We start from the raw sequence: 72,089 nt of genomic DNA on the forward strand, positions 1-72,089 counted from the left end.
TCAATTACCCTCAATCCAGCTACAGATACTGTACATTGTAAAGTTATAATGAATCAGAGCAAGCCTACATCCATTTCAAGTAGTTATTACTCATTAATCAAAACCCCAAAACTCCATTAAAAAGGCTGCATTGTTTATGTGAGATAATGTCTGGAAAGTTTCAACAATTCTGCTGAATCTGAAAACTCAACCTGACACAAACTACATCACCAGACTTCACTGCAATCCACTTTAGTGCAGACCCATACATCTTCATTTTTCTAAGTAGGGCCAATTAAGAAAACCAAACACAATTTGATTTACAGCAGTGAAAAAGGGAGATTAAGAGACTAGTGTTAAATACGCTGCACCTCTCAAAGAGAAAAGCAGAGCTGGATTAAAAAAAAGGGCTGAAAAACCCTCGTGTTATGCTGATTATTCCATTTAGTGAGGATGTTTTATAGATGTAATGATTGAGGAGTCAAAAACCTGCAGCAGGAGCAGGTAGTCCTGCACTACTAGAAGTAAATCGTTCTTTTGTATAGTTCATAAGGCTCAGTGGTCTCAGTGAGAGCACTGGTGCCCTCTAGTATTTGGAACGGGGACACACAGGAATATGTGTCAAAATGTAATTTCACGTCCCTCTTTAAAGATTGTTTTGAATGAAAACTTTAAGAATAAACTTATTGTGACCACCGGGTCCGTCTGTTTGCCTTTTTAGACCCGTTCTTGTGTTTCACGGTGACTCTGAGATGATGCTGTCACTCAGTTCCACTGAAAATAAGAGATGAAAAAAACACATCACTTGTGTTTTGTAAAAGACAAGTCCTTCTTCAACAGCAGGTTCCTGTTGGATCTTTGCTCCGCTGCTGACAATGTCAAAACAAATTGTTTCACCCACAGTTCATGAAAGAGATTTTCCATCAGGCTCCAGGATGGAGACGAGGGCCGTTGCCATCAGAAGCAGCAGAGCCGAGGGCTTTTCTAGGAGACTCGGTGTGGTGGAGAGGCTCTTGTGTGAAAAATGACTCGGCCTGAGAAACAAGGGCCAATGTCCTCAGGCCCTGGGATTGCCTCCAATGTGGTAAGGTGTTCCTGAGAAAGAATCAAGCCCCGAAGCTCATTCCTGCTCATATATCGTCTTTATCAGTGGCCCTCCATGCACTTGTGGAGGGCCGGGGCCATTTTGTCTGGCCTTTGACGGCACCTAAATCACTGATATCATCTGGTGGAGGCAGCAGAGTGAGATGAGACTGGTTGCTATTTTTTCATCAAAGGAAAACCTGCAAAAACAGAACATATAATTACAGACCGACTGCAACATTGTTTTTACAATGTAAACTTTTGAAATATAACATTAAATCCATATCTAGTCCACATGAAATGGAAAACAAAAAAGTGTTTACTGTTTTTTTTTTGTGTATATTTATACAAAAATCAATATTTTTATATACTGCCCCCGAGCCCGTAGCTGGTATAAAACATATTTAGCATTTTAATACCTCATAAATAAAGACTTTTTCATCCATTATAGTCTTATTTGTTTTTACCATTGTCTAGCACAGGAATAACGATGCACTAACAGTCTCCGTCCACATGGGGGCGGTGTTGCGTCGGTGAAGCTGCTGACTCCGCACTCGAAGAAATTCCACCGAACCCGGAAGCGTTCCCGGATCGGCCGTAACTGCTTTTCATTCAAGGCTGCTTGCGGTTTAAACAAAGTCACCATTTCCGGATATCCGCGGGGATCGGGCGCCTGATATCTTTTCCCGTTGATAGATTAAAGGAGAGCAAGCATGGCTGGTCCACTACCGGCTTGTGTTGTCGACTGCGGGACGGGGTAAGTAGCCCCCCCCAAAAAAAAAAAAAAAAACAACACCGGCTAGTTAGCATTAGCACGGTCTCATTGACAGCAGGGCGTTAGCTGCTAAACGTCACTCGGCTGCATCTCATCTCTCGATTCTCGTATTTTCTGTAAATCCCGGTGAGACATGAACCTGCCCAAAGCTGCTTCGCGTTACGTGTGTTTTTTGTTGTTGTTGTTGTTGTTGTTGTTTTTATATTCTTGCTGCTATTTTGCAATTAGCTCCCCACGAGCTGTAGTGAAGCTCAACGTGACTTCCTGGACGGCAGAAAACAGTTTCAATGAACCAGATGAAAGCAGCTTCGTCTCAGTTTCTGTCCTCGTGTTTGTCCCCTCCCAGGTACACAAAGCTCGGCTATGCAGGAAACACAGAACCTCAGTTCATCATACCTTCATGTAAGTAAACAGAAAATCAGCTTCATCAGATCCAAGTCTCTGATGAGTGTTTGTAAACTAATGGAGGATTTGCATTCAGCTTTTCAATATTTATCTCCTTGTGGATCACCTGCAGGTATTGCGATCAAAGAATCAGCGAAGGTCGGAGACCAGGCCCAGCGCAGGATGATGAAGGGCGTCGATGACCTGGACTTCTTCATCGGGGACGAAGCCATCGACAAACCGTCGTACGCGACGAAGGTAGACGGACGGACGGACGGACGTGGTGTTTTCTGTTGGAGTAGATCCGATGCCAACGCTGTTATTCTCTCCTTGTTCCCAGTGGCCCATCCGTCACGGGATAGTGGAGGACTGGGACCTGATGGAGAGGTTCATGGAGCAGATCATCTTCAAGTACCTGCGGGCAGAACCTGAAGACCATTATTTCCTCTTGGTGAGAGCGGAGCTGCTGGCGTCGGTGTCGGTCTAACCGAAAAGAAAACTCTCCCCAGGATGGCTGTTTTCTACCTTTTCTACCGAGCAGAGCATGTAAACCTGATGGTTGTTAATCTGTGGCCGAATTTAAAAACCTCGGTTTCATCGTCTGTCCGTCCGTCCGTCCGTCCGTCTCTCTGCAGACAGAACCTCCCCTGAACACACCAGAAAACAGAGAGTACACAGCAGAGATCATGTTCGAGTCCTTCAACGTCCCCGGTCTCTACATCGCCGTTCAGGTACGTTCACAACGTGAATGGTTACTCACTTGTTCGAGCCCGATTACCATACCGTTTCTATTTTGAAGTGACAAACTGTGTTGCTTGTGTCAGGCCGTCTTGGCGCTGGCTGCCTCCTGGACGTCCAGACAGGTGGGAGAGCGGACGCTAACGGGGACCGTGATCGACAGCGGGGACGGCGTCACACACGTCATCCCGGTGGTACGCCTCACTTTGTCACAAACGTGTTTTTCCTCTGCTTCTTCATTCTCGGCCCTAAACGCTTTTGTGCCGCAGGCCGAAGGTTACGTCATCGGTAGCTGCATCAAGCACATTCCCATCGCCGGTCGAGACATCACATACTTCACCCAGCAGCTGCTGAGGGAACGAGAGGTGGGGATTCCTCCGGAGCAGAGTCTGGAGACGGCTAAGGCCGTCAAGGTCGGTGTGTTTGAAGTTTACCGTGATTCTTTACAGTAAAGTGACAGGATCGGAGGAACAGCTCGGGTTTAAGAGTTGGGCTGCAGATGTTAGACGGCATCAGCTGGACCACATTGTTGTGTTTTCAGGAGCGGTTCAGCTACGTCTGCCCCGACCTCGTCAAGGAGTTTAACAAGTATGACACGGACGGCTCCAAGTGGATCAAACAGTACACGGGCATCAACGCCATCTCCAAGAAGGAGTTCACCATCGATGTGGGATACGAGCGCTTCCTCGGGCCTGAGATCTTTTTCCACCCCGAGGTACATTTTTACAAGTCATATTTTCAATGTTAAACTCTGGTTGCAGCTCTCAGATTTTTACGAGCGGTAATTCTTTTTCTATTTCATTTTTTTTTTTTTTTTTTTTTTTGTGGTCTCGTCCAGTTTGCCAACCCAGACTTCACTCAGCCCATCTCAGAGGTGGTGGACGAAGTCATCCAAAACTGCCCCATCGATGTCAGGCGTCCGCTTTACAAGGTACACACACACACACACACACACACACACACACACACACACACACACACACACCTCTCTGCGGCCGCTGATGGTGACAGGACACGCAGCACATAACGGTAATCTGTGTGCCGTCTTGTGGGACAGAACATCGTGCTCTCCGGAGGCTCCACCATGTTCAGGGACTTTGGCAGACGCCTGCAGAGGGACCTGAAGAGGAGCGTGGACGCACGGCTGAAAATAAGTGAAGAGCTGAGCGGCGGCAAGTTGAAGGTGAACGTGGAGCAATTTATCAGCCGATGAAATGTGACCGTAGGCCATTTCACACATTGTCCCGCTTAATTCAGACAATTCTTTGCTCAGTTGATTGTAAATGTCATCGTTTGCAGCCGAAACCCATTGACGTGCAAGTCGTCACTCATCACATGCAAAGGTACGCGGTCTGGTTCGGAGGTTCAATGCTGGCATCTACTGTGAGTATTTTCATCTTGTCTAACAGCACATAATCATCCCTCCTGCTGGCTTCCTTCTTTATACAAGTGTCTGATATCAGCACATAAGTAGGGGGATCGTTTCTGTGTCCGCAGCCCGAGTTTTACCAAGTGTGCCACACCAAGAAAGACTACGAGGAGATCGGGCCGAGCATCTGCCGCCACAACCCCGTATTCGGAGTCATGTCTTAGGCATCGTAGGAAAACGGAGGAAGCACCGCAAGACCTCACACGCTGTGGAAGTCCCATGAGCCTTTGCACGGATGCTCCAACAGACCTGTTGATTCGGATAGAGCGAGAGTGGACCAAACAAACTGCCAGACGAGTGGCAATGTCCTCACGAATTAGAGGAAAGAGGTGACTCAGTCCAAAGGATCCTCAGATAAAATGTTTACTGCAAGTAGGTTAATAATAGGTGATCAATCTTTAATTTCTGCGTGCCTCGTATGTGTACTTATTCTATCCTCACAGGGTTGTAATATGTAATTAATCAACATGAGTCCTGTATAAATGCACTTCTCTGTGTATATGGGTTGGGTTCTTGCTTTGCTGTGTACTCTTAAAAAAAAAAGGAAAACTTCGGGGTCGTTTCGAGAAGCAAGAGGTGCTTTGCTCGCTCATTTGCCACCACACCTTTTTGATCATTACGTCGTCAAATGGGTGCCAGACATTGTCATAAATATATCACCAGACATACTGACCATTCCTGATTTTCTTTTCTCTTCTTTTTATGTCTCTTTTTAAAAAAAAAAAAAAAAAATCCGCTGAAAATAGGAAAGAAAATGTAAATCTGTTCAGATTATTAATTTTTTTTTTTTTCCCCTGGTTTCACTGAGTCCTGTTCTCTCCTGCAGCTTTGTGATTTATTCTCACTGCTTTCCTTCGACCTTTTTATTTGTATTAATCATATCTTGAACAACCTGTCTCTGGAAGAAAAGAAAAAAGTCGTATTAATATATGAACATGCAGTTTGAATGACTGTTGTTGGACCATCACTGTTGCCTAGATCTCAGTTCTACTGGATAGCCTTGTACTGTACCAAATCTGGATTTCAATGCTGGCATTCCAATAAATGCCAAGGAGATATTTCTACAGGAGTGATTTCTGTTTTTCAAGTGTTATACTGTCATCTGTTTTAAACGGTGCATTTGTTTTCAATAGCTATTTCTGTGTCGGTGAAAATCCCCCCTCCTGTAACCGTATCCTTCCAGACTGACCAACGCATGATGCACATGGTTATTTTCACTCAACCCTTCCATTGGTCAGTATGTCAAGAGACACCCTGTGCAGAGTCTTGTTTTTAACATCATGGTCACTTATTTCCTGCAGAAGAAGAGTAGTGGACACATGCAGCTTCCTTTTGAATGTGTTTGAACAGAACATCTTAAGATTAAAATACTAAGACGGAAAAGTGTGGATATAAAGACCAGCAGATGAAGACATGTCTCCTGCCGACAGGCTCAAGGTGCTCTTGTTCTTGGCTTTTTTCTTTGAAGCAATAGGATTTCTGTTCACACTGCTCTCCTGTGGGACGGAGTACTGGCTGCTGGCTGCTGAGTCCTGCAGCCAAACGGAGGACAGACGTGGAGGAAGTGACAACATGAAGGTGTTTATACTGTCCACACCAACAATGTTTTATGTTTATTTTATCTAAATATGGACAATGCACATTAATCATCAGCACTTGGGTCCATTATGTTAATGTATTGTATATTTAAATATATTATTTCTGCAGCGCATTTAAAAACGTTAAATTAAAGGGCTCCACAAAGGTAAAGATGAGGAAAAAAAAAAAGAATAAAAAATATTAAGTGCATTTTTTTTTTTTTGCATTTTAACATCTGTATATGTAAGAGTTCTCTGTTCTATAATCAGTATAAAGCTCTGGTTTGTGTCACTATGACCTGTCAGCCCAGTATCACACCAATGCATGTAATACACCTACCAGGCCACTAGGGGGTACTGTGATAGTGTCATGTCTGGACTCGCCGTGAGAAGTGGGAGCCTGAGGAACACCTGACTATCATGTATGGAGACCAGGGTTTAAGTTTGTGAGTGTGATATGTGATTTTTCTCTTCCTACAAATTCAAAAAATTAAATAGAGGAGTTGTCGGACTCCAGAGTGAACTGCAGTGAGATATTCTGGTTTATTGGTTAAGAACAGGACTGGATTGTCAAACCTCTGATCACATGTTTCCTTCTGCTCATCAGACTGTGGACAGTGTGAGGATCTTCCACGAGGGTCTGTTCTGGCGATGCTCCTTCATGGCCGTCTCTCATGAATACTCGATATGGGACCTTTGGATCTGTAAGAATCGTCACTGTTTGCTTGTTGCAACATAAATGGCCAAAAAACAACAACGCTCTTTATATACTATAACAACTTTTTTTCCTTCAGCAAATCAGCCACTGTCAAAAGTCTGCCAGGCCGCTTTCCTCTTCCCGTTTCCTGTCTACGAGCCAGTGAAACTTTGGGTGGAGTCACACAGTTTACCCACAGAGCCCTATGAACATCACTCTGCCATTGGTAGGTAGTGTTTGATCATGTATATATTTACATTGCAGCAGTAAAGATTGCACTAATCTTGTTCATTAATCAGTGTTTAGGACCTTCTGGAGCATCTTCCTCGTCGCAGGCGTGGCGGCTGTCCTCATTGGTGGATTTGTTGTCATCTGTGCTGGCCCACTTACCAACCACAGACTCTACAAACTGGGTGGAGGTCTTCAGATGTGTGCCGGTAAGAATGGATCTACTATTAACTATATCATTTTATGGCTTCACCTTAAAAGCAGCCTGAGATTCTACATTTTAAAAAGAGATTATTTTACACTCATTTCCTACATGATAAACACATTAAGTAGCACAGTTTTAATGTAAGAAGTTAAATTTCTCCTGAATATGGCTCTGGGGCAATAAGGAATCTTATAATTCACTAAAGTTTGAATGAAGTTTGGTTTTTATTTTTGGTTTTCTGTTGGGCAGAATCCACTAATGAGGGTTGATCGCTCACAGCTGAAGTGAATCGGTTACAATTTGCTCAGACACAGGTGTTCCCTGTTTGAGGGAGACCTCAGTCTCCGCCCTTGTAGGAAATGTTCAGCTAGTGTACAATAATTTAAGATTTTTTTAAATTTATTTATTTTTTTATAATAAAGCCTTGCTTGAGAGTCAGTGAGAGAACAGTAAACAACACATGATGTGTTTAAGCAGCTCTGTGAGGTGTGGAAAAAGATTAAATTGATCACAAAAGATCCAGTACCCATTTTTATTTATCATTGTTGATAGAATATAAAAATCAGAAACAAAAAAACCAACCTAAATATGCATCATTTTGGTTGATGATGGTTTTGTGTGCCTGTCAGGCCTGTGTCTGCTGGCCGTGGTGGTTATGTATCTGATGTGGGTCCAGGTCCTGGACACTCTGGAGCAGTTTACCCTCCATAAGAGACTCTCCAGCTGCCCCTCGTTCCATCTCAGCATCCAGCACGGCCCCTCGTTCCTCTTGGCTCCAGTAGCCGTCTTCTTCTGCCTGCTGGCCGGCCTGCTCTTCATCCTGGTCGGTCGAAGCGTTCAGGGGAGAGAGGTGGAGGGAAGAGACAAAATCCCTGAACCCTCTGCAGTTTAGCAGAACAACAAAACAAAAAACAGCATTGTCGACACTGTATGATTGACAGGTGGTCACTCAAACTGTACAGTCATAACCAAAGATCAAAGTCACAACTAAAAGAAAAACCCTTTCCTATTACTTCCATCAGTGATAATTGGAATCCATCATTTAAAGTTGGTAATTATAAAAGATTTTTCTAATCTATTTAACAGATCCCATTGTGATTAATAGCCCACCACTTTCACCCTGCCTTTATTATAATTGATAAATCAATTTTGACAAAAGTGGAGAGACGAAGGCTGCGTGGCCGCTGCAGTGTGTGTGTGTGTGTGTTTTGATGGGTTGAGTAGATTGAGTGTGACCATGGCTGCCTGTCATCAGGACATCAGGTTGAAGCTCTGAAATATTGGGTCAGAGGGATGGAGATAATAATAAATTAGACTGTCATAATCCATTTTCTGACAGGAGTGATATCTCACGGCTGCTTTGGCATGTGTGTGTAAAACAGCCGGGAGCCACCAGAGGGCAGTGTTGGCTCAGGGTAATGTTTGGAGGGATGTTTTCTCACCTCATTAAAATCACTTTATCCCCAAGTAGCATTCCCCCAACAATGTCCGATAGTATAATGCAAAGTTGCAGTTCACATCAGATTAGGCCTGCAAAGGGATGCAATGAAATTTGTAGGTGATAATTAAGTCAACTTCTGTAATTTCCCTGAGAAACGAAAGACTTTTATTTATTTTTTTCCACATCCCAAGTTCAGTAACATTAATTCAGAAGGAGGGGGTGGTCGTAGGAGCCCACAGTCACACCTTTATAATTGGAAAAGGCAAACAGAAGTGAGGACTTGAGATGATACAGTGACGAAAGGGGGGAGTACACCGCTCATCAGCGGGTCTTTCAATATTCTTTCATGTCTGACGCTCCTTTTTCTCATCCATCCTTCTCCTTTTAATCTCCGCTGTGAACTAGGTGAGCATAATTACACCTGAGCATGTCACATTCACTTCCACGGCCCTCGCCGTGTTTAAACATCTATGTCACCTTCCCTCTCCTCTCCACCAGCTGGCAACGCGGCTATTGTGGGTTGATCTTTATTTTCGAAGGAACACGAGGAGATTCAGTCATAACTCTCGGTTTCAATCTCTGAGATTGTGGCACATTCATTACTTGATCCAAGAGTGGATGTGGTGCTGTTGTAGCTGTCAGCCACACATGTATACACACTCTCCACCAACACCACCACAGTGGTCCTTTATAACTCATCATCACGCTGGGCCTTTGTCCCCAGGAGATAGAACTGTCTGCAGTAATTAGTACAGGGCCAGGGAAGAAATCTGAGGAAGAAACTTTAGGCCATTCAAAAAGCATCAACTTCTCTCACGAAATACAAAGTCAATAAATGTTTTGGTGGTGCTTCTGACAATACATCCATCATTAATCAGATATTAGACATCAAATAGAGGTATGTTTGGGGGCATGTCAGGTTTCTGGTCTATGTGTGCGGATATCGTGTCCTTTGGTTCCCAGTCAGATCCACCCTTTGCGGATATAGTCCCTTCAGTCTCATGAAAAGAAAAAAATTTGTGATAAACAGGATTTTATTTCCCCCCCCCCCCCCCCCCCCACCCCCCACAGACTTTAGAAACCAATAATTTAATGGCTGTGCAGGCTCAGGTTAACATATAATGTGACTGAATCAAACGTTCTCTGCAGTGTAAAGCAGGAATGCTGCATAAGGTTGTTTTTTATGTTAACAGCATAAACAAACATGATAAGCATCCCTTTAAAGCTGGATCCAAGCTTGTTTGTGATCCCACGGCTTTCCACAAACCTCCCCCTCTTTGCTGCTCACATTGGTACACTCTGCTCTACCTCCACATTACCCAGAGGCCGACCCAGGGGGCGCAATTATTCAGGCCTTTGCTCAGCCAAGTAGAAGAAATTAGCCTCTTCTCCCAAACCAAGACCTTCTAACCTGCACCAGGACCTCGGGCTGCCGCTCTGACTTGCGTGACCCCCTGTGACTTCCCTCTCCAGAACTCGTGTTTTCCATACATATGAGCCCGAGCTGGCCGGAGCCACGCTTGGCTGCCATATGGGCTCTCCTTGCCCTGGCTGGTGGAGCGGGGCCGGGGGAGCTGCAGGTTATAAAAACCCAACACCCCCACACCTCCACCTCCTGGGAGGATGCTGGTGTCCTCGGCCCAGCGATGCGCCTTTTACAACAACTCAACAAAGTCTAAAACGGGCTGAGACGTGGCAGTCGGTGCGGCCTTAAAGCTCTGATTACAAAAACAAAATTGGGAATTTCAGCTGGGTCTAGAAGTTGTGTAAACTCAACATTTCAAAGCTGTCAAATTACTGCAGGTCAATATCTAAATGAGCAATTATGGAAATGGAATTTATATAATGAATTCTATTATGATGCGATATGTCTGAATCTTCTCAGCCTCCTTTTATTCTTCACTTGATCCTTTCTGTAATTTGCCCTTTTTTCCTGTATAAAAATCCTTTTCAGTCACAGGTGATTCTCCCATGCTGTCAGACCCTCCTCTTACCTTTTTATTTTCCCTCGTCTCCTCCTGTCTGTCTTTGCCTTCTTCCGCCTTCCATTTAATTTATTCAGGCCAGTCAGTGATGGATAATGAGGTCTGTGGCCCGGCACTGTGCTCCCTGACTCTCTGGGTACAGTTAGGAAATTCTCAACGCTTTTGCAGTTGCATCACCAAATCTTTCAGCAGCCTTGGCTGCTGTTCGAGGGGGTCCACTGGAGAAAAGGCTGTGCCAGTAATAGAGAAATACACAACAACCAGGGTGAAATTATTGGGGTTCACTGTATATTAAAAAGTTTATACCAACCACACTGAAAACATAACGTTAGCGGCGTTAAAAAAAAAAAAGAAAAAAAGGGGAAAAGCATTGGAAATGACCTTTATCACACCTGTTTTTGACAGATGTATCGTGGACTTCATGTCATCGTGGAAAATACGCTCATTCAAACTTGTCATCAGACAAAACTTCCCATAAAGGTTTTCTAAAATCAGAAGTCCCCTGATAATGGACATTTCAGCATTCATCATTTCACAGCTATTTTATGGCCACCTTTAACATGAAAGTTTGGCTCCTTAAAAACGGCCTGCATACCACAGTATAATGCCCCAACAGGTACGATGGTCACCAGATCAAATTCCGTCTGTACTGTAACCCTAATCGAGTTCTGTGGGTCTTTTTTTTCTGAGCTCAGTAGTCCAGGCAAACGAGAGACAGGCGGATTGAATTTGAGCGCTTAATTCTTATTTCCTATGACAAGTTGAATATCCCTCTTACAGCCTGTCTACGCTGTATTCACTCCTCCTCTTCCTCTGTTCCTGTCCTCTCTCGGCTCCTCACACTCCGCCCTGCAGTCTCTCTATCTCCTGCTTTATGACAGGCCTCTTACCGTGTGACCACAGATACCCGAGAGCCTTATCGTGGCGCGGGCCAAATGAGGCACAGGAGGGAACGATGGCTTTTCTTTATCTGTGGCCTCTGTGCCGCTGCAGGCCATTATTTCATCAGGTCACCGTGTGTACACTCGGAAGGGTAAACTGATTCTATTGAACTTGCCCGCAGCCTCGCCTCACCTGGGCCTCTTGGCTCCAAATGGGTTTTACCCACTTGTCTATGTTTCCTCCCCTCGTTCTCATCTATTTTCTGCCTGCTTTCTCTCGTCGCATCTCCCTCAGTCTTCGCCCTTTTTCCCAAAGAAAGCGATCAACAGCGTGCACTGGAAGAGGGAGCGGAAGACGGCGAGAAAGATTAAATCCAAGTTTCTTTCATCCATGAACGCTTTCATCTCTGGTTTTCAGCAAACAGAGGGAATTATCAGCACTGCAACCGACACAGGCTTTTGACGAGGGTGATGGGGGGTAGGGGTGGAATAAGGGAGGAGCAGGGTGGGAAGTTAGGTGGTTGCCGATCGGAGAGGGAATCCACTTCCCATGCAGCCTCAGTTTTGTTGGGTTTTATCTACTGAGGGCCAGGGGAGCTCCTCTTTGTCTCGTCTCACCACTTTTTTCTTTACCTTAAGAGCATTTGATATTGAATTGAGTGCTGCAGTCACCATTAGGAAAGTCATTGCACTCCTTAATGTCTCAATCCGATTTACAGATTGGGTGTAAAAGATTCAAAACAAGCTGGTACAAGCAGTCAAAAAAGTCAAATATTGGTGCTAAAAGAACAGTGCTAATCCATCCTTCCAAAAATGTAACCAAAACTAAATAGATAATTTTTTTTTTCCTCCATTCTGTGATACTTGGCATGACGTCTAATCTCCACTGTTCTGAGTGTTTTTTCCATTAAATTTGTGTCAGGACTAATTTTGAGGGGAATGAATACAGATGTCAGGATGCCATCGAATCCCATCGCGGGGCCTTTAATGAGATAACAGGCTTTAGTCAAAGAATTAGCGCTATTGAGAAAAAAAAAATAAAAAATGAATGAGATTAGTTCAATGGGATGTGGATGCAGAGTGGAACGGGGACTTTGGCTGTGAGAGAGAGGAAGAGAGAGGAGACCAGAATCATATCAGACCTGCCCTGCCAAATCACAAATCTATTTCCGACTCTGGTATTAATTATCAAACTAAAGCTGCTGTTGCATATTGATTCATCGGGGTGCGCACTTGTATTATCTCCTATTAAGCAGGGAAAAAGGAGAGATTATATGAAGCCTTCGGGGGCGTTTTATGGTTCCTGTGAGACTGTTAAACCATGTCATGGACTCCAGAGCAACAAGACGAGCTGCCTGTGTTTGTGTGTGCATCTGTGCGCCCCGTTGTTGCTGCTTATGTGGGCTCCAATGCAGTCTTAAGCTTTAAATTTGATTATTTTGGTGAACAGTTTTCAATTAGCCCCACAATCCTCGCCTTGAATATATTTCTGTGAACAGAAATACGTCTGTGTGCAAACATGTCCATGCAGACGGCGATATTACAATGAAAAACAGTGGAGAAAAACAATGAGTCTAGCTATTTGTGATCATGAAGCTTTGGTTGGATGTAACATTTCTCATCCTTCAAGTCCATCAGTTCCTGTCTAAACATACCAGACTCCCACCCTCAATCAACCATGTCCAGTCTGTGTGTCATGCATTCACTGGATGTTAATTTGCTTGAATAATATCTGAAGCATTTAATGGGACCTTGGGTGGGGACATGGCAACATTATATTGCCCCGGGCAATACTCGATCCCAGGGTCCCTGTGTGGGAAGTAATTTAAGGGCAAACACAGAATGAGCTGAAATTATTGGTGGCTTACATTCAGACGAGTTTTTTGTGCTGTCAAAATTGTGTAGCATACAGGCTTGAGTGGCTCTGGAATCAAGAACAGAAGGTAGATATGCCAAAGTTACCCGGCAGGACAGCATGAAAGTTCACGTCCTTTTGAGTCGGGACTCAAAATATAACAGCACCACAAAACTCGTTGTTTATTTCTTGCCGAAATACAACTGAAGAGTGCACCAAGGTGTGATTTATAAATCGCCCAATGAATCGCTCATCTGCTGGCATCGACTGACCAACGCATTCCCTGAGGAAGGCGGGATTTGTTTCTCACCTTGTATCAAATGAAGATTGCTTGAAATAGATTGTGATGTACCGATTCTGATGATCGGCATGCAAAAGCTCCGCCTGAGATGATCAGAGGATGTATGTAACAGAGTCGCTGTGACCGGTGTAGGTGGTAGCCAAAGTGTTGAGAAAGAGACACACACACATACACAATTCACAAATAATGAGACCTCCAACAGTGTGACACCCATTTCACACATGGATGGCATCTGTGATTGGGAAACATATGTTTGTATTGATGTATAATTATGAGCATTGAGTTCCTCTACTTCCTCTAAGTTGGTGGAAATGACTGTGTGGTGTGTATGATTGAGTTTGTGCGATGGAGAGACAAAGAGAGCAAGGGAGGGAAAGTGTGATGGAGAAAGAGCATCAACACCCTGCTGACTGAACTCAATCACTTTCTTAATTATACAGCGCTAACACAAGTCGCTGTCTGTCCGGAACCAAAGTCACAAATTCATCGCGAGATATCATCTTCGTCTTCTGTATCACCTCCTCACTTTCTCCCGTCTACTGTTCAGGTGTCACACAGGTAGTGAAGCTGGAAATATAGTGATTATACAAGAGGCGTGAAGGCTGATGGCCGCCCTGCTGCTGTGATTGGTTGCGACTCGGAGACTGTGGGTGTCCCTGTTTTGCCCGGAGAAGGTGCAAGAGAAAGGAAAAAATAAAAGGAGGACCAGAGAAGGAAACCTGAAAGATTAAGAAATTTAAGGGCGAAGTAGGATGGAAATGGAAGAAGCGACAGAGATTGGAAAGGGGGAAGGGTGGTGGTGGTTAGAAAGAGAGGGAGTGAGATGAGGGGGAGGGGTTGGATCGGGGAGGCGTCGAGGACGACGAAATGAGACCAAATTTTCTTTGGCAATCTCCGTGTTCCTGCTGCAGGTGCTGGGGCCATTTCACTAAAGCAGGGCCAGACGCGAATGTCATTAGTTCCTGAGCCCCAGGTGAATTTGCCACAGTTCCACATGATTAACCCAGATAATTGTGTGTTGATAGCGAGCATGGTCGATGGAATACAATTTTCGGGCCCAGATTCCTAAACAAACAGCTCAGCAGCAGCAGCAGCAGCAGCCGCCGCGGTGAGCTTGGATAACGGCAGGTTACCAACACGTCCCGAGGTTTACAAAGAGAAAGAGGGAAGGGGGGGAGGAGGGAGAGGGGGCACAGAGGGAGGAAGGTTTTTGAAGAGGTGGGGGAGGGGGGGGGCTGCAGGTCAGCTGTGGGTGACACTAGAGATCCTGCTGTAAAGAAGACCCTCATGCCGGCTTTTCTTTTTTACACTAAACCAAACAAAGGCAGAACAACAATGAAAACCTCCTCTGTGTTTGTACCTCTTGTACAAAACGGCGAAGTGTAAAAGTGGCGCAACATTTCCGCTTTAAACAAGCTGTATTAAAGGGGCTACTGAGAGGAAGAGGCCAGACATCTAAAACAATGGGCTAAAAGACACTATAGACTGCAGGACTGGGTGATACATGTGTGGGAGTGCCGCATGCAAGTATTGTTGTGACCTATTGTTTTTATAAAATTATGGTTTATAGCTTTGAAATTAAAAGTATTTGCTTTTAGTAGACTGTGACTGCACCAGATTTCCCTGTGTCCTTCATCGTAGCCACAACTTACAATCACAGGTGAAAGAGTTGCACAAAATCTAAATTCCCACAGGCTTTGTGAGGCTTTTCGAATATGATTCTTTTTGCTGTCTGCTCTCACCATGGCAATTTGCTTTGAAACTTGCTGAGCGAGCATAAAAACCATGAAACCTAGTGTATTTATTCTCTGGCTTATGCGATTTACAACCCAACGTGCAGCGCTGGAATTCATCAGCAGGGTGTGAGAATTAGCCAGAGGTGAGAGACTAACTTGATGTGCTGAGTAAACACACGGAGGATACAAATACACACATCTGGAAGATGAAGAAAAGGCATGAACCCGATGGTGTGAACAAACAATAGAGTTTATTTTTTATTATATATGCCACAGCCTCTGCAGTAGGAGACCAAATCAGCAGTCAGACTCCCATGATACTGATATGTGCTCGTACACACACCAACTGAGAGGCTGAGAAAAGATGGATGTTGTGCTCCTGGCTTCCTGGGCAGTAATGTAATTTCCCATAGTGCCTTGAGGTTGATGGGACATGCAGTGGAATATTTAGTTTGGTCTGAGATGATCAGTGTCACTTGAATTTCTCTGCAACAGTGTGTACAGACTCTTTCCATTGAGTAAAAGCATCAACATAATAATGTAAAGATACTCAAATACAAATAAAACTCCTTCATTAGAAACTCCACTCCAGTAAAAGCATAATCTCATTAATACCTCATTAATGTAATCAATTGGATTTTACTTTGTACATGCGCACTTGGTTGTTTTTGAAGCCCTTTAGAGCAGAAGTTCAGCAAGCATGTTGAAGAAAGTCAGACTTCTGCAGCTGACGCAGCCTTAAAGACTTCTTTTTTTTTACTTGCCTTGTCCTGATTGACTTATCATGAGAAGTAAAATGAATAAATGTTTCTGTGAACAAAACTCCCTGCTCAATCTCATCAGTGCAAAATACATGAACCTGCTGTTGCATCAGGTGAGGGGGAAAAAAAAACCTCAACCTGTTCGATGCTGACAACACCTGTTTTAGGAGACGTATGCACCTTAATCTTGTTTTTAGGCACATGCGTGAAGCTCTGAGTCCCAGGAATACGATACCATAGCCTGCCAAGTGAATTTGTAAAACATCATCAAAGAGGAGGATGAGGGGAAAGAAACACTGGGGTTTGTGTTCCCACCAGCCGAGAGATAAAACAAGTCAAGGAGCCAGGTGTGGAGGGGAGGAGAGAGGGAAGGAGCCAGAGAGAGAGGAGAGAAAGAAAGAAAAGAAGCAGAGACAGCCAATCTCCCTGGTGCATTCTGGGAGTTGAACCTGGCAGGAGAAAGTAGCGGCGCTCTCACTTAGTGAAAGGGATAATCCCTCTCTGACGGAGAGGAGAGGGGGGGAGGAGTGCAGTGCAGTGCAGCAATGATCCCTCCTGTGTTCCTCTGATTTTTAGGTTCCAGGTTTATTTATTAAGAGGATAAGCCCTTCTTCTGTATGCAAACCTCAGAGGCAAGAGGGTCGCTGTCACTCTGATGCCAACACGCTGCTGATTCGGGGGTCTGCTGTTTGCAATGATACTGGCTGCAGGCCCAGATGAGGAACTCAGTGGAGTGTAGTGGAGTGGGGCAACAGGTGGGGCTCAATCCTCAAAAAAAAGATGACTTCACAGAAACTCCGACCTGAACAAGAGGAATGAACCAGTTCCTTAGACACTCATGACTGCTCGAATAATATATTTGCAGGGAAGATTATTGTTTAAACCAGTGATTTTTAACTGGTCCACCCACAGGATCCACATTTTCCCTCAGTCATATGGTCACAAACCAACATTTATTTTTTTATTTTTGAGCAACTCAAAAACATAAAATAAACAATAAGTGCAACAAAAGTGCAAACAGAGTGATAAAATAAAAAGGCAGACTTATCTAATCCCATAATAAAGTTGACGGTTGAATCCCCAGTGCCTCCCACCCGAATGCTGAAGTGTCTTTGGACAAGGCACTGCGCCCCAAGTTGTTTCTAAAGGCACCTTGTATGGCAGCATGTTGCCACTGGTGAGTGAACGTGTGTTTGACTGGGTGAATGGAGGGCAAAGCACATTTAAAAAAACCAAAAAAAACCCCACTAAGATTAAAGAGGTCGACCGTTTGTATATCCACCAAAATCTGTTTTCACCAAACCATAGTAGGAGTGCTGATCTTAAATCACTTCCACCTCCATATAACCTTCTTCATTGTGTAAAAAGATGTGAAGTCACCACACAAAGCAGTACTGGGAGCCAGTGTGTTCAAAAGGACTCGCACAGTAAAATGAGCATCAGTGAGATGCACAAGACCACCAGCTGCTCCAAATGCTCCAAAATGTCAGATTTGGACAGGCTTAAAAGATAAGGAGAAAGCCCTTCTTTCCACATGCATCCCACTTACTCAGTGCTGATTGAATGATATCAAAGACATACGGACTCCTACACACTCTCCGTGAACAGATTTCTCGCTCCAAAAGTGCCTTTTTTCTGTATAATACACAAGATATGGCAAACTGGTGTATAAATTATACGACAGCAGAGATGCACTAATGAAAAATGGATGCATTGCTCGGCAAACACAATCTACTGAAACTGAGCGAGCGTATCAGATGCATAAATACGTTTCCATGCATTGTTCTTTCTGTTAAGGAAGTAATGACAACAACAATATAGTTTGTGTTAGGTGTCTCAGGATATGTTGGTGTCTATCTGACCATGTCAGCTCCTGATCACCATCACGCAGCACGCAGATCGGTTCTGCACTCGTAAAAAGTTTGTGAATGTGCTTATCCACCCAAACAGAACTATTATTCAGAGGAAATTGTGTTGATATAACAAATGAGTATGAAAATGGTTACACTTTCTTCCCCTTAATGTCAAATACATATTCATGCCCTGAATGCCCCCCCCCTCCCTTGTCATTGCCCCCCTGGAGATGGGAGCGATTATTTAGTCTGTCTGGAAGCCTCAAAGTCAGCTCCTCTCATGTGAAATAGTTTTTTAATGAAATCAGACAAAACTGTTTCATCACAAAGTCTGACCAGCTCGTTCCCCTTTTTTTCCAAGAAGTTAAAATTTAAGAATATCAGAAAAGCCCTTCTCTCTCACAGTTTTATATCAGCATGCCACATACCATACAAGACTGAGCTATCATAACTTTGGTGATTTCTTTACTTTTCCTCTAAAGCTATCATCAGGTCAAACTTGAACTTTACCCAACACTTTGGTTTATGAGTAAATATATATATTTTATATATATTTACTCATAAACCAAAGTGTTGGGTATATATGTAGAGTGCATAGGGCTGAAGAGCTAACAAAATCTGGCATCAGGTGGACCTTTTTGATGTTTTAGATCCACCACCTCTGGAGTTGTTGGTCCATGCAGGGCTGCTGAGTGCTTCAAGTGCTTGACTAAGTGCACTGTGAAGCTGTGTTTGCCCCAGTCACCCTCTTTTTTTTCTTTTTTTTTGTCCTGTTCTAGGCCAATCTCTTCTCCGAGCAAGCGCTCGCCGATGAACATCCTTGGGCTAACGAGCGCCTCATCGATTCGTTCAGGACACGGAGAGATAAGAGAACAAACAGGTTTGAGAGGCGGGAGATAGGGGGGATGGTGGGGTAAAGTAACAATGAGGCAAGAAGAAGAGCAGCAAGAACCAGGAATTTAGCTACGCCTTCTCCATGTTGTAGAACTGAAAGGTCTTCGGTTCGTCCCACCTGCAAATCGCCTCCGAAGGAGATCCGGATGAAACACCTTATTATGTGTTAAATGTCAGGGCTGTGTCATTAACAGGCTGCTCACTTGTATGACTGAACAATGATTCAACCGGCTCGAACTGTTCCTGGTGACACCGAAGTGTGGTGTTCGTGCCACATTAACACTGTACCTGTGAGGAGCATTTATGCTGCTGATAAGTTCTTAATGATATCATCTACGGGAAGCCTCTCGCTAACAGTGAGCTGAAAGAGTCTCTCCTACTAAGTGAAAAATGTTTGATTTCAGCTGTGAGTTCTTTGCACTGTGATTAGATGAAGTAAAAAAAAAAAATACAGGCAAGTTTAACTCTCGACTGTTATATACTTTATCAAAAATTTAAACAATATACAATGGGCTTAAAGTGAGCATAGTTGTTTTTGTTACGGGAACATTACTTGTGATGTTCTTAATTATTCATCATTAAATAAATTATATAATATAAACTCATCTTGGAGAGAGTAGGCCACCTTTGATGTTGCCTGAGAAGCAAAAATACTCGCCAATGTTGTCATGTGTCTGCATTCCTACTGTAAATTATTCCCTTTCACGTTACTGACAAATTCAGGATCAGCTGTTCTGTCCTCCTCAAACTGCATACTCGCTCACCTTTGACCTTTGATTTCACACTGACATCACAAACAGGGACACAAATCCAAATGTCTTTGGATGACATGTAAAGTAGAAAGAAATAAGACCAAAAAATGATTCCATCCTGTTACAATGCATGTGTATTATGCGTGACCAGGTATTATTTCAGTGCACTCATGTTTTGGTATTCAAAGAATATACAATTCAGTGTCCCTTAAACATGCTGCCGTGAAACATCCATCACATGTGAAGTTTGGTTAAAACAAAAGCAAAAGAACACGGTCATGGGCACGTGATCAATACAAATTATTTTCTTTTCTTACAAGCTTTTAAAAGACAATAAAGCTTGGAAATGAGGGAAAAGGGGTTAAAACCAAAAATCTCAAGTGGATATGTTTTTGTGCTTTCTCCCATTTATGTGGATAGGAATTAATTAGTACTACACCTTGTCACTGATCCTTCCATTATGCCACACACATCCACAAAAAGGAATCAAATCCTTTGTAAATATCAAACTAAGACCTCCCAGTCACAACAAGGACTCTCCTTGATGGCTGTCTCACAAGCAGAAGCTATCAAATGAGGCGGGTTGCTTGTTTGGAGGGTGGTGAAAGGAGGGACTAGGATGAGTGCCAATTTTTCTTAGTGTCAGCGATAAAAATCCATCTGATTGAAATTGCAGGCCATTATGATATGAGGAGTAGAGTGCTGGAGAGATGGGTAGAGACGGGGAGAAAGAGAGAGTGGCTGCACAATTGCTGAGCTGCTCCTTTCTTTTCATTTTCAGATGAAAGCTAATTACGCGGTGTGGCGAGAAGACAGGGCGGTGCGCACGTTGCAGGAAACGGGGAGCCGAGGTGGTTAATTGGGGTATGTGATTACACAGGGCTGTAGTTAGAGGGAATTAGGCAACAACACACTCGGCAGCACAGCTCATCATGGCGAGAGTGAAAGGAGCAGGCGATAACGCTGATATCGTCTGCCCTCAGCAGACACTCGACGAGGCCTACAGACTGAGATTTTACTTCAGAATTAAAGTAGAAGCTGTTCGGTTGTAAGATTTACTTTCCTGGCCTCCATTTTTTTGGTCAGTACTGTTCTTCTCAAAGGTCACTTGACATTGCAAGAAATTATTGCCAGCTTTTACTTTTTGACAGTTTTGAATGCTCAGTGTTCCAGGTACATTTCAGATACACAACCTTACTTTAAGTTGCATAATAAACGGTGAAGGCAACTGTCTTTATTCTATCCTTCCCGCCTTGTTTCTAGCCAGCTTTGAACCCCATCAAAGAGAACATTTGTAGTGGAGACCTTGCAGCAGAAAGCGGGGAAAAGAAAGAAAAAATACGGATGAGCCCTTTACCACCATGACAGGAAGCACACCTGACTTGGGGGAGGGGCAATCAACAAACAAAAGGAGTATGGAGTGGCAGTGATTTAAAGGAGGAGGAAATTCAAAGTTTTATTCAGTTTCTGGACACATTTGCTCTACAAAACAAAAAGGGAAAAGTGATATATGTGAAAGTAAACGGAGCATTAGTTTATCCAAGAACCGGCTGGATTTCTAGAGCTGTGTGGATCCCTGGAGCAGCTGTAATGCATTGAACGTGTTCAACTACATCTCGGACCTGTTTGGATGCTACTGTGGACCTCCCTGTTGCAAAGTAAGATACTTTTCCTTTAAAGACACTCTCCAGACTTCTCCCTTTCCTTCCTTTGCATTACCCCTGCATCCTTAAATTAATTGACCCTAATCTGGACATTAGGGCCTGCTCCCCCTTCACATGCACCCATGCAGACAAGCATATTGAACTGGTCTTTGCACACACACTCACACACAACCCCTCACACTGAATTGAACTGATCTTTCACCAACGACTGACAATTATCCAGAGTCCTCATGTGATCTCGTTCCTTTAAGAGACATTTGATTTTCATATCTGTACTCTGAATGATTGTTTTGATTTAATGGACATTTTCTGTGTGACATTTTGTATTTGATTATGAATCGTGAACATTTCATTTGTTTGTGTTGTGTTTACCTTGTGCCTTCTGTTGTGAGGTTAGCAAGCTATCCGGGCTATCTCCCCAGCTGATTTTTCATTTAGATTTTTTAAAGTGACAAGGTAGAATTGTGGTCATTCTTCTGTCTGGCGCTCAACTCTTATTTGGACTATTTTGGGGGTGCACCTACGCTACAACCTGACATAACTGCACTTTTCTGTGGTCACACCAGTTGGAGCAGAAGATGACGTACAGCATGAACCCTTTGTCACTGCGAGCACTATTGATGGCACTTCAACGACCTGCACTCTAAATTCCCTAACATTATCTCCATGCTAGATGGGCTTTATTGATCAGCATGTTATTCAGAGTGGCTCCCTTCCTCTGTGTGGAGAACCTTCTCCTTTTTATGTTCAAGAACAAAAGACCTGCCCATGAAAAGACATTGGGACCTAAAGGGTGGATTTGACTGGGTGTCAGCGGTTAGACCCACAAAGATCTGCCACAGACGTATTTATGCAGGCTGAAGAGAAGGAATTGTAATTTGTCTTTCGATGGTTTTATCGCTTACCTTCACAAGCTTTCTCTGACATCACTCAGCCCAGGTCGATACAGGTCATCTGTAAATGTCTCAGGATTGCCTATTTTTTCAGGATGAGTGCCCTCAAACTGAAACTGCAGCACCCAAAATGATAATCAATAAGTACTTTTTACTACCCATTTTTGACATTATGTGGAATTGAAGATGAAATTCTGACAGATATGTATCATGATCTTGAAAAATCCAGGTACAGTTCTTACAAAACTTATTGTTATGGCTGTTCAGCTGGATGGGTGTTAAAGGGCGTATAATAAATGGGCGAGTGGTTCCTGGACTGTGACAAGAAGACCCCTTAAGACATCTCATGAGAAATCTGTGCGGCTCAAAGCTTGATAAGTTTTCTGTAATCTTGGGTTGCCGTCTGTGAAATTTTAGCGCCTTATCTCTGAAAACAATCAAACACTCTGTTTGAGCTTTTTCCACTTCATAGACAAATGCATACGCAACCTGGGGTCAAAGGCCAAGGCCCAAAAATGAATAGTCAATGCGTCCCTGTCTGTCGTTATGGTTACTGAGGTGTCTTTCAAAACTGAAACTGAGCGTGAAAAGTGTCGAGCATTGTTCTCTGTGAAACTTCACAGGATGAATCAAGTTTTAAGAAAGTGCATCTGAAGAAAATAGAAATTGCACAACTCTGCAGCCTGACTTGGAAATGTATGCATCGGATGACTCATCCTACATGGCGCCAGACGACAAGGATAATTACCCTGAAAGCTCCCTATTGTCTCTCCAGCTAGTGTACATGTGTGATCCTCGCATGAATATGAATCGCCACCACTTGTGTTCAGTTCTTGCTCCTGTCCTGTTGTTACCTGGCCGCTCCTTGTCCCAGAGGCCTGTTGTGTCCGGTGAGCCCTCTACACCATCCGCGCTGACCTCTCGTATCAAAGGCCGCGTGTTCAGGAGAAGTATCTCGCATCAAAAGGTGGTGAGCCTCCTGAAATGAAACGTGTGTTGTCGCCGGACTGCTGCTCGCCTTTGAACCTCCTCCGCCTCGATCTGCGTGACAAAGCTTCAATTGGCCGACATCAGAACACTCACAACCTGAGGAAGCGCCTGCCCCCCCCCCCCCCCCTCCTACCCCCGTCTCTCTCATGGCGGGCCTTCTTGATTCACAGACCCTTTGTTTTTGGTGAATTATTCCTGCCTAGTCAGCTGCTGTTATTGTTAATCAATCTTAACCACCCACATGGTGATGAAGGTAACTCGCAGATGAGAGCAAACAGAGGCAGATTAGACTGAATCTATTAGAGGCTTTGTCTGAGAGGGCATGGAGCTGTAGTTATGGGTTGTTTTTATGTTTTGTGTTTTTACCTTGAACAGTAGAACTTTAGTAGCACCTAAAATGGCACTTACTGATAGCACTTTGTAGTTTGGCTTTCTTGAAGAAATTGTATTTTCTTGATTCCTGTTGTTCTGGGTTGTGTACCCTCATGGTTGAAATGCACTTATTGTAAGTTGCTTTGGATAAAAGCGTCAGCTAAATGTAATGTAATGTGATGTTATGTTATTTTAAAGGATGATTCTTTTTCGTAGATTTAGATGTTATAAGAACTAAAGGGAGGAAAACGGACAGGTGACGGGTTTAAAAGTCTTTCTGTACTTTGCCATTGGGAAACTCTGCAGCTGTTTGAAGAAGACATGCTCGGGATATACAGAAGGAAAAAAAAAAGAAATAGAGAAACCGTATAAAAAGGTTACCGAGCACTTACCTTCTCTTTACAAACAGGTTTGTGTAATCTGAGGCTGCACGGAGAGTCAGGAAAGGTTGCAAAATAGAAAATAATCTAGAATTTATGCTTTGGTTGCTGCAACATTAAAAATCTTGAATCTTAATTTATTTTGAAAAGTTGCATTTGCATTTTACTGTATGGTCTTGAAACCCAGAGATAATAGTTTGCTTGGGGAAAAGTTGTACAGGGCAGCTTTATCACAGAGAGTTACACATTAAATGAACTTATCACTATATTTTCTTCGAGAAGCACGCAGTGTTAAGATAAAAATGTATAAATCTGGCTCTTGATTGATGTTAAAAGTCATTAAAATATATTTTTTTTAAATCGGCACTAGTATATTCTGGCCTTGATGTGGGTTTATGGTGTAATGAACAAAGTAGCCACTAGATGTCACTGTAAGATATGATAAAAATCTAAAGCTCGGCCTGCTGGGAAAAAAATAACCTGTTTCGGTAATAAAATAGCAGCAAGTTGAAGCTGGAAAATAAATGACCAAAACTTATTCCATACTGGAATTTAAAACATTGGACATTTGATTGCAAACATTGAACACAGCTGATCTATAAAAACCTTCAGGGTATAGAGTATTTAAAATGGAAAAAGACAGAATAAAAAGTCCAGGATTTAAGCACCAAGATTTCTTATCCTAGTTTAAATAAACTTGAAATGTTTGAATGACAGCTTTTAGGTGAAAATCTTAATTAACAACATTTATTGAGACGTGTTTGAAACACTGTTCATAATTTACCATTTAACACCTAAAATATTGAAGCAAAGTAAACAATCTGCTGTTATTGCAACATTCCCAGATGCACAAATTAATTCTTTAACTGTGGCTTGATACGAAAAAAAACAAATAACTGTTTCTAAGTGGTGGATATCTCATTTGGTGTTACACATGGTTATAAAAGCAGATGCCTTTATTATCCATTTATACTCTGAGCCACCTTGTGCTCACAGTGAGCCACCTCTCCTCAACAGATTGCCATTCAACCTAATTTATGCAGGGTAACCTTTTGTAAAATGTCCATATGCTTGATATGCCTCCCTTCACACAGGCGTGTGCTAAGCAGCTCACTGTAAACACAGATGGACCCAACTGCTGCAGAAATTGAGGTGAACATCTGTATGGAAGAGATCTATTGTAGCCTATTGCTGTTATATTGTTGTCCCATATGGAAACAATTCTCAGTCTGTGTGTGTGTGTGTGTGTGTGTGTGTGTGTGTGTGTGTGTGTGTGTGTGTGTGTGTGTGAGACGGAGGGTGGGTAGAGCGAATGCAAATCCACGGGACAGGGAAATGCATTATGGTGCAGTGTTTATATATTTTTACTCAGTCGCAAAATCCATGACGAACAAATGGAATTTATAAGTTTGATGTTTTTCCTCTTAATGGAGGATGTATATGTTAATGTAGTGATCTCACTGGTCCTCAGTGAGGAGGGACTACTTTGTGTCCCCGCACAGGCAGCCAGTGATGATTGAGTTCAAACCTCTTCCCCTCAGAAAGCGGACTGAAGGCGCACAAAGGCCACTGATGAGGTAAACGAGTTTCCCTCTCCCCTATAATCTCCTTGTTTTGCTGCCATTCTGTAAAAAGACATTTGAGGGGCTCCTTCCCTGTCCCCATTCACTGCTGCTTTCACTCGTTTTACCTCGCTGAATGAAGATTCCTGTGTTATAATTTGGCCAGAAAATTATTAGGCAATAGATTGCCGGCTATCAGGACACACTGAGCTACTGTGAATGGCAGGAATGGTATTACCTCAGCCTTTTCAAGGAGCTGCAGGTTTCAAACTGCCAGCTAATGATTGAATTAATTCAACAAAAGCAAATGATGTTTCTTTTCGGTCTCAATGGCAGCCTCACAAGGAAAATTCCAAGAGCAATTCTTCAGGTGCCGTGTCATCCTGGAGAAAGAATGGCGGGTAAATAATACAGAAAGGAAGGAAGCGTTTACAATTTAAATAGGCATTAGTAAGTCATAACCCTCGGAGCACGTCTCCCACAATCCATGTTTAGGATTCACCAAATTTAATATAATAAATGCACTGTTTATAAATTTAGATAAACCCATGTGACATTTAAGTGTAATTTTCATTTAAATGGGACTCTTTGCCTCCAAGTAAGCAAATGTGTTAGAGTAACATGAAATCTGCATTCTATTACACACACACACACACACACACACGCGCACACACACAGCGAGCGCCATTGAGAGCGTGTTTTACATAATTTCACTGACTGTCTGAGAAAATGAATAAACAAAGAATTATGTAAAATGTTGTGATCTGAATTACTGAAATAATGCACATGATTATGAGGCGTGTAAGGGGGTGGTGTGCTGGCACCGTGCAGAGTGTTGGTGGAGGTAAAAAGCAGGGCAACAACAACTCCAGCTACAAACTCAGAAGAGAGGCCCACATTATATTACTATTTCCGGCTAACTTCCACCAGTCAACTACTATTTATTGCACTGTAAACTATGAATTTTAAATATGAATTGCAAGATCACATCAAATCTCATTTTGGTATTTATTACTTTAAGAATAGATTTCACTCAATCCTCAAGCATCCTGAATCAGTAAACCAAAAGCAAAGAAAAACGTAATGATTTATATATATATATATATATATATATATATATATATATATATATTTTGGTGCAAATACTTTTCTGGCATTAAACAGACAAATATTGCTTGAACCATTTCCTGTCTAAAAATGCCCCCTACCTGTGTAAGTCCTCTGTGCCAGCTGAACTTGTTGTACTACATCAAGGCCATATCCAAAACAAGATGATTGAACTTTGCCATTGGCCCCTGCTGTTGTTTTAATGGTGATGCATGGATTTTCTTTAACGTGCTGCCAAGGGACTCACATTAGCATGCCATTTGGAACCTGCATTCTTGCCTGAAATAACACTTATTGCATAATATCCTGATGAACAAGCTCCGATAATACGCCACAATTACGCTGGAAAGCGTTTTGCATCTGCCAACCCTCCACTAGCCCCGATTATTTGGCAGTAGGTACACAAAGGGTTATGGGCAGTTGTTTGATGGACACGTAGGCCTTTTGATTTTTAATTGTAATTGTAATCCTCTCCACTTGAGGACTTGGAAATGCATCGTTTGAACCCCCCCACCCTCCACACACACACACACACACACACACACACACACACACACACACACACACACACACACACACACACACACACACACACACCACTACCACCACTTCCCTCTATCTCCCTACCCTCCCTCTCCCCTCCTCCTCCTGTGGTGGAGATGTGGAGTATTCAGCGGCTGCCCACTTCTCGCCCGCGTGTAGCATTAAAAGGTGTAATCCCACTGAAATGTAAATCACAGTTCTTGAAAACAAATTACGCGCAAAGATAACAGGGCCAGCGCTCTATCAATAAGGCATCAGAAAGGGCCGGAGCAGTTTCTCCCTCTGTGTGTGTGTGTGTGTGCGCGTGTGTGTGTGTGTGTGTGTGTTTTTTTTAATTTTTTTAAATATATATATTTTCTTTCAGGGGCCAAATTGCAGCAGGCCTGTTATCAGGGGTAATGGTGAGCTGTCAACCAAGCCAGGTTGATTACAAGGTTATCGTAAACAATCCCGTCTAACTGCTGTGGACAGACTGAAGAGGGGGACAGATGAGGAGCGCACATCACATTCATCAAGCAGATTTAAACGAACGCTCAGGGGTTCGATGCTTGCCATCACCGGCTCCCCCGTCTCTCTAACTCATGATAATTGCCCTTATTTCTGCTTCTCCTCTGGTGATTTTTCTCTGCAGACCTTCTCTTAGTTATCCCATCGCTCCATCACGCTGCGTGTAATATTAGCAGAGATGAAATTTTTGCGAAAGTGACTGTGCTTTTGTCAGCTGCTGGGTTGAAAAATGCTTCATCTATAAATGCTGGTAAAAACCTGAAGAGACGGAAAGGTGTAAACGGACAGTAACCGATTGGCTTGCCAAGCAAAGCAACGCTGGTTATGCATGACATCAGTGGGAAGATTGATCGATGTGACATTTCATTCTGTCACAGATGCATATGATGCCCATGCAATGCCTACAACAACATTCATTTCCTGCTTTCAAATGAGTCGGTCTTGGCACTTTCCACTGAGATGTATGTAATCTGAGGTTGTCATACAGAGAGAGTGTGTGTTTAAGGGAAAAACCAGCCTCGGCCTCTGCTCTAGCATTTCTGCCTTCAACGGTGCCATTATTGAGCTCAATCAGCTCCTTGTTAGTACCAAAGTCATTCAATTAAAGGGAGCTGGGGGAAACAAATTTGCTACAAATCGAGCCCGTTGAGGTCCTGTGAAGCTGAGACAGGGGTGCGGGGAGAAAGGTGAGGAGGGCGGGGCAGTGGGAGGGTTAGGGAAACGAGGATTCATTTCGGCGAGGTTGCCCCCTGTCCCGAGTCGGAGTCCTGATAAAGATACACAGGCAGCCGGGGAAAAGGCCAGGCTTTCTTGGGCCTTCTCTATTAGAGGGCTGGGTGGAACAATCGGCTCCATTGTTCGGGCCGGGAAAGTGATGAGGTTGCAAATGGAATCCCGCGGAGGGAAACAAAAGATGAGGAGATCGTTTAGTGCAACCGGACTCTCGGGTAGGTGCCCCTCTTGGACACGTTAATTGATCTCATTTGTTACCTATACCTGCCCGATCAAGCTGCTATCATTGCTGGGGAGAAGGGGGGCAGCTGAGCCGAGTGTGGGTTGCGGTGTCATGTCCTGTTAGGTTGCAGAAAGAGAGGGGCGATGGTGATAAAGAAAGCAAAATAACAGACAGACAGAAGGGACAATACAATGAAGATGAGGAGAAATAAGTGAGGAGAGTGATGTATGAGAAAGGAGTAAAAGTGAGACGCAGAGAGCAAAGGGAAAGAGAGCCGAGGCTAGCGAGAGGGCAGCCTCTCCTGCCAGTCCGGCGCTCTAGTCTTACAGGCTTCATTTCACCGCTGCTCTGATGGGCCCTGAAACTAGACACTCCCAAATATCCCAATTACACCTGCACTTCTTGTCCTTTTGTAATAGGAATTCTGCTTTTTTTCTCTCTCTCCCCTTCCAGAATCTCAGCAGACACAAAGTGGACAATTGTCCAGCATGGAGCTGAGACGACCTGCTCAAACATCCATGTCTGTTTTACTGGAGGCAGGCAGATCGGATGTGCTTTTAATGGTCCTAATTGGACACTGTATTAGTCTGCGGTTATGTAAACTGTATGTCTACCTTTGACAGTCCCAGGTCTCTGCATAAAGTATTCAATTGAAATTTCAAACATTGCACCTTTTGGTGCGATCTCAAAACCATATTTATAATAGAACAGCATGAGGCAGTCGAGAAATCTGCCCCGCTATAAAAAGCCACATGAACAGAACGAGGATAAAGTATCAAGGGTCCAAAGGAAATAATGGAATAATGGCAGATTTTTAGGTAAAAATGTTAAATTTCACACTCCCAAAACACGCTGTGATGCCTGATTTGTAACATCACTGGTAATCTTTTCACATTCTTCTCCTCTACATTGGCATTTATGTTCAGTTCGACCTTTTTATTACCCACCGAAATGGATGTACTGACTGTGCACAGAACAAGGAGGCAGGGGGAAGTCTCGGAGGACTTCTCCCTTCGTGTTTTCCTGAGCTGATTTGCTACCTTCTGGTTGAGCGATGACGTGCGTGTCCTCTTGCCCTCAGCGAGACAAAGTGCAAGTTTGTTTGTTCAAGGTCTCTGAAAAGTGAGCGTGCGATCTCTAGCTGTGCTCTTTTGTCTCAGTGTGTCTTTTGCAACTTCGCCCCCCTCCTGCCGGCGTGTCTTCTGAGCTGGCATGGCAGGGTGAGAGCTCTCCAAGCTGCCCGCAGCTTCTCATGCATCCTGCTTGGCTGTCACAAAACGAGATGGGCGCCATTCAACCCAATTAGTGAAATCCACTCTGATGTTGGGAAGAGGGGGAAAAAAAAGAGAAAGAAATCACATTTTTATTTCGCCCCCTGTCCGTCATCTGCCAATTTCACTGGAAGTAAGAGAGTGGCACCAATTAATGACCGTGGGCCGGAGGCGGCACCAGCACTGGCACAAGAACAGCATGTTTCAAGCGTCGGGTGGCATCATGCAACGCCTGCTTCTCTACCGACGCTAAAGCAAATGAAATGAGACTAATAGGGAGCTCGTTTCCAGTCGCTGATTAAAAGGCCTGGGAGCTCCTGAGGCATCGCCCAGGTCCAGGTCTAGGCCCGGCATCATGGGGCCTTCACATTGCTCCTGTAATGTCATTTTGGACATCAGCACGTCTGTCTCCCTGAGGTCATCTTTCTTCAGTCTCTCATTTTGTTTGTTCTGCAGCAAAGGCGGGTTAGGAAATCTACACTTTCCTTTGGGGTGTTAATTAAGGGGAGCATCCAAAATTAATCAGCAAATTCACTAGGGCGAAGGGCGATGTGTCTGAAGGCCTGGAAACAAAGTCCGTGGAGCGCCCACGGAGAAAGGAGCCCTCGGCTATGGCCAGGCAGATAAACAAGTGCACAGACGGTGATCTGACACAAAAATTCATGTAAGGATAAAATTTTACACTCATTTTCCCTGTCAGCTTGTCACAATGAATTATAAAGGTTGATTCGCTTATCTGGCTAAGGGAGATCAGCCACGCCCGGTCATCTGAACACCATCATATGGTCAATGTCTGCTGGTGGAGGCCTGCGCTAACCAGCAAGCTAAAGCTACATGAACCACAGGAGGTTGGCCACTCAAACCACTTGTATCGATGATTTGCAACCGAGAGCATCCAGACAATTTTAAGATTTAAAATCCACCCTGCTCCTTTGTTTTAGGTTATTACCTTCAGTAAAGAATTTTCTTTTGGAAGTTTCATTTGCTTCCTTCCTCCTTTCATTCACCTTATCACCACTTTCATTACACAAGCATACTTAGATAACTCTCCATTTTTGTCTTTCAATTTATCTTTGGAGTTTTTTGCCACATTCTCTAATTAGCACAGTGCCTGCAGGCTATTTGTGACCTTTCCATATGTAAATAGATGGATGCTTCCCTCCCTCTCCCTTCCCTCTCTCTTCCTCTCCTCCTTCCTCTCCCTCTCTCTGACTTGCAGTGACAGGATGAGTGCAGTCAGAGTGAGCCAGTGCTCATGACACCACTCAAGGCATGTTTGGCAGCGGCTCCGGCGATATCAGGGAGCGAGGTGTTCGCGAGCGTGGTGATTGACAGCTGCCAGGTGTGACACTGCCAGCCTGACACAGTGTGTAGCAACTGTCTGCTGTCACTTCCCCTCTCCTCATCGCCCCTCACGCCGAGGCACTGCGTCACTCACGCCGTCCTTTAAGCCCTCTTGCCCAGGGTGCTTCAGCAACTGTGCAGTTGAAGTGCACTAACTGCAGAGTGCACTTTGAAGAGGCCTTCCCGCTCCACAGCTATAGTTTCTTAATCTCGGACAGGAGTTTGTTTTATACTTTGTGGCAGTTATTTTTCTCCAGTTCATATTGAAAAATGGAGGTTAGGTCTGTGCTGAAGTCTGTTGAAACTTTGGATCTGTAAGCAAATTCATTTCCACCATACATGCGTCATTAAGAACTCTCCAATACCGACAGTGTTAGATATTCTTTGAGCCCATAAAGGCTGCACAACTTTAAAAGGAAAAATATAGTTATATACTGGTACTGTTTTGAAGTACTTTTGAGACATTCTTTTCCATGCAATTAATGGAGTATTCCTGTTATTACCTAAATAAAAGATTAAAAAAAAAAAAAAAATCCACCAAAAAGTGGCATTTCAGTTTTTCAAATACTACAGCTGAAGGCCCGGTGGGGACTATGCACATATGTTTAGTGCCTATGTGAGAGAAATGAACCTCAAGCATTGCAGAAACAGCCTGAGCTCATTTAAACTGCCCTGTTATCTACAAATTGACTATGTAGTGAGGTTTTCTCATCTTTTCTATTTTCTTTTTCCCTGTAAAACTGCACAACATTCATCACATTACTGATTTTCTTGGCTGAATCCTCAGTCAAAGAATTTTATCGCACCGACTGTCTCGACTCAGTTCGACCAAAAGTGAAATGTAATGTTGCAAAAGGGCTGTAAAAATATAAAATTTGTGTGCAATCACCACACATGTTCAACAAAAGTCCAACAGTAGTCAAGTGTTGGCCATACTGCTTCAACAAAGTATTGACATATTTTTGGCTTATTATTTAATTTTAATTTATTCTATTTGTCTAACAACGGGTATATTTCTTTTCTATGATGTGACTGACTTAGGTTACATGGAAAAACATATCAAAGCCCTCCTGAGTTTGGGCATGAATTTTAACAATTCCTTCTCGCTAACTGAAGTTAGATGCAAGTTAATGCAATTCAGCCATAAACTGGTGTCAAGACCCCAGTTTGAATAATGAGCTCTCTGGCTACTCACCAGGCTCTGCTCACAGAGACAACTTTAGAGAAAACAATATGAAAAGAACACATGTGAAGTTGGTGAGACACACTGGCTGCGGAATAACTTTTCTCGACACCAAAAAGGAGATACGCTGCCGGTATGAATCCCGATATGGGTTCTTATTCCTCAGAGACAATCCAAAGTGTTTTTACTCACATTAGCATACATTACGGAAGAGGCGGCCAGATTGCCAAACCAGATCACTTTAAAAGACAAATGCATACAGCGAATATGAAAGTGAACCCAGTTATTATGGCATATTAATTGATGATAATCTTTTGTGCCAGTTCACCACTTAGAAATGGGTGACCTCTGACCTGAGCTGATGATAAATATAGATATAGAGCAGGAGAGGCAACTGATAAATACAAATGGGCACACACGCTGCAGATAACTTAGGAGAGTTGTCATCCTCTGTGCACACACGCTGCTTCGCTGATGAGACAAGACACATCAAGTAAATAAAGCTGAAATATATGCGACATAATTGTTTTAACCAGGCATTACATTTAATGCATGAATAATGTCTACAAATGGCAGGTCTCTTGCTTTCGTTTTGGAGAGAGAAGTGTATTTACGGACTGCTGGTGGTCCCTGGAGGCCCCCTTTTCCCCTCTCAGCAGTATTTAATACCTCTAAAGTGCATAATTGCTGATCAGAGAGTCTACGATGCTGTGTATGGTGTGTAAAGGACTTCTTTCAACAAGGAGTGGAGAAGGGAAGGGGGAAGGAATGCTACACCTCTGGTATCATGTGCCATATTTGTTCACAGTGGCTGGTAGTAGCAGGGACAAACACAACGGCAGAGTGGCTGTCTCAATAGCGGACCGGTATCTCTTTACTGGGGTCTTTTTGTGCGAGGGAACAGGCTTGGTTGTCGTGTAGCGCTGGCGAACCATTGGGTGCACAGGAAGCCACTTAATAAGTAAAGGCTCAGTGTGATTCTGATCTGGCACAGTGACCTCTAGAGAGGCACACCCACAGGCTCTCTGTGTCCCTTGGTGTCCATGTCCCCCCCAACCACAATGGGTGGTGGGGACGTGACATCAACATTATTTTTGCCCCACTCCCAACCGAGCACCTGCTCAGCCGGCAACCACCACCACCACCACTGTAGCCCCCCTCCCTTCCACCCCCAGAGTGGTGTCCCTGACCAGGGCCAGGGCCACGGCGCATTCCAGCCCGACGCTGATGCGAGGTGACCGGACTGGCCGGTTCACACGGCCCCTCCAGTGGTGCTGGGGCCGCAGCCAGAGCCGCATGCAGACAGCTGGAGGAGACGGAAAGGGAGGCGGAGAATGCGTGGCACAAACAGCCATAAGAGAGAACAAGCAGAGTTAAAGTTGACAGGTTCAACAGAGCAGCTGAATGTCAGTAACAGCAGCCAAAGTGCTGCTTAAATGTGAACGGACAAAACTTGTATTAATATTAATATAAATATATATATAAATATATATATATATATGTTTATATTTATATTAATATAATTAAGTGTTGATCAGTGATGTTAATCTGTTTTTTTCTTTGATGCTACCTTTAGTGTCAATTTTGCACGGTACTCTACAGAGTTTAATGAGTTTCTTGGATCTTTCATTGATGGTTTTTTTTGTATATTGGATCTGTAATGCTAAAAAAAAAATCACAACTTTTTTTTCTTTTTTCAACAAACAACTGTTTTTGCTATAATCGTTCCCTTTTCAGTCACTTTTACAGCGAAAAGCTCCGGGTAAAGCAAATAGCTCATTTGCTCTCTGTGTCGAGCTAAAATACCAAACATTCAACTCAGTGTTGAGACTTTTTTATTGCAAGTGATTCACTTGAAATATGCCCAAATTGTTCATCTCTCTGCTTTACTGTTGAATAAAGAGTTTTCAACTGAAGAGCATAATCTTGAGAAGAGGATAAAACATTGAGAAGGCGGCATGCTAAAGTAGCACTTTGCACTGATTCAATGGTGCACTTAAATAGTTTCAATCAGGGGTTCTATCAATTATTTATAGAAAACACTTATGTTTTCACTTTAAAACAGTATTTTATTGGTCAAAAATGCAGATGTTGCTTACGCCATTGCATGAACACCAAAAATGAGCAATTGCCTATAATCTTTGAGTAACTAAACTAATAATTATGGTGATATAGAAGAAATCTGCTTTAAGGCTTATTGTTTCAACCTGACAAACATTTTGCTCCCTCTTGTCTGCAGAGATCGCTGCCTGTGCTGTCAGGAAAGTGTTAATTAATGATAGACAAACCTTCCTCAGCCTAGTGCACAGATGCAGGCATAACCCCAGCTCCCGCACTTGGGCAGCCACTTATACACTCACACACACACACACACACACACACACAAAACCTTATTAGCCGCTGTCCTTATGTGGGATCACCGTTTGTTGGTGAGCCGTTGCTCCACTTTATTTATTTTTTTTCTAAAGGAGAAACGGAGAATAAAAGGGAGAGAGGCCTGAAATAATTTGTTTAATTTGGAGCAGCTCCCAACTCAGCAGGTGAGAGGAAGAGGAGGGCGAGGGTGGGGGAAGGGGCCAGGGGGTGGTGAAGGGGGTATGTGTATGTTTTTTCTTTTTGTGTGCGAGTCTTGTCCTCGTGTGCGTGTGTGAGAGGGGGGATTCGGTGGCAAGTCAGGGTCTCACTTCACTTGCCCCAGCTGCAGACCCTCAATTTGTTGGTTTGGGTCATGATGACATGTGGAAAGGAACCCCCCCCCCCCCCCCCCCCCCCAAACCCTGCTGCCACATCGTACCTCACCCTTCCACTGTCCCCCCCCGACCCTCCAGCATCACCCCCCGCCTCTCCCCGACCCCGCCACCACAAACCCAACTCCTAATTATCTCTGAATAGCAATTTTATTGAACCCTAATTTGCGGTAATGAATTGTGATAGGTGGCGTGGCAGAGAAAGAAAAGAAAAACTTCACCCCCCCCCCCCCGCCACACACACACGCGCACGCGCACACGCACACACACTAACACACACACACCTCTCTTTGTTAATTGTTAGAGCACCCACTCTCACCCTGAGCTGTTGCAGATAATCAGTGTTATTGTCCGTGTTTGACCCTCACTGACCACATAAGATGTTCTTATGATGTTCAGTTACATAAGGACAAATGTTCGTGAGGCACTAGATGAGTCAGTTTGCCTGTAAAAGAGGGTGAAAACACAACAGAAGTTTGACTTTGCGAGAATCTAGCCATATGCTGGGTATGAATCTTTTTCAGGGTTTTAATTTGCACCACAACGCCTGCAACAACTGCTTTTTTTATGATGACCACCTGCATGCAACAAAAACAAATAGCAAGCGCTGATGTTGTTGCTTTTTCATCGGCGGGCCCTCTGGATTCTGGATCTCTCTCTTTGGCAGGGCTCGGTCACTTGAAAAGCAGCGAGTGAGGCGCTTGAAGGGCACTCGAGCTGCGGCTGCCGCCGAGGACGAGGCAATGATTCAAACCGGCGGGGACCGGCGCAACAGCACTCTCCTCTGTGGAGCGTCGTCAACGGAAACAAGCATTCTCATCAGACAGGCTGGAGTCACGGGGTCAAACCAGCCGGCCCTGATACAGACGAGCCTCTCTGCCTTCCTTTATGCTCTTTCTCTCTGGGGAATGATGTGAATATCCATAATGGACGAATGTACAGCAGACATAAAGAGCTTAAATATCTGCAGCATGACATGAATGGAGAGTTCATTTATGTTGAATCTTATTTAATGAAGAAGTTCTTGAATGGGATTTTTGTTGGAAAGCTTTCATTTAAAAAAAATGTCATCTGGTTGTTTGCAGGTGTTTTGAGTTGATGCATCACAGATGGCTCCTGATTGGCTCACCTCTCTAATTGGAAGCATCTGTATTTGGTGTGCAGGCTAGAAGGACTGATATTCACAATTGTGAAGGGGGCTGTTTAAAAAAGAAGGTAGGAAATGAATTTTTTTCCAAGCCTTTGTGAAGGTTAAATGTTATTATTGCATCACAATTTCAGAAGGGCCCTAGACACCTGGGCCCCAGTGGTCCAAAAGAAGCATCGAAATTGGTGTTGGTAATTTGAGTTAATGCAAATCTGTTGTGGAATTTGAACCACTACATTACAGTGCAATATTAACATAGCTGGATCTGTTTATTTTTTTTTAGCTTAGACAGTGCTCACATCAAGGATACTTTGACGTAATTGCGTATGTAATAGTGGTCGTTAAAGTTATTTCATGCTGTAGTGGAGCCCAAATGCCACCTTTTTACTCCGCGGCCCTCCGAGCTCTAACTCTGCCACATACTGCATATTTAATGCCACTTTTAAAACTTCCTGACAGGAAATTAGCAGCACAAATACAAGGTCAGCCCTTTTCATTCATGTTGGCTGTTCCTTATTCATTTAAAATAAAATGAACATTATCTTAAGCGATATGACATCTGAAAACAAAATAATGAAAACTGTATCTTAAGATGCTTAAAATCCTAATAATTTAAGGACCAACTTCGTTTCTTTTTCATCTTTTTTCCTCACCTAACCAGAGCGAACAAAGCCCCACCGCGGCCAACTTTCCCCTCTAGATTGGAAGGGATCTCCAGCCTATATCTGGTCATACAAACACTGTTTGCTCTGGGCTTCCTGTCTGTGGACTTACATTACAATGTGTAGATTTAGAGATTGGGGAAACTAAAGTCGGCAGGCTTTTCAGTTGGATAACGGCTTCCTCTCTCGGTCTCTCTCAGACCCCCCCCTCCTCCCCCCTCCCCCCCTTCTCTCTCCAGCCCTCTGTCTGTCACACTGTCGTCCAATACCAGATGGTAGGCGTTCAGCGCGGAGACCAGCACCGCTAAGCTAAAATACCTGATTACAATTCACCAATACAATTCAAATATCATGGGCAGGCTTAAGGATAATACCTCTGTAACAATATCATTTATTTTTTCCCCCTGTTCCCTTTATCCTTGTTTTACTGGGAGAGGAGACTGCAAAGCCCTTTATCAAACAGATAAAAGAACAGATACCCTTTTTTTCACTCCTTTCTTCCTGTGGGGATTATTATTTATTTTACCCCTTCTGATCGCGCCAATAAAAATAAAACCAGTAAGAAAATAATATTTCTTTTACTTTTATTTAACATTTTAGAGAAAAATAAATAATTGAGGTGAAAATATTTATGGGATGTAAATTGTGCCCTAGCTGACATTTTGGAGCCATGACAATAATGAATGAAAATTTTATGCCAAATTCATATTTATGCTGTTTATTCATATTTGACAAATATATTCAATTCCAGCCCAGTCATACATATACATTGTGTTCTTGTAAATGCATGAAGTACACTAATAATTAAATTTCATATTAGTGGTGACATATTGAATAAAACCCATGGGCAGTTTTACTTTGTATATAAATAATAATACAGTTATATTATAATTTAAGATTCTGTTATAATTTTGTAATATTCTGAAATAACCTATGATCATATACAACCTGAGGGAAATGCACATTTTAAGTATGTTTTATTCAACAGTAAAATATTTTGTTTGAAGGACTAAAGATCGCAGAGATCAAAATAAATATGTTATTCTCTATGCTGTGCTGGATTTAAAAAAATGTGATTTTTTTTTTTTTTTTTTAATTTTTTTGTATTGTTTGACAGACTAGTTTCATGATCAGTATCAGCATCTTTTCTCCAATCCTTTTTCTTCTACAGAAGCTTTTTGTCTACAAAATGATTTGTAATTTATACACTAATCTTGTTTTTATCACTGATCAACACAAATCAAATCTCTTGGACTTAATGTTGATACATCCAATAAAAACAGCATAAAATCCAATTTAAGAAATAATAAAATCAAAGAGATTTAATGTTGCATTTGATGCACCATTTTTATTCGTATGCAAAACATTAGTTTTGTAAAATGTGGCATATTTACTCAGTAGAACAATATGACATTAATGCAATACAAGTCATCCTATTGGTCACTGTATTTTCTTGCTTTACTTCATGATGACTGCATGTCAGCTGATTGTAATAAGTACTGTGACAAAATGTAAAACAATTACTGTTAAATGTTTTTCATTATATTGTCAGTTTCATTTATGTTAATTGAGAACCAGGATTTCACTGAAGCCGGTTCAGGTATTTAAATCTGCCCTTTAAACTTGTTGATCGAGCTTTCCTCCGTTTAAGCTTTAAATGTAGTTGAGCTCATTCCGCACCACTCTGTTATAAAAACAAATGCATTTTACAAAAAACGGTAGGTTTTATGGCCACAAAAAAATAAGTTTTGCTTTTGTGAGGTGAATCATTTTTCCTATTTTGTATTTCCTTTGGGATTATTAGTATTAGTTTAAAGGTTTTGTACTATCAAATCACTGAATATTCGCCTTAAAATGTAATTACTCTGCCACTGCTTGAAAGGAACAGAACATGGTAAATTATTGTCACAGCAGGGATGTTGTTTTTTGTCTAAACTGCAGCAGAGGAATTCATTATTTCTAACTTAAATGTTGAGCTCGCCCTCATTGCAGACCTTCTGCCCAAACTGGACTTTAAATAAATAAATTAAAAAAAAAATACAAACCGAGATCCCAGTCGTCATGACCTCTGACTTTACAGTAATTTTTTTTTGCTTTAAGGAAACACAATCTCAAGTGAAGTAACTGCATAATCTGGGTAACAACAATTTTCTGCATGTGTCGTTTTTGTAATGTGGAAACCTCGTATCTCCAAAATAGCTGCCTTTAGCTTGACCCCAACGTACATGTTTTTATGCGCCTGGTCTGGAAAATGTTTTATAAACCTATAGCTTGTAGGAATTTTCCATCACCCAGATGAGCATGTACGCCCTCCACCGAACACGCCAACCCCTCCCCTCTTAAAAGTGCAGTTGAGAGGTTTTTAAACTGACAGCAGCCAGAGAGAAAGCAGCGGTTGCTCACTGTTTGGAGGCGAGTATGATGTTATTCTTCCACGGCCAGTGTGTGTTTTTCTCTGAGTGTGATCTCTGGTGTGGGCAGAGGTGCGTCTATGCCGCCCACACCACTGGCACTCCTGCCCATGTAGCACCCATAACACTGAACCATTAGTGCCATGGCAGTCTACCCACATCTCAACCACCTTCATTAGTCATTCAGCTCCTTATTTTTGTTTGGTTTCCCCTCTGGCTCCTAATTAATGCTTAATCGAAACTGCTGAACTGAGCTGGTAGAAAATTCATGAATATTAAAATCGACCCTGACGTTTTTTCTCACTTTCTTTTTTTTTTTTTTCTGTCTTTCCTTCTTTTTTTTCTTTTTTTTTTGTATTTGGCTTGTCAACAGTAGTAGCCAGGCGCCATTAATTTTTTGTTGCTGTCAGAGATTTAAGGCTTCATGCTCCTTTCCCACTTTTCACTGCTGTAACAATGATGGAGGACAGCGGGTAACAGAGTTGTACTTTGCCAATTTCAAGTGAACTAAGAGAGTTTTTTGTGTCACTTTGATGTATGTATTTTCAATTCGAGGGCACTTGAATATAGTTTCACTTTGATAGAGGCCCGTAAGCGAAAGAGACAGACAAATCATCTGGGTTGGACACCCTCAAGATTGCTATAGAAGTATATAGATAAACACCATCGTGCTGTAAAGTCAAATCTCCTCCTGCCTGTTGGATTATTCACAGAAAACTTGTTACAGAACTTTTGTTTCAAATCACATCCCATAAAATTGATTTCTATTGACCCGTGCTGACAGAGCTGTTTGCAGCCTGGAAGCTGTACGACGACCTACAGCTCCAATATTTGCTTTTAGAACTTTGAAAGTGCACGCTCAGCATTACTTCTGTTATATGACCAAGGTTATTAAGTTCATTTCCTCTTAAATCCCCTCAAATATTTAGTTTCTGACTTGATCAAGTTGTGAAGACCTCTGTGAGACTGTTTTTGTCTGGAAGATTAAAGAAAGCTGTTTCCTGCTCAAAATGACATCCAAAGAATACTTCATGTGATGAAAACGGGATGTTTCATATTTAATATTATATTACAAAAGTTACAATGTGGATTATTGGGAAACATGGAGAAGCAGAGTGTTTTTACTCTCTGAAGTTTAAAACTGTGATTAGGTTTGTAGTGATCTTGATTTGCGGTGATGCCTGCAAGGATTCGGAAGACAATTTACAAATTAGACACATAAGCAAACGTACAAAGATCCAGTTATTCATGCAGCTTACAGGGGATCACTTCTAAATGTGTTTGCTTGTTACCTCTAATGGAACATGATTATTAATATTTCCTCGGAGGATGCCCCGTCAACTCTCTTCAAAGTTTGGGAGCAGAAAACCATTTAAAAATATACACTAACCATTGCTATTTATCATATTTTATGAAACCATCTGAATGTGGAATGAATTTATTCAGCTGTGCAACCTCCATTTCATTATTCAAAAGCTTGCACAAGATACTTATACAATAATATATGATTGGGAAAAAAGGCTTCCCACAACAACACAATCATGCTTTTGTTTGTAAAGAAATAAACACATGTCTATATTTGTTCTGACTAAATTGATGGTGGCATCGCAGGCAAGCCAAATTGAAATCTTGCTGACAATTTCTCTGAAGTTACTCAAATACAATTTGACTTCTGACAAGGGGATGCAATTTATAAAACAGAACATGCCATCAGTGAAACCCAACATTTGCATAATGAGGATACTTCCATTTCCGCCAGCAATGTTTTTGACAGCCTCTAACTAAAAGCTGTGGTGGAGAGGAGTGAGAAATGTCGATACAAATAATCCAGAAGAGGCAGAGAGAGGGGCGATCAGGGCAGCCACCGGATCCACCAGAAGAGCCAGTGAACAAAACAAATGTAGTTTGGCAAAAGAACAACAGTGTGCTCAAGCTGCAGTGATGCTAGGTGACCCTGTCAGAAAAGGGACGCGGGGGCTCTCTGCCCTGAGCTACAGCCGTGACTTTGAGTGCACCGGCGAGGAGTTGGACCGCAGGAAAAACTACTCCAGAGGTTGCTCTGATAGGTTGACAAATATGACTGAACTGACGCTAATGCCATGTAGCTCTTTTGCTCTAATTGTTGATTCAATTTGCTAATGACTAATTTGATTTAAGTGGCAGGCACATCTCCATGTGTGCAGGACACGGAGAGGAGGAACAAAAAAAAAAAAAAAAAAATGGACTGGAGGTGGCGTGATGGCTTGTCACGCAAAGGCTGCTCGCCTATGAATATTCCATGAGAGTTCACACTTAATTGTTTCTGATTTGTTTATTTTTTTCAATACAGTGCTTTAGCGCACACTCCATCAGTCCCTGTGTTGACACCCCCGTGCACCACCCCACCCTGTCTCCCCCCCTCCTGCTCATGCCACCCTCTCCTCACCATCCCCCACACTTTCACAAGTGGTGCTCAGATGTCCATCAAACACAGCAATGAAGGATCACTATAAGTTGTTGGAGCCTGTCAACAAAAGCACTCTACCACTTTGTCCCCCCTGTTCTCCCTTGTTGAGCCCGCTGGAGATCTCTGATGTGAAGGAGCAGATGAATTTCTAAACAGACATTTTCGGGCCCCCATTGAGAGCCGCTACCTGTTGCCAATGCAAATGGATTCCAACTCCAAAGATCCAAAGGAAGTATATTGTTCCACCACTGAGTGTTGGAGTCCACTTGCATGTTGTTTGCCTCTTGAAGTGGACGCGTTACTTCGGCTAGATCAAGAAGAGCGGTTGAATATGACCCAGCGGTTGCGCTCTGGTGCTGCGTTTGGGTGCATTTCGAGCGAGCGGCTGCACATGGCAGTTCAAAGTGGCTGTCTTTCCAGTTTCCAGCGGCACAGAGAGAAATCATGAGAGCCAGGATAAACGCTTCGACAGTGAAAATAGTTTGTGCAAACGCTGATATAAATGTGTTCCAATACGGAAACTGTAACATAAGTAGGGAATGAAGAGTACTTACCCACATGAAAGCCATGAGGGACGACCTCAGACTGAGCTCTTCTCCTCGTGCTCACTGGAAGCATTGGCATCCATCCGTTTGTCGTTTGTAACCGCTCCAAACCTGAGTGTTCTCCTGTAGGGTTTTTCTTTTTTTTTTTTTTTTTTTTTTTGAAATCCCTCTCTGCCCTGCCTCTACTATACCTTTTTGTACTTGCCTTGTTCTGGCCGGACTTGAAAAGAAGCGAATCTCTTTCCTTTTCGCCTTTTATCCTCTCCCTGGATGGGTCTTTCCAGCTGCATGACTTGCAAATCACACCGTGATATTGAATGGGATTGACATTTTCAGATGTAAATACATAAGAATATTTCATATTATGTAATGGGCAGTGGAAAGTGGATGGAAGTCTAATTATTGTATAATGATATTTTTCCTTCTCAGATCTGTCTGGGCGACAAACGTGTTGCTATGGAGATTATGAATAAATATAGGCCTGTATTTATGTATTAATTCATCTGTGTGGATATTTATTTGCAGTTTGCTCATGTATTCATTTATTAATTTATACATTTGGGTCATTGTTTCATCTGGACAAACGGGGCCGCCTTGATGTGAAGAGCTTCCCTCGGATTTTGTGTTTGAATTGTGCCGCCGGAAATGGAAGGGAAACAGCGAATCAGATGAGACGGCACGTGTTTTAGGAGTTTCCAGAAAAATGACAAAGAAAGAGAGGCAAACTTGACTATTTTCTGCAAGTTTCTTCTTTGTGTTCTTAATATTGGATGTGAGTTAGTGACGCAGAGCCTGGAGAAATGCAAGGCAGGTCACAGGAGAGTAAGAGTTTAGGGCAGTTTATATTAGTATCGATAAATAAACATTATTTAAAACATCTGTCAGGCCCGGTTAAATATCTGTGGTGTGGTTCAGTAGCTTCATCAACCCAGGGCATCGCATATTTAATTATTGTACTAACTGAATAATGAAAAAGTCAATTTCCAGACCGGCGCACCGTATGCAGAAGACAATTGCATTTCTAATATCTGCATCTGAAATCTTCTTCACACACCCTCCCCTTGCCGCGTCCCGTCTCGATGCCTCGCAGGGCTGCGAAGTCTCCTGCATTAACATAGCTTTCTTCCTGACTAAGTCTGTTCCTCATATTCGCTTGTCGTGGCTAATTACGTGTTTAACCCTGTGCTGGTGAGCTTGTTTTACATTCAAATTTATGGGGACCTCGCTGATCTGAAGAAGCAGGAATGAGTGGGGACACGGCAGCGGAGATCAGTCTTCTGGTAATTGATTATCCTCTTAGAAAAAGCGACAGCTTCCAGCGGACTCCCGTCTTGAAGTTGTTGACCTCTGAACTCTGACGGTTCAAAAACAAAAAAGCAAAGGTCACAGGTGGATATTAGGAAAGAGATTTACATTTATCCTTTAAGAAATGATGGATTTACAGTATTTAATTTTCCTAAATTTATATATGTTTTTCAGCGGGCTGCATTTATAGATTATTATTATCATTATTATTTGTATTAGTGTTTGTTCTGGAATGTGATTTGCATTTTCATTGCCAGCAAATGGAAATATTTCTGTTTTCATATTAACACGATGCTGCAGCAATAATTTTCTGATCTTGTTGCTTGTGGAATAAATAATTACGCATATGTTGTCAATATTTACATTTCCACTGTTTAATTTAATTCTAATGGAAGTCCCTGGGCGATACGAGCAGCAGCTAATAGAAGAGAAATGATTAAAGCTTTCTCTGTAATAACCCTGCTGAAACACAACTTGCTGTACTGTAATCTAATGTAGCATTTCAGTGTTTACAGACTACAGCAACTTTGATCACTTCTATTGTTGATTTAATTTCCTGATGTAATTTTTCAAAAACCCCTTTTAAGGACATCTTCTCTGATAGGTTTTATTAGTTTGGGAGCAAAAATAGAAAGAAAACATTGTGTCTGCGTGCGTTCCTGCATTGTAAATATACTCCTTTGGTGTGTGTGTGTGTGTGTGTGTGTGTGTGTGTGTGTGTGTGTGTAACAGCTTGGGTTTGCCTTTTAATCATTACCACACACCCTCCCCTCTGTACAGTGGCTCCATTGTGCTGTAAGCACTGTGTATGGTGTGTGTTTGTTTGGCATGCAGTACCAGGCTGGGTCAAAGCAGCTTAGTTCCGATCTGTTGGGTGACCTGCCCGAGCCTCGCTGGCCTCACTGACCCGCATGATTTCATTATAGAGAGGTGAGGTGCATGGCCTCTGCACACACATGCACACACACACAGCCGCATACACACATATGGAGGTATGGCCCTGTAAGTGTGTAAACACAGCTGAGGCAAATGTACGTACACTCGGGTGAACATCTACGGGGATCTACACATGTACATAAACAATTTAAGAAAAGTCACTGACATTCTCCTCGTCTTGAAACACGTGTACGCTGCTCACAACCAGCCTTCGGATTTCATTGTGGAAAGAATTAACAAGTAACTGATGTTTTAGCTTCAATTCAGTGAGTGCACTTCAATTAAGTTTGATTTCCATTCAAAATTGCATAGACAAAAAGCTAAAATTATCTTTCTAAAATCCAAAACATTGTGTGCAGTGCTATAACAAAATGAGACACTACCTAAAACAAGCCGTGGATGGTTATTAAAACTGCTCTGACAACTCGCTGAAAACAAGGTTGCATCCTGCACATTTTGCAGTCACAAGACCGTGATGACACGATACAAAACTGATAAAAAGCTACAGTATCAGGACTATTCAAAAATTTAACTGACAAAAAAACAAAACCATGGTTGTAAGGTTATGAAACCCTAAATCAATTTTAAATCAAAAGGCAGTGACAACTTCATACAACACCAAAAATCAGCTTCACTATCCAGCCCATTCAAAATTGCATTGACATAAAGCCAAAAATTAGGTGGAATTTACAAAACACTTTCTGGGGAGGAAGTGAAGAAATCTCAAATCCAATGCAAGTTAAAACTAATGTGTCATTGTTCCGATAAAACCATTTGTGGAAATTACTAATTTAACTGTCAGCATCATGGACATATTGATCCTCGGCTAACGGCAAGTCAGCCTGTCACGATGATGTCAGAACCAAAGCCAATTTCTGCAATTAGGCTTGAACACATACTGACATACACTTAAAAGTAAAACACATAAAATCCCATACAGACATCCTGCTTATAGTAACTTTTTCTTTGATCTGTTATGTGTGTTGGAGTTGTTGGTGGAGTCACGGGAGTCGTGCAGTGTGCGATCACTAGATGGCGATCTAGGTTAAAGCAGTTTGCTGCTGAGAAGCCTGAAATAGCAGGAACACAGGGCTGTCAGCAGTCCACTGTTCTGTGGCGAGTGATCCTCCTTATTGAAGTGTACACACTCGTGGCATGTAGAGCTATGGAATAAGATTTGGTTTTCACTTTTGCTGGGATTGGGGATTTTCTTATGTGCTTGTGAGGGATGCAGTTTCTGAGCCTGAAAGCATAAAAAAAACATAACACTACCCTGAAATCCACGACAAATGCATCGCTCTGGGTGAGATCACATCACTGCTAAAATCTGATTCTTAATCGTGTAAGATTTTGTTGTGACCCCAGTTAGACTTAAAAGCAAGGGCTACCAATTCATTTCCGAGTTTAAATTTAATTTGCTTATTTGTGATGCAGATTAAACATGGTGATGAAATGATATAATACAAATAAATTGTACTGGAAAGATGGGGAACTATAAATTGTTTTAAAGATTTTTAATCCCAAAAATAGCATGAAATACTCATCTTCCTATTTGTATCCTGTAATGGTACCACTGTGATTCTCGCCCTGAATTTAAATGTTTTAATTGGAAATCAATACGTGACTGTCAGTGAAACAATTTGTTTTCTTTTAAAAAAGTCACATAATATCATCATTGTCTAAAAATCTATGTAGAAGCAGATCTGAGTTACTGATAGTCTATAACCAGTGGTCCTGCTGTTTTTAAAACATTACTGCAGTTTGACTGGCTCCACAGTGGTTAAATTAAAATCATATGAGGGGAGAATAAGGATTAAAAAAAACAAAACATTAAATATATTTAGAAATAGTAGTAATCATTTTCCAGCTTGTTTTGGAGCACAGTTTTAAAGCAAATGTGTTTGTCAAATGCCAACAGGCCATCTGAGAACTAAAATCAAAAGAGGAGGGAATGATACAGTGCGTAGCTGGTGTTATAATTCTATTAACAGCATATTATCAGACCAAATCTGCTGTCAGTCCATGGAGGAAATAAACCACCATGACGGTAGAAATCTCATTGGCTGAGTTACACCTCAGTAGGTGGAGATTAGGGAACCTTTTGGACACCACCCGCCTGCAGCTTTATTGCATTTCTCGGTTGTAGTTCCTTGTAAGGAAATTCAGGAAAGGACAATGTGGGACGGCAAAAATATGACCAGATATCCTTCTCGGTTGCATGGCTGACATTTTGACGTGTCATGGCAGGAAAAGCACAGGTGTAATCGATATATCGTTAACGACGGATCGGACAGCACACAGAACACAAGAGGTGCAATGCAGCCATCGTTAACGTCATTAAATACACCTGCGCTTTTCCTGCCACGTCAAAATCTAGCATATCATTGACAGTCACTGTATTCGTATTTAGAGACAAGAAAACAGACACGTTTGCTTTACCCTAACATCCATTGGGGCTTTTTTGTGTTACACTGTATTTGTACAGATCTTTTGAAAGTTAGTGATTTGTACTTGAAAGATTCGCTGGTTCAACTAACTTACTGCCTTCTGCTTGAGCTTTTCATTGGTGAGTTTAACTGTTTTGTATTTTTTAATAGCCGTCATATTTCAGTCAGTTGAACAAATGGCTTACACATAACAAAGATATTTACAGCAGGGTTGTGTTTCAGCTTGGTTGTAGCCACCTTGTGTCCAGATCTACTGCTTAAAAAGCTAACTGACAAAATGTGGAAACTGACAAAAGTCAATACTATTCCCATTAACACATAATTAGATGCTGTTTCTTGTGGTTCATTGAATGCGTTATCTAAAAACATTTGAATGAAAAAGACAATGAGGTTTTTTAAGTTTTATAATATGTATGATCACATCTATTATATAAATCCATGTCTCTGCCAGATGTTTTCAGCTGAAACACTTCCCTGTAATGTTTCACAATCAGACAAACTGCAGGAGAGAGGGACAGTTCAGGGAAAGGGAAACAATAAGAGGGAGACTATGTTTAAGGCCAGAAAATCAAAGCTTGTTATTTGCATAACCTGCATGCAAGCATTTACAGTACACACACGCATGCATCCCATCACTGTAGTGTCTCATCACTTCGTTCTCTGCCTCTTTCCAATCTGCCTAGCCTTCTTTACATCAACTCTTTTTTCAGCCTTTTCTTGTATTTCTGCTGCTCTCTGCCTATGCAAGTTGTCATTCTCTCACCATAATAGCGCTTCTGTGCCTTCATGTTGCTGGTTGTTTGCTTGAAACGTAATCTGCAGATGTAACAGAGGAAGAAATTGAGTCTAACAAATGGCTTGAAAGGCTCACGCGGCATATCAAGCCCAAACCAACAAAGGCAGACAAAACGCCCGTCTTTTTTCCTCCCCTCAACATCTGAAGTTGATATTTTCAACAGAATGGCGCACGGCTGACGTTCCCTGAATAAAGAACGCTGCGTTTGCTGCTGTTGTGTTGTGTTACGCTGTCATTCTGACTTGAATGGGAAAGTTGAGGCCCGTTTGTTTGGTTTAGCTGTTGAGGAGAAATGGGTTTGTTTGATTAACATTTTGCTCGCGCATGTCAGTTTCAACAGCGTCATTTCTACGGGGAAATGAAAAGAGCAGAGACTGAGACTGTAGAATATCTATCCATCTATCCATCCATCAATCATGGTTTTGTGGTTACAATAGCCACGTATGATCTTTTTTTAAATGAGCTTAACACCAACTGTGATTATGGTTATTACTGCAGACCATGACCCACACATTAGTAGACATTACCTCAACCTGTGTGTGCCGAGAGTATGTATTCGTGCCTCGTCGTCCAACTTACATCGCTGGCTCTGCGGCGGCAGGTGTAATCTTTTGGTTTTCACTAATACGCAGTGATAACATTGTTTTTGAAATCTCAAAATTGCCTCCCAGTTCACCAAAATCACATTACACATCCGTAGAGTAATGTCCCATTTGGAGAGCAGCGCTGCTATCTCATAGTTTAGGCAGGGGCTACCTCAAATCTCCTCTAATGCATTGTGATGTAAGATACCATAAAAGGGCTGTTTTGCTGCAAAAATGTTTTGCTCATTGTTAAGAACCTCCTACGGTGTTCTACAATTCGATGCCTGGACTTCATTTGAACTGTATGAAAACAAGATGCAGCTGATGTAAATGGTGAAAAGAATCCAACTCTGCTTTGTTTTTTCTTTCCTTGTGTTACAGCTTACTTCTCACTGTCACTACTACAGATGAAATGCCAGCTGTTTCTCTCACAGAGCCAAAGTGATACCAGTATCGCTCGTTTCCTTTTCTCAACACAAGCTTGTTAACTGCTGTTATCTATACGTAAACCTATTCCCTTGTCTGTCGCATCTCTAATAGCAAATTCACACAGGCCTGTCTCTCTTGCACCTAACTGATTAATTAGCTGTATTTCTAAGAGCTTAAGTCACATGATCAATGTTGTGCTGAGGTGATTTTAAATTGTTGTTGGGGATTTTCTAATTGTTGTTAACGAGCTGATTCTAAGTTGTTCTCTTTTCACTTGTGTGTGTGTGTGATTAAAACTGAAAATATTAACAATAATCACACATACAAAAAAAAAAAAAAACAACCTCAACCTGTAATCTGGAATCCAAAGTAGAAGTTGTGGAAAAATGTCTTTGACAGTCAAACTCCGGATGTAACTTCTCTTCGGGGTATCTGCAGAGCTGAGCATCGATTCAAGAGGAGTACTCCCTTTTCCCCAAAACTGAAATTTGTATTTGTCCCTTTAGTAGTGAGATCGTTTTTAAGTGACATGAAGACAAGACAGTGGAGAAAGAAGTACTCGGATCTTTGTCTGAGTAGCAATATCATAGTGCAGAAGTACTTGTTCAAGTAAAAGTGAGCTGTTGCTTTGCCCCATGGATTTCTACAGTCAGTGGGGGTTGGAGGGTGCAAACTGCAGCCTTTAACGACTGTTACACTGTGATGCCCGGAGCGCGTCGCTTAGGTGGAGGTGGTGGGAGACGCAGGGTCATCCGGTCGAGAGCAAGGCCCCGACCAGGGGGGTTGTTTTTGACCGGGAAGATCATCTCACGAGAAACCGACAACCGACAAACACCTCCACAATGTAATGCAGAAATCAGACTGGACAAGAGACGAAGCAGAGCCTGCTGATTGCTTGCCTAGGGGCAGGCAGGCAACACTAAAATAACATAGCTGTGTGTGCATTGAATTCACACAAATATTACTTTTCCCAGTAACTAATTGCATTTATAAGTAGGTGAACTAATTCACGTACTTTTCGAAGTAAATAGTCCCCGTGACCAATTGCACAACACGGATGCTGACTCCTCCAGGTTGTGTTTACAACCCCGCCCACGCTAGATACAGTGCAGCTGGAACAGTGGGCTCACTTTGCAGAGGAGCTTTACTCTCAGCACTGATGTTTGGATTTTTAAAAATGAACAGAGGAAGCGTAGCATCACAAAACGGCTCCTGGAAACTGACCGGCATGTTTTTAAAGAAGGGACCTAACGGGATTTAAGGTGATTACTGCAGCTTTTAAATAAACAAAGTGATTAATATTTGCTCTTGAAAGGCCTCTGCCTTTCACCGCATGATGAATCACATTGCAAAACTTATTGCAAGTCATATAAATAATTGCTTTTCTGTTGCCTTCACTTTGAGTTTTCTCAAAATCTAATACTTCTCTAATATTGAGAAAATGTATTGGAATTAAAGCAGAGTTCTGAATTGAATCAAGGTAATAGAAAAAAAATACACTCTGCTATCAACCTCCACTCTACCCTCAGGGATCAATAAAGTTAATTCAATCTTACAGCCTGATCCAGATGGGGTTTACACCTCCTCCCATACAGGAGCATGTTTAGCCCTGACACTGTACATTGCTTCCTTTTCAAATACACAATAATCTGTAGGATGGCCACGAGGTGACTCGCCCCTCGTGCCCCCAAGACCCCTTGACCGCCTCCCCCGCCTGTGACACAGCCTGCACGGTGGGGATCAACCGTGGCCCTCCTCTCCTCATTAACCTCGTCTAATTAGATGGCAGGGAAGTCCATTGTTCGCCCTAATGAAGCCTCAATGGAAAGACAGCCTCGGCTGGCTTTACTGACACTGCTGTGAAATTACAATCCCCTTTCCTCGCCCTCCCTCCCACCCTCCTTCCTCGTGCCTCTTTTAGTCTCATCTTTCTGGTGGGTTTGGGTTTCTTGGAGAGCCGCCGCTGAAGTTGGAGGTTGTCTTTCAAAATCGCAGATAGATTGAGAGGCAGAAGCAGACTGGCGAGCGAGGCAGATAATCCATGCGATAGCTCCACACACTCCCATACTGCTAATTTAGCTCCAGCAGCCGAGCCCAGGGTAGCATTAGCTCTGCTTAGCGCCCCCAGTATGGATCCCGTCCACTAATTACTTGAGCTGCCGTGGTTCGCTGAGATTTAAGTACCACCTCAATCCCATTATCTTCCATCCCTACAGCTAGCCCGTCACCCGGGCCCTTTGTAGTGGAGGAGCGGAGGCTGCAGGGTTATTGATACAGGCCTCCCTTACAGATAAGATCCACGGCGGTCTGAAGGAGGGAAGCTACTGTACCTTATGGCTGTAACGGAGGTGAATGGCCTCGGATCAGCGCCGGAAGCAGAAACAAAGAGTGCCGAAGGGCAGAGGGAGTGTGTGCTTACACCTATGTGAAAAAATCAAAGGTGGCAACAGGAGCACAAGGTGGTGATTGGGGGGTTAAAATTGGATGGGGTATTTGGAAAGATTATTCGCCCTCCAGTGTTTTTTCCTTTTCTTTTTTTTTTTGGTAGGTGGGGGTTTCGCTCTCTGCTCACCCCAGAGCGACTAATTACAATTCACATGTCACACACTCCACACATAATAAGAGTTAGGAAACAGAATTAAAATATTCCAAAGGCCTGCAGGGGGTGTCATCTCGGGAGAACAAGAGGAAAGTGTGTCTCTTTTTGCAAAGGGGGGAGAAAAATGGGGGTGAGGAGGAGGGAGAGCGTAGACGGTGCATGTGTTTATGTGCCAGTGCATGTGGCATGTGCATGGTGTTTGTAAGGGAGAGGTGGGTGAGTGGGTGGCTTGGGGGCAGAAGGGGAGGCGAGGGAGGGAGTGCGAAAAATCTACAGCTCTCCCACGCTGCGCATTCCTGCCTGCCGCCTCCCCCTCGCCGTCTCGTCGATATGCCCGCCACCCCTCTCTCTTCACACGTCGGGTGTCGCCTGCTTGGCACGCCGACACGGCTGCCTGTTAGGGTGGTGGAGGGGTGGTTGCGGTGGAGTTTTTGGGGGAGGTGGAGGGCAATTGAGTGACATCTGCTCTGCTGAGACGAGGGGCAGGCGGGCTCCTGGCATTGGTGGCTGCAGTGTCGGAAGCTTTGGCACGAGGCTGGCTGGGTACAGCAGGGGTGGCGGCGCCGGCAGCAGGCGGTGGATGGCCTTAACGGAGAACCGTTTGCTCAAACAGCATGACATCTCCTGGAATGAAAGCACCCCCCTTCACACACACACACACACACACACACACTCGTATGCACACTTCTGGCAAAGCGCACTTGCCTATGCTTCCATGCACACAAACTGTCACTCCATCCTCCTTCTCGAGCTCTGTCACTTCCCTCTACTTGACTGTTTTTCACCTCACACTTCAGGTTTTCTCAAAGCCTCCATGTCCAGCACACACTTGCCGTTCAAAGGCGTTTTCATCTGTAGTCTTCTAACGTGGACAGTGTCAGCGCGACACCAGGGTTCATTTATGTTGCCAATTACTTTCCCCGCCGCCTAGTCTTTTCCGTCTCTACCTGTCTTTTTGTCTTTTATCCTCTTTCTCTTCAGGTTTCCCTAAACCAAACACCGTTAATGAACCATGAAGCTGACATCTGCAAGAAAGCAACAACTACATTAATGTGAGTGGCGGCAACATCCCAAATCTCCGCCTTGTCACATGCTACCTCCCAGAGAGAATGCATAAGTGAACGGGACAAGAGGAGGGATAGGAAAGTGAAGGCACAGTGAAGGAATGAGGTTTAGTAACTTACAGAAGAAAGAGGATAAACATGTTGATAACTGGCAAGCGCTGTACTTTGGTTGTGATTAAAGCTCAGCTATCCTTTTATAAGATATGTATAAACGTTATTGGCAAATAGTAATTTCCAGAAGAGGACAAAGGATTCAGGTAACCCGGGGGTGACGCAGGAGAAAAAAAAATAAGATGAGTGACATATATTAGATTGTATCTAAACGAATCTACCACTATTCTCTGTCTTTCTCTCAGAAGTTGTTTCCCTCCTCTTTCATATCACTGCTGTTGTCGAGGCACTGTGACGCTGATGCGGTGTAAATTGATTTCCCGGAAGATGTGATGGATGAATAGAGAATGAACATCTTCATCGCTGACCCCAGCACCGATTGCTTCTCCCTCTGCCCGCTCTGATGATTGACAAGGCTGCTAACGAGTGCCGTCGCCGGTCGTGTTATAATTTCGCTGTGTTGAAAACAGCCGAGACTCTGTCCCAAGGTAATGAGCTTCTGGAAGTGAGGGAGGAGAGGGAGGAGAGGGGAGAGGAGACGCTCACCCCGGGAGAGGTGAAATAAAAAGAGTGGGAGTAAATAAAAAAAAAAAAAAGGAGACAAAGCACATGAAAGTAGATTAGAAAGAAGTTGAGGTTATCATCGACTTGAGAGGGGCCGTTTCATTGTTTATCTGTTGTCTTGATGGATGTCTTTCAAGCCGGTTTTTTTTAGATGCAATGTATTCATTTCTCAATCGCTGAGAGGCAAGAAATTTCAAAAGGCACCATAAAACGTGGTATTTGCATTAAAAGCACTTGATGTAAAAGTGCTGTGTGCTGCAGATTGCATATCTGAGCGTGCACGTGTGTACACATTCAAGTTTTAAAGCAAACTCGGTGTATGTGTGGGCATTTTGCGAGTGGAATTGTTTACATATGCATGCAGGAATGTGTAAGACTCATGCATGTGTTTGTGTGTGTGCATGTAATTTATTCCTCCATGTGGGGGCTGAGGGCAGGTCTCTCTGTTTATTTGGATGATTAGGAGGTGACAATATGTTGCTGATGATCAGGTTTATAATCAGCTACCATCAAAGATTATTCTAACCTTGATTAAAGACCTGCAGTCTCCCTATCATCTCCCAGCTCAGCCTAACAAGATAGGACGACGCTCTGATTAATGCCAGAGAGCGACTAGTCATGACACAAAGGACAGGCCTGCATCACCGCAGGAGGACTGTCACGCATCATACTTTGTTGTCTTTCTGATTTGGCTGCTTGATACAGGACCTTTGTCTTAATTATTTTTCTTTTACAAATGAAACCGTGTGAGACTGATTCAGTTTTCATTACCGCAATAATAAGGATGCCGTTGTTGTCGTCTGCCATGATTAGATATCAAAAGAAACCAGAATGCTACTGCTGTGCATCCATTTGCTAACACAACTGATGTCTCTCCCTTTTTAGAACAAGTCATAAACTCGTCAGCAAACTTTCTTTTGTCTTTGCTGACAATCATTAGTGTGACATGCGCGCACGCACGTGTGTGTTTATGCGGGGGTTTGTGTTTTCCTGGCAGAGCATTTGATTCATTACGCTGCGAGGTGTTGCTGAGGTCCCGGAGGTGTGTAGGAAAGGATTGAATGAATGAGTCGCACTCACAGGTTGTCGGATGATGAAGGCACTGATCCAGGGTCTCTGGCAATCAAGCTGGAGAAGGCAGACGCAGCAGCCTCTGGCCTTTGACTCAGTATAGCAGCGCGGCCCAGCCGCTATCTTCCTCTCCTAGCCTCCTCCGCCGGAGTGGGATCATCACATACAGTTAGCCAAAAAAAACAACTCCAGTTTAGCTGCAGTGTCATCCTGAGGAGGAGGTTCAGTGATCCACCATTATTACAAAGCAGAAGTAGTTACTGTTTTCTTTCCTGAATTAAAATAAAAGTCAGATCTTGTTATTCACACTGGGAAGAAAGTTTTGTGTTGGCTGAGGTAATTGATCCTTTTTTAAAATCTCTATAAACAGATATCTGCCTTTGAATGCACACTATGCAGGCAACGGGACAGGATTTTGATACTGGAAACATTCTGGTTTCTGTGCTTAATCCAAGCAGTATTGACCAATCACATTTTGTGGACAGGATAAGAGGATTGCATTGGTTGAAATGCAATCAGCAATTGTATGATGATGATTTCATTTTTTGTTGTTGTTTTCTTGAAGTTGATATCCCTACACATACAAAACCTTTTTTAATTGATGTCCATTATGATAGATTTGCAATACTGCTTCAGCCAATCACGTGCAAGATGTCTAGTTGGGACCTCAGACTTTAAAAAACAATGCACATTCTTATTGTTAACGCATAACCCATAAAACATATACAAGATAAAATAGTGCCCTTTTTGCTGTACAAAGAAGGTATTTTTAACAACTAAAACACAGTCAACTGCACTAACTCTGTGCAGCACATCAGAGTAGGAAGTAAAAATAATAACAACCATTAAGACGGACAAAAACAAAGGAAAACATTTACTGCTCACCCGCATTAGAAGCGCAAAAACGGAGGAAAAGTGACAAACATGCAAGTCAACAAGACCCGGCAGACAAAACTCTCCACTTCTACAACACTCCTGGTGGGGGGAGCAAGGTGTGTGCGCCACGCAGCAAAACTGCGTCAATGGCGACATGGACCTGTGCCAGGCGCAGTCAGTCCATTTCACAGCGAAGGAGAAGACGCGGTTGGAGTAGCTTCGTGATCGTGAACAGAAGTGAGGAGAGGAGGAAGAGTTGAACTCAAGGTTAGCAGAAACTAACGCTGGACTGCTTCAACAATATGTCATGACGGATGATGATGATGATGGTGGCGGCGGCGATTAACATTAGGCTGTGCTACTCTGGACTCCAGGAAGATCCCCTTGATAAAGTTGAGCAAACAAGCTAGATGGTGTTTGTTAAGTTATTTGGATCATATTCACACATCACAATAAATTATTAAATGTCAGGAGGTCTACCTGACACACTGTGAACACCGGGACACTTCGCAAACATTTGCAAATATTGATGTCAATAATTTGTTAGCCACTACTCATCAATATTAGTATCATTAATATCATGTATACCACTTTTGCCTGAGTGATTCTGATCACCTGATCAATCATTTATTATGTCTACTTTCTCTCTCTCTGTCCCTGAACACACACAGGATGCGTCATATTTTGTTATTTATCAAGCTGATTTTTGCAGTTATTGTTTTCATGACATACACAGCAGTCTGGGTCTTTGTTGACACATTTTTACTTAACTATGTTTTTTGCCAACAGCAACACGATAACCTTAAATGTGGAAACAAATTTAAACATACAACCCCCATAAAAAAACTTTTTTAATATATACGATACTTATTTACCATAGTTCAACTGTATTTCTACTTTAAGTATTCATTGCGGCTTAATTTCATCACTTTACTCTTTCTGTAACATAATACAGACTGCTCTTTTGTTTTTAATCATAAAACAAGCTTCAAAACACATCATGTGATCCATAATCAAGCACCACCCCATCACCAAAATTCACAGCAAAAGAAGAAAACATTAGTATGAAAACAACCCTATATTTTGTATTTATTTGCAGTTGAAAAACAAAATTATTTCTCTGTATAAATCACGCAAATTTAAATGGACCTTTTAGTATTGTAGAAAACCTCATCATAGTTCAACTGTAGTTCCCTCAAGAGAGAAACCAGCCATGAGTGCGATGCAGTGTGTAGTGTCGTGTTCTCTGTTTGTCCGAATTGTAGTTGTGTCCAGGTGCTCTTTGGACAAGGTGCCTCATGTGGCGCCACACTGAGCCGCGGGACAGCCTAAATGGAGGAGGTCCAGCCACTGATTGTCTCTTTGCTCTTTCATATTAAAAGCATTCTAGTGAGAATAATTTGTGTTTAGTGCCCTGCTGCGGTTAGAGCCGTCCTGTTTGACCACCGAAGCTGACCTAATTCATCCTCTCCAAGACTGTGTGTGTGTGTGTGTACTTGTGTCTGTGCTAAATGCAGAATAGCTGTTTTGACTAGCCGGCCGCACACAGAGCCTTGTTGTTGTTGCTGAGAGAGCCTGTGTGTGTGCGTTTGAGGGCCACTGAGTACGTGACCTCTCCTCCAGCATCTCCAAAGCAGCGGCTCAGCGGGCGGGTAATTCATGCCGAAGCCCGGCCGCCCCGCCGCTCGGAGCGCGTGCCCTCCCTGAGCACCCCTCCCCCTCCATGTGCCCCCTGACCCATGTCTCCATGGCGATGGGGTGCCCCGTCACAGTGAGTACCTGGCACCTGGCCACCCCCCCTCTCTTCTTTTCTGTCGTTGCCCCCCTCACAGGCCTCCCCGAGGCGGAGGGAGAGGGGGGGAGGGGGGGGGTCCAGGATGAAGTTTTCCATCTTTATTCAGGGAGCAACAGGAAGTGATGCAGCCCTGGAGCGCAGTCAACATTTTGCAGTGGCGCAGCTTGAAGGATAGTTCAGATATTTTACTTGTTGCTGCGGGACAGTTGGAGTTTTTTTTTTTTTGCATCCAATGTTTTGTGATGCCCTTCAACAGAGAAGTGGGACTCTTTTCACTTCCACTATGTAGCCCAGCTACAGCCGAGAGTCCAGCACATGACTCCACTGTGAAACTACAACTTGTATTATGAATTAAATATATGAGATCCAGTATAATCTGTTATATCCTATGCAAGTGGCAACCTTTGAAAAAACACATCACTGGAGAAAAAGCAGCGTTATAGGTTTACATGTCATCATAAACGTAACAGTTTGCTTACTGTGGTTTGATGTGCATTTGATCTTTTGCATATTTTCTACCACGAAGCCACTTTCAGCCACACTTAGTGTTGGTGTGTGAAAGTTACAAGTCAGAATATTGGCATTATAGCACAATATTGGCAAAAAAACAACAACACAAAATGTAGTTTTGTCGGTGGCTCAAAGCACAGATTAAAGGTCCCTGTTCCTCCTCCTCTTACCTAATTTTTCCAGATTTTCTTCTTCCCTCTCTGCCTCCACCTCCAGACGTAACATCACACAGCCACTGACTCAGCGAATCACTCAGCTCCCTGTCTCTTCTCTCTCCTTATTACATGCCGATTAGCTGCACAAAGTGGTATAAAAAGGTGTCTAATGCAATTACCCTAGTTAGGACGTTTTAATAGTGTGCTGTGCCTCAGAGATGTATGTGCCAGCCAGCCGCTGACATTAAATCAATAATCAGCCTGTCACGCCTGCTTGTTAATTCAGCGCTTTGCATTTTATTCCACAACATGGTAAGATTGATTATTGGTAGCAGGGGTTTTGAAGTGGGGCAGGGGTTTATAATGATATGTGTAATGGAGTATAGGCTGCGTTGCTGTAATTTGCATGGTAGATACTAACTGAGATTTCATCTGTGGGATACTCGCAGCCTCTAATTTGTTCGGATAAATTGCTATATGGAAGAACAGTAGTTTTATTGAGTGTGTGAATGTCTCTTCGTGCATAAATGTGTGTGTGTGTGTGTCTGAGGGAGAGAGAAAATGAGTCATGACTGAGTGAAAGCGCTTTCTTTTGTTTCTGTGTCCCCTCCACAATCAACATGCCATTACTCAGCACTCATTTCAGAATTATTTTACTCATGATAAGTAAGCATTCATAACTCATTATATCATTTTTTATTTCGTCAAATTGATGATTACATCTGCTCTCGTTTGTGTAAAAGTTCATTCTTTTATTTTGGTAACCACGTTGATTACTGACATTTCTGTAACTTTTTAACTCGATTAAAGCAAAATAGTGAGAATCATCTGAAAACTGTGTCATTTAGAATAAGAGACCTACGACTTCATTTTTCACCAGTAAAGTCTTCTGTGATTCTTAGGATATATAATATATATTTATAAAATAAATATTCATATATAAACATCACGGTAAGCTGCTTCTCCCAGATCCACTGCAGAGTTGTAACACTTGTACAGACTGTATTGCTGAAACTAAACAACATTTTTGTAATGTTTTGTTTTACAATATTAAACTGGCTTGGAAACATGTATTTTGTTATCTACAATCAAAAGTTGTATAATGAATGCAGATGTATGTAAAACGTGCAAGATGTGCACATTTTTTTAAATTTCAAATTTTGATTCATCACTGTCATGGAAAATCAAAACCTCATTACAGGAATTCAGGTTGTGAAAAAGCAGGAAAATCCCAGCTCTGAGAAATGTGCCCCGATCATATAGCAAACACTGAGGGAAGCCGACTAACACCTCCCCACCTCCCACAGGAGGCGTGAGTAGCAGAGCCCCGAGCAGACCTGCATCATTCTGTTCTATTAGTCCTAATTAGACCTTTATTACAGAGGGTGACTCCCTGTGCCAACATAAACTAGCCTCTGAGATCACATGATCCCTGGCCTCGTGGTCACTGTGACCAGCTCTTGCAGGGAGACTCAGCCAATCATCCCACACTCTGCAAACTTCATTTGGATTCCATTTATGCAGAGGCACACCTCAGCATTCCCCAACAAAACTCCCTCCAGCTCCAAAATCCCCAACATTTGTTCCTCGGCGCGTCTGAAAAGCTGAAAGTTGAGAAAAGTGTGCGCATTTACTGTTATCATTTATCACTTTTTAAGTTCAATGGAAGGCGCACAACAACCTGCTCAACCTTGGAGGATTTGGATGGAAATCAAGATGAGGCTTTCATGAAAGTGACAGTTTGAAAGTATAAGTTTTGCCCATGCAATTCAAGGTTGTGAATAATGTGTTTTCCTAAACATTTTAATTAAAAAACATCCGTATATGGCGATTCAAAGAATTATGTTTTTTTTCTTCTCACATCTCCCCCACTCTGCCCACCCTCCCTTCTGAGACCAAGTAATTCTACTGCGATGCAATGACTCCTCAGTCTCCTTCAAAGAGATCACTGAAAGCAGTATTAATCATTGTCTGGTGCTGGCCCACCTTCCCTGGGTGTTTTGCATCCCGCGACATCACTTTCAAAGTCTACCTCCAAACTGGAGAGAGTGACAAAGTGGTTCTAAAAGACAAGCGGCGCCAAGCATATGGCGGGAGGAGGGTGGTGGTGAGGGGGGGGGGGGGTGGCTGCACTCTTTACAATCCTGCAAAGTAGATGAAGAAAAGGAGGATGTGGGGGAGAAGGGGAGAGAAATGAAGATTATCATCTAGAACAAGCACCTTGGGTTTCAGACTTTACTTTTTGCCCTTTGACGACAACTCCTCACTAACTTGTCTCATTTGATGGATGCAGTTCAATTCTTCTGTGACTAAAATTCAGACAAGAACAAGCAGATGCACCTAATAATGATCTTTTGCACAGCTTGTGTTGTGAGCGGAAGAACTGACACTATAATGCGCAGCTCTCCGACCTGCGTACGCCCATTAATAAATCAAGCATTGATTCTATGCTAAGTATCTGGTGAGTGTTTGCCTTGCAAACAAATGAATGCCTCGCCATGTTCCTGCTTCCTGGCTGCCTCTGATTGGTTCTGACAGATATTCAGGGTTTTTGGTGAAGTAATTAGAGAGCCTCAGGGTGTGAGCTGAGGAGAGGCCTTCAGCGTTGGTTACTTCATAGTCTTTCCTCTCCCTCTCAGGTAATTGCTAGCAGCTGCACAGCCAGGGAACTGAGCCTAAAAGAACCTTGCATCGATTCCCCCCCATGCACCCCTCTACGCTTCTCATCGGTGCCTCCCTGATGCTTCAGATCCTGCAGACCACTCAGATGTACCTGACGCTGCAACAAGCCGGAGCCACTGCTGACAAGCACCCAGGAGACTACAACCAAGTAAACATTACACATTTTGTTGACCTACAGTGTCCTTAAGGGGTCGAGGCTTAGACTTAGAAAAGAAGAAGGGGGAAAAAAAAGCAGTTTGATGTTTTTGTATGAAAGCGAAATGCACTTCTTTTACTCCAGAGGAGTTAGAAAGTGTGTCTGACCAAGTGTTCACCACCACCTACCAGTTCATACATGTCTGCGGAGCCCTGAACCACTTATGTTCCCTGTCAGAGCTGCTCGTGCTTCCTTTATTCGTCTTTCTTGCGTTCGCTTTATGGCACATGTAGTCGTTCACCCTGGCAGGTGTTTAATAGTGGACTTCAGGGTGGACATGCATGAGCAGTCAGTGTAGCTCAGGTTGAAAGGAGCACAGGCATTTATGTTGCAAAAAATACAGAGAAACCTGATAGTTTGTAAAAGTCAGAAAATGAGCGTCAAGTTAACTTTGGTTGGACTTTGGTTAAGGTTTGTCAAATAAAATATTTAGTGAAGGCTATGTGGAAATTGTTTCAGATGAAATGAAAAATTAACTGAAAAACCTTTTTACATGACTCTGGAGTTCAGCCAAGGTCGGTGCATTGGTTGATCCCTCCATCCTCTCCACCTCCACACCCTACTTTCCTCTACATGCTTCAGTGTCAACCAGCATTTGCTTTATTCACATCTTCATGTATCTCTTTGCTGTTGTGTGTGTGTGTGTGTGTGTGTGTGCGTGCATTGCTTGTATTTCGCAATTATAAGCTTGCTCTCTCTTTACTCAAGACAGGCCTTTCTTTTTTACAGAGGCATTGGGGAAAGGACAGTTGAACTTGGGACAGTTGAAGTATTCGTTTCGAAAGGTTGTAATTACAGGAATTTTGACATTTACACTGAAATTCACCCCACGAGGAACAAAAGGCAGGATGGGCACTATTAGCGGACACTTGTTCTTTCAACCTGTACGTTTTCTGCAGTGCTGGAAGATGCCATTTCTGTCCGTCACTGTTACTTTGGTACCAGACTGACAGTTCGCAGTTTTGCTACTTAAAGGAAATAAGGTCAGAGTTTGGTCTAATTGTTTGAGTGAAGTTGAGTATTTTGTTAACCATGAGAGTGAACAGCTGGGAGGACAGTTTGTATGCATGCTTGAACAAATGGCAGGAATCATTTGCTATATAAAGTGGCCTAGTTCTGCTGTCTGAGTCTGAGCTTCTTGCTGTTTCTTGTCATTTCAAGCCATCATTTTATTTGCATCATTGACATATCAAAGACACCACTGAATCCATACAGCCTTTGTAGTGGGAGACAAAATCGCAATAATAAAGCGCCACAACGGGAACAGAATAAAAAAAAAATTGTAACAACATTAAACACCACAGAAGTGTGAATCCAAAGTAGACAGGAGTGATGGATGGAGAATTAATCCCCAAGAAAAACAGTTATCCAGATATTGGGATATTTCATCAGAAAAGTGAAAACTGGTGGTGTAAGAGGAAAAGACAAGAGGCCATTAGGATTCATGGGTCGGGCACCATGAATATCTGTGCAATAGTTTACATGTAATTTCATTAAAAGAAAAAAAAAAAAACTAAATTCAATGGAAAATGATAGTTTTTGGTATTTTAGTCTGGACTGCAGCAGTAGTGTGGCCGACCACCGTTGTCATCCCTCATGTCATGGCTAAAATAGTCAAAATGTCTTCACTTATGCGTGCAGCATTTGTTGTACCAGTTAAACATGCAGACAGATCTTTAAATGTGTTGTAGCAACCGTGTGGGAGTCATAAGTCCAGCAATTCCTCCACATGGTGGAATAACGGCGAAATGAGGCCATTTTGCAGGTGCACCCCGCATTGTGAGTGCTTTCATTCATGAAATTTTCATATTCCAAAATAATGCCCTCGTTCACACCGACGTGGATTCATGCGCAGCAGGAGCAAGTGAAATACCTTTCATGTCCCTGTGAATAACCACATCTAAACATTACTGAGCTGACGGGACAGATTTCCACCCACGGGAAGCTTTTCCAAAAAGATTCAATGTGTCAAGAAGTTCAAGACTTCTCTTAATGACTTGATACATTTATGGACTGATTGGCGTTTCTGTTTTTTCCTCTCAGCTCGTGCCCACACATGGATTTAAAAAAAACAAAACAGTAATAGTCTGATGAAAGGATCATACTGTTTGGAGACATTGAAGTCTGTCTTAATGCGCTCATCCTGCCTCTGACAACAAGATAGCAAGTGACAGAATGCACGCCTGACGTCGAACAACACCCAAATACTTGAAGGCGAATGTTTAGATTGGCTTATAGTATTTACATGCTCAGTGATACAGAACATCAAAAATATAAATTGTCTTGACGGGAAATAAAACAAACCCTAAGGGCCTTTAGAACAGATCCCACATCATCTCCTTCAAAAAGGATGACAAGCAAAGACAAAGCTGAATTGGATAACGGAGACCTAAATGACAACAAAACACAGAGCAGTGTGATGTACAGCACAAATAACAAAATGCTTAAGTGACAAGCAAAGGAAATAAAGTGAAACGCAGTGTAACGGTTCACCTCACATAAACCCATCAGCATATAACACAGATTCCTTGTGGAAATTGGAGAAAAGTGACATTTCATTGTTATTGAAGGGGGATGTCCGTCGCCTAGTTTAATGCACACCCTGCACTGGGTTCGTATAGATCACATTTCTCTTTTGAACACAAAAGGTTATTGTTTGAAATCTGTAAAACACCACTGAATGGACTCTTTCTCTTATTTTAATTAACAACACAAGCGTGTCATAATGTCACCACTTTCCCCTTTTGTCTCCCAACTGGCACCCCTTCTCTATTTCTATAAGAATGATTTTCACTTGTGGACCCTTGGCGGGGAAGCCTGTGAAAGGGCCCAGACAGGGGATTGTCAGGAAGGAAATATTGTAGTAAAATAACAGCAGGGGCAGGTGTTTTGTTCGAGCAGTCCTCTCTGGCATTTCTCAGCCGCTGAAGAACACCGTCGCAATTACAAGTGACAATGGCTGCAGAGACACAGTATAGGTTCATTACCTATAACAACCTCAGGCTTTTCACTCCAGATCCTATCAACTCTTTGCATTTACTCCCCCTTTTTCCTTTTCTGCTCATGTCCACTAATGTGTACACAGAACAGCACAGAATAAAATGGTCTGCTACAAAACAGCGTCGACACACTCACATAAATTTACACACAAACTCCTGTGCAGCCAGATGCTCACATCTGCTGAGCTGCTATAAATCCATAAGAGACAGGAAGTCATTTCCAGTGGCAGCTCACTATGCAAGAAGACACCACTGACATGTGGCAACAAGTTTAAACTGAAGTTGTCGAGAAACATTTATCTTTATGCAAATGTATTCTATTGCAGGGACAAAGCAGCTCAAAGGAACAGTGTTTGTTAGTGAGTCTTGCTCATGCTAATACCACGTTTAAGACAAATTGCACAGACACTCTTAAATATTTAATCAGAGAAATGTATGAAGATCAGTTGGTGCTTGCTAGTTTCTAGAGATGTTTTCTGCAGAAGAAACAAACCCGTCCAATCAGAGGAAAGTCCACGGGTCATTGTGGCCTTCACCTGGGACTTGAAATGCACGTTGCCCAAATTACACTCAGACAGGTCATCCCTTTGTGTTGCAGTTTCAGTATACTGTATGTTCTCATCATGTAGCATGTCATTATTGTTGCAGAAAACAGAGGTGTGAACTGTCAAGTGCAGAGAAAGTCACTTTCATACCTGTTCTTGCTGTCTGTCACGGTGGTGCATCATGCTGCTCCTAGTATTGGGTCTGTTGTAGTTTGTTTTTCTTGTTCTGGCATCTATGGCTTCTAGGAGTTTTGGGGTTTGTAATTCTGTTTTTTCAAACCTTCCTGTTGAGGCAGTGCCAGTGTTGCTGACTGTTCTCCAAATGTTAAGAAGAAAAATCTACAACCACACTGGCAACTAAGTGAGGCTGTACTGCCTGATAATATTTTGCCATTCAATCACGTTTTAGATTTAATTAGAAAAATGTCCCCTGAAGAGGTCAATTCCTACATACATGTTTTTAGGGATGAAATCCCAATCTGTGGTCCAGCATGGCGCTGTTCTGGAAAGGTTTGTGATTAATGGAGTCACCTTAAACTAAAATGTGCATGATTATGAGATTATAAATTGCATTGGACAATCATTACCCATGAAATATCATGTTGGCAAGTGTAGTCCTGGTGTAGTAGGCAGGAATTTTGCATGCAGGCCACGTGACACCCGTTTGGAAAGACTTTATGACACCCACATGTGAAGAAAATGGGGTGGAATCATTCAGATCTGCAGCACAAGATGGCAGATTGTAGAGAGGACAAATTTTTGTTCAGCTCGATGCTGCACCTTCTCACCACTGTGTAGTTACCCTCATTGAGGCGTTCACTCCATCACTCATTCATCCTCTTTGCACTGTGCAGGAGATCTCTGTGTTATCTGCGCAGATGTCGGATGAGCAGCACTTCTCAGGAGAGTGAGAGCGTCTGACAGTGCAGAGAACAGCTGATTCTATTCTGAGAACAAGTTTTTCTCTTTATCTCTGATGCTGGTTGACAAGCTGACATACAGATGGTTTGATTGGCAGACACACAGGCAGGCTGATAAACTGTAACCCCTGAGTTATCACAGCTCTGTATGACTGAATTCTTGTAGTGTATTTGTTATTGTACATTATGGCGTTGTCATATTTGATAGAAAATAATGTGGCGGAGAGGTTCAGGAAAGCTGTCGACCAAAAAAACATTCACATCCAACCTATTGTTGGTGTTGTAATACAGATCAAAAGGGGCATGCGGACATTTAGGCTACAAAAAGTGACGTATGTGTACGCCATAAATAGTAGAAGTAAAATAAGATTAAACTCGCTTTTGAACTCAGATCTTTTTTATTTACTTAAATTTGACTCTTTTATTTGTAACTGAGCATATTTCACATTGCAGTATTCACTTAATTAATTAATCATCTGAAAAATACTCCAACCGCAGTCGAGCACATCAGGCAGGCCAGTAGACATACAGACAGACCATTAGGTCAGCAGACAGGCAGCCTTCTGTCTCTGTTTACCCGGGAAAGGCAACAAGACAATTGGCAGGTCAGAGGTCAAATGGCTGTCTGGGGTCAACCCCGCGTCTGGGTATTCATTTTAACACCAGCCGGTAGTTTTAAGACCCGCTTAGGGAAAAAATTATATCTGCTGAGGACGTTAAACTGCCCCTGGGGGTGTGGACGTTTGCATGGCAGGTAATTATTGTGGGGTAAACAGAAAAATCTCAGCCGGACAATCTGTCGATTTTAAAAGACCCGTCTGAGTAATTAACAGTTATGTATAAATAGCTCTGTCACACAATCAGCCATCTCTGAGATTTTTAGTCTGAAATGTACAAAGTGATTAGCAGCTAAATTCTCGACAATAGCACCGTCGCATATTATACTCCCTTATCCAAACAATACCTTAATGATTGCCACACTTCAGCCTCCAAAATCAAACTCTGACCATGTGAATAATCACATATTGTGATTATGGACCTCCTTTTTTTGATGGCAGTAACATGTTAATATGTTACAAAATTTGTTTTGAGGACACAAATTGGTGGCAGCACCTCGATCTTTGATCCGTGCAGTCTTTAATTTTACTTTATATCTTTGGCAGATGATGGAGTCCAACCGGTTGTCATTTGATCATTCATCTCGTACTTGAAAACTTGGAAAAACAAGTTTTAATGGAAAATATTTGAGTCAAAGACTCTTGTTTCCTTGACAATTTTCCAGTGACCCTGAAATGCACATATATGTAACAGAGGAGGTCTACATGTGTGAACGTGACAGGTACAGTGGTAGGTGAAACATCATGAGGTCAGTGAGGGTGGCGAGGAGCCAGCTGGTGCTTGTCACGGGCGGCACACATCTCCAGGACACTGGTAACCTTATCGCAGGTCAGTTCTTTAATCCGAAGCTGCTCTCAGCAATAACTTCTCACTTTTAATAATCCTTGAAACAGTGTTGCTGTTGCTGCAATGGAATTAACATCTGCCTGCAGCTGGGCTGTGGCGGCACATGGTTAAACCATTAACCGTCTACGTGCCAATTTACTTTCCTTTTTCATCAACTGAAGCTGACAAAGAAAGTCTCGGAATTTCTAATACAGACATACAGAGTAGGAATGAAAAACTAATCACTCAATCACCTAAACTACTATTTCTGTCATGAACCAGAATGAAATATATCTTCCATTTGATCGCTTGTCTTACAGTCTCCACACTATCATGGCGACACAGTATCACAAATTACAAATGCAAAAAAGCCAGTGAAGGTTGATATCAAAAATGAAATCTACACATCTAATAATGAAGGACTGGATGTTATGTTTTATTACGTGAGCTTTGGAGGCTGTTTTTGAAGTGTGCACTGGCAAGAAGAATTGACTTAAATAATATTCCACTTGAGGCGATTTAGTGTGACTGACAACAGGTTTGACAAAGCTGAGTTTTGTTTTTAGTACCACTGGCCAATGATAGTGAAGTCTGGGGCAAGAGTGAGACACGTTTCAGATCAGTTACTGTCTTCAAAGACTGAATTGTTTATGTCGGGATCATGATGCTCAGTTTCAAAAGTAGCCTTGATAGGTTGGCGCAGGCATCGAGCCACGAGGCGCTAATTATAGTTTTGTCTTGGGTAGCGCTGTAGTGTGCGGTGTTGGTAGAAGTGAGCATCAGTTCATGTTTTCTGTCTCCTCCCTGCAGCTCCCTGTGACCACTAACTGCACACAAAAAAAAGAAAAGAAAAAACCTCACTGACGTTATGTGTTCTTCTCGCCCGTGATTCCTGCTGAATGTACCACCGGCAGTGCAAACAGCCCTGCTTGTTATCCAATTGTGCCTCTGCCAGGTATGGCAGGCAGGAGGAATGTTTTGCGGAGTTGACTTGAAGTCCCAAAAAGCGGTCTCTCTGTGACAGCCTGTCAGTCATTACCTGTGGCGGCTCGCCTGGCACGGCTCTCCTGCACAACCTGCCAACAGTTCAAACTGTTATGAGCTGCGGGTTTGTCCTTGTCATTTTGCTCCTGCCCAACTTTTATTTGCAGCTTGTCCTTCTGTTTGTTAGCCCCCGTTGTACTGTAAATCTCTATCTCTTTCCTACGCACAGTTTAATCAAACACCTCAACGAACAACTCTGCACCATTCCTATCAATTACTATCAATCCTCTCCTGCCATTATACCATTATATCTTCAAAACAGACAAAAAGAGAATGAGAAAGGAAGGGATGGAGGGGTGGCGAGAGGGAGGTGGAGGGGTGGGATCCAGCCTGTAATTAGTGGTCCTAACTGGAAGAGAGAACAGGGGGCCACATGGTTAGGGCATCTGTGGCGGAGCACACACACACACACTCACTCACTCGCACACACACACACACACACACACACACACACACACACACACACACACACACACACACACACACACACACACACTCACTCACTCGCACACACACACACACACACACACACACACACACACACACACGGTCCCGTTGGCGTCTGGGGGTCCGGTGGTGTCAGCCCTACTCTGGGCCAGCGGCCAGCGCCTCTGTCCCTGTCATGTGGGCCCGTTAATGAGGAAGTCACATATGGACCAGGGACCCTCGTTAGGCAGGCGAGCAGGGAAACACACACAGACCATAATGTGGGAGGAAACACACACACACACACACACACACACACACACACACACACACACACACACACACACACACACACGTGAAATATGTGATGCGAACACACATGAACAGGTGCAGGTGAGGGCACACGCACAGATTGATGGACACGCGGCAAAGCAAGCAAGCTGGGGGCAGAGAAAGAACATCCTGTCATGGACGACATGAGGGCAGCACCAGACGGCCCTCACACACACACACACACTCCTGTCGGTCTAACTCAAGCTCACTCAAACACACACAATACTACAGGCCTCAGAGCAGCACAAGCTCCCCCTTGTTAATGAACTGAACCGACTAGAGAGCCGTGCTGAGAGCAGACCAACCACTGTACTTTAGGGAGGGCAGATGGATCAAGTAGCTGGATGCTGTGGAGCCTCGTTGAAATCCACCAAGCAAGTTAAAATTGTTCCAGGTTACTGTAAATGACAGTTAGTGTCAAAATCCTTGACATTTTTACACAAATAAATGTATTTTTGTGCTCCGGTGTTACCAAAAGGGAATCAACCTGAACATCGGAGGTCCTATCCATACTACTAAATACAGTTTTGGTCAAATATGAATGATAAATATTGTATGTTCTTCTCTTACCTGTAAGGTGCTTTGTTTACATTTAATTTTATTTACTGAAATACAGAGGTTTTTGAAAGGAGCTGTTGTTGTTGGCAGTATTGTATCAGTAAGCCTCATGTGTGACTGCAGATAGGGAGCATTTCAACTTATATTTGCTGGAATATGAGCAGAACAGAACCAGCAGAAACTCAGCAGAGACTTTGCTGCCCAGGTGCTGTGATAGACAGGTGCCGTCTGCGTAGAAATGATGCCGCGGTGACTCGGCAATGTCCCCAAAACCGGAGACCAAATCGCAGGTTGACACCTCAAAATGGCAACTACCTATTTTTGCAGCGCCGGTACATCTCTTGGACCGTCCAGTGAGACCCAAAGAAGGGACACACCAGGGCTGATGGGGCAGAGATGGCTCAGCTGCTGCCCAGACCTTCAGCCCTGCCTTAGCTGTGTGTGTGCGTTTGGTGGGAGGAGGGGTGGCGGAGGCATCATGGGGGCAACGCTCTTTCACACGGGCCTCTCACCAGCTGTCACCCCCAGCACACCGCTGAATGGGGCCTGTCACTCTACCGGCCCCGTCGGGATTTAACTGGTCAAGAGAGAGAGAGAGCAGAGGATAGAGGGAGCGGAGGAGAGAAAAGAGGATGGAGGGGAGGAGAGGGGGAGGAGAGAGGAGAGAAAAAAAAATGAAATACAAAAGCAGCTCAGAAAAAGCTGGAGAGCAGGGATTAGGGCGCACATGTGTAGAAGACACTAATGCATCTTACACTAACTTCAACCTCAGCCCCTTCCCCTTGCGTCCCCACCCCCCTCAAAGCCCAGGATTAGAGATCCCGGGTGGGCAAAGGAGAAACATATAGGCCCAGGTCTCCACATCTCCTACTCGGGGGAGGGGGGGGGTTATTATCCACGTAGCCCCTTTAGGTTATTACAGGCCTCATCCTGCTACTTATGATCCCTTTGTGTCATATTATTTTTTCTGCTTTTGGAATACATTATATTTCCCATAAGTTAAGATGCGGATCAAATGGGTTTAGAAGACTTGGAGGGGAGGTGTTGGGTGGCGTGTGTGCTTGCCACATCTGCTCGCCGCCGGTTTGCCACTACGAGGGCTAAGAAAGAAAACCCAGGGGTCGCTTCGAAATCTGAACCTGCCGGGATGAATCTGCCCCGATGGTTCACCCTGTCCCTCCTCCCCTCCCTCCCTCCCTGCCTGTGTTGCTCATCCTTCTCCCCTCTCTCTTCTTCACTTTCTCTTTCTTGCGTCTCTCGCTCGGCTGCGTTTTGTTTGTAGAGGATGATAGAAGGAGAGCGGCAGGTTTCGGCTCAGGCGGAGACCTCTTTTCCTGAAGACCTGAGGGAGGTGGAATGGGAGGTGGAGGGGAGGGGAGGTGGGTGCTGTTCACTGCTGATACTGCTGCTGTCACAATCCTTCCTCTCTCTCACACACATATTCTCCCATTCAAATTCAAATTTGCTTTATTGGCATAAGTGAGTACAATATTGCCAAAAACGGTTGTAGAAGGGTTAAAATGCAGCGACAAAGCAACCGAATTTAAGAGGAAAAGACCAAAAAGGGGAAGAAAGATTGTAAACATGAAGAATAAAGAATGAACATATATAAGATGATATATAGTTTTACATGTCAGAGTTATAATTATTAATGCAAAGTTGTTTTCTGGAACAATGTTTCAAGCTAAACATAGAATTTACTCTGAAAAAGGTCAATATATTTGAGTTATATTTTGGTAAAGAAGTTTTTCATACAAGCTGCAGCATCAGGAAACATTGCTCTGTCTCTACCTCTTCTTATTGGCAGAAATATCTTTCTGGATTGCCAGGTTTGCCTCTCTTTCTGTAATTATTTCATGGTTTCTTCAGTCTCTGGCAGATCACCTGCCCCTCAGTTGTGCCTGTTAGGGGAGAAATCGCTTGGATGGTTGCTGTGGGTTTTTGTGGTTTTCTTCCCGTTTGGCTTTGCATGGTTTGGTTCTTTCAGAGGTTGTTTTTTTCACATATTGTTGTGTGGTTTTCATTATTTTGGGGCTGCTGTCCTAAAAATCTTCAGAAAAACTGAAGGAAAGGACTTTAGGAGGCAAGAAAATCAAATCAGGAGCAGATTTTTATGGTTTAGCTCCAGTTTGGAGAGTATTTTCCATCCACGGTACGAGTCAGAAATGTTTTACATGGCATGTGCATGTTTCGCCCCCTCCTCTTTTTTTTTTTCACTGGGTTTGTGCAAATTCAGCCATGCACATCATGAATAGCCAAAAATCACAGCATCTTGCCCATAGGGGTCACTAGCACTTCACCAAATGACTGAGGATTTGCAATGGAAAAGAGCTGCTGGTGGATTGTGAGAGCGTAGCCATAAGCGTGTGTGTGCTTGTGGCCTTTCCATGCACACACCACACACACACACACACACACACACACACACACACACACACACACACACACACACACACACACACGATACCTCCCCATATGCTGAACTTCTAGCTAACCCACCAGCAGCTCTCACCCCTACATGTATGTAGCATTTTCCCAGCATGCCTCTCTCGCTGCAGTGTGCGCCATTATCTGCATTTCTTCACATGGTGTGGAAGGGAAAGCGAGGCCTCGGCTCGTTGGCTGCGGCTCAAGCCGGCCCTGATTAGCGGGGGCTACATGGATGTGACACGTCCTCTCTGCCAGGGCGCAATTCCGCCCCCTCCATGCTGCGACACACACACACACACACACACACACACACACACACACACACACACACACACACACACACACACACACACACACACACACACATATGCACACACACACACACACCAGTCTACTGCCTGGAAGAGTAGACAGGCCTCAAGCAAAATCCAACCCCCCCCCCCCCCCCCCCCCCCACACACACACACACACACACCACTAATGCAAATGAGCTCTCTGGTCAGCCATGCTGAAAAGGCAAGAGAAGGCAGGAGCGTATGGCCAAACAGCGGGGCTACCACCCAAACCCACCACCTCCTCCTCCTCTCCTCCTCTTCCTCCTCACCCCTCTCCATCACTCACCCCATGAGCGCACACAGAGACCCACAGGAGCAACACAAACCAATACACAATATCTTCCTTGTCAACACACCCAGTTCTCCCCTCTTCCCACTCCCAGCACCACCCGAGTTCAGCCAGAAACACACACCTCACATGTGCTTGTTACTCTGTGCTACCTCACACTTGCATATTTATCAGGCGTGGTGTTGCACTTAGACTCGATCTTAAAGGAGGAAAATACACCTCAGCAGGAAAGACTGTTGTGAAGAGGAGAAAGTTTAGTTCAGCATGTGTGAGTGGTTAAAGAGAAACAGGGAATTAGGACACTGGATTTGGTACAATATTAAAGGCAAAAAGAAAAACTGTAAATTTCAAGAACTTTTAGCTT

The 72,089-nt window shown here is 43.1% G+C and overlaps 2 protein-coding genes and 1 long non-coding RNA gene across 3 annotated transcripts in view; all 3 read left to right on the forward strand.

Moving 5' to 3' along the window:
- The first annotated feature begins 1,640 nt into the window (after window positions 1-1,640).
- Window positions 1,641-5,452, forward strand: LOC138206964 (actin-related protein 3). Its single transcript, XM_069163902.1, has 12 exons — window positions 1,641-1,819; window positions 2,184-2,239; window positions 2,355-2,479; window positions 2,562-2,672; window positions 2,857-2,952; window positions 3,046-3,153; window positions 3,229-3,372; window positions 3,501-3,674; window positions 3,798-3,890; window positions 4,017-4,142; window positions 4,259-4,342; window positions 4,457-5,452. The coding sequence occupies exons 1-12, from the start codon at window positions 1,776-1,778 to the stop codon at window positions 4,550-4,552; spliced, it is 1,257 nt and encodes a 418-aa protein (XP_069020003.1). The 5' UTR covers window positions 1,641-1,775; the 3' UTR covers window positions 4,553-5,452.
- Window positions 5,453-5,548: 96 nt separating this feature from the next.
- On the forward strand, window positions 5,549-9,573 carry LOC138206965 (transmembrane protein 182-like). Its single transcript, XM_069163903.1, has 5 exons — window positions 5,549-5,966; window positions 6,573-6,669; window positions 6,760-6,888; window positions 6,962-7,099; window positions 7,725-9,573. The coding sequence occupies exons 1-5, from the start codon at window positions 5,802-5,804 to the stop codon at window positions 7,985-7,987; spliced, it is 792 nt and encodes a 263-aa protein (XP_069020004.1). The 5' UTR covers window positions 5,549-5,801; the 3' UTR covers window positions 7,988-9,573.
- Window positions 9,574-43,436: 33,863 nt separating this feature from the next.
- The window catches only part of LOC138207017 (uncharacterized), a 107,130-nt gene continuing 78,477 nt past the window's right edge, over window positions 43,437-72,089 (forward strand). The window contains exons 1-2 of the long non-coding RNA XR_011178989.1: window positions 43,437-43,563; window positions 60,165-60,355. This is a non-coding gene — a long non-coding RNA (uncharacterized lncRNA). The remainder of the gene's footprint in view (window positions 43,564-60,164; window positions 60,356-72,089) is intronic.

This window comes from Embiotoca jacksoni, unplaced genomic scaffold (assembly GCF_022577435.1).
Source record: "Embiotoca jacksoni isolate LCO1_2020_lvr unplaced genomic scaffold, fEmbJac1.0.p SCAF_30, whole genome shotgun sequence".
In the NCBI taxonomy this organism is placed as follows: Eukaryota; Metazoa; Chordata; class Actinopteri; family Embiotocidae; genus Embiotoca; species Embiotoca jacksoni.

What these genes read in the sequence shown, in the direction of transcription:
- LOC138206964 (XM_069163902.1), top strand. Translation starts at nt 1,776, where the DNA reads ATGGCTGGTCCACTACCGGCTTGTGTTGTCGACTGCGGGACGGG. An exon ending in AGACGGCTAAGGCCGTCAAG is followed by an intron (nt 3,373 to 3,500) that starts GTCGGTGTGTTT and finishes TTGTGTTTTCAG; the next exon opens with GAGCGGTTCAGCTACGTCTG. An exon ending in GTTCAATGCTGGCATCTACT is followed by an intron (nt 4,343 to 4,456) that starts GTGAGTATTTTC and finishes CTGTGTCCGCAG; the next exon opens with CCCGAGTTTTACCAAGTGTG.
- LOC138206965 (XM_069163903.1), top strand. Translation starts at nt 5,802, where the DNA reads ATGTCTCCTGCCGACAGGCTCAAGGTGCTCTTGTTCTTGGCTTTTTTC. An exon ending in GATATGGGACCTTTGGATCT is followed by an intron (nt 6,670 to 6,759) that starts GTAAGAATCGTC and finishes TTTTTCCTTCAG; the next exon opens with CAAATCAGCCACTGTCAAAA. An exon ending in AGGTCTTCAGATGTGTGCCG is followed by an intron (nt 7,100 to 7,724) that starts GTAAGAATGGAT and finishes TGTGCCTGTCAG; the next exon opens with GCCTGTGTCTGCTGGCCGTG.